General features: G+C 41.1%; 2 protein-coding genes and 1 non-coding gene across 5 annotated transcripts; 1 reads left to right on the top strand and 2 right to left on the bottom strand.

The window, feature by feature from the left end:
• Positions 1-21,225: 21,225 nt before the first annotated feature.
• LOC147885114 (Cobalamin biosynthesis CobW-like protein) lies at positions 21,226-38,637 on the top strand. 2 transcript variants are annotated; one of them, XM_087397616.1, is made up of 9 exons: positions 21,230-21,541; positions 21,919-22,136; positions 22,334-22,448; positions 22,626-22,715; positions 24,447-24,611; positions 24,734-24,853; positions 24,993-25,100; positions 37,981-38,062; positions 38,157-38,633. In XM_087397616.1, exons 1-9 carry the CDS (start codon positions 21,278-21,280, stop codon positions 38,210-38,212), a joined length of 1,218 nt encoding a protein of 405 aa, XP_087253742.1. In that variant the 5' UTR covers positions 21,230-21,277; the 3' UTR covers positions 38,213-38,633. The 2 variants fall into 2 exon arrangements, with proteins under 2 accessions (XP_087253744.1, XP_087253742.1); XM_087397618.1 differs by lacking the exon at positions 24,447-24,611 and having other exon boundaries at positions 21,226-21,541; positions 38,157-38,637.
• A 16,119-nt stretch (positions 38,638-54,756) lies between these two features.
• Positions 54,757-62,173, bottom strand: LOC147885112 (origin of replication complex subunit 1A-like). Of its 2 annotated transcripts, XR_015543542.1 has the most exons (18): positions 61,409-62,173; positions 60,210-61,161; positions 59,995-60,130; positions 59,605-59,913; positions 59,340-59,491; positions 58,981-59,083; positions 58,754-58,876; positions 58,517-58,678; positions 58,379-58,436; positions 57,287-57,465; positions 57,084-57,165; positions 56,804-56,886; positions 56,628-56,723; positions 56,426-56,502; positions 56,260-56,343; positions 55,710-55,779; positions 55,490-55,559; positions 54,757-55,246 (listed from the first exon to the last, which is right to left on the bottom strand). XR_015543542.1 is itself a non-coding variant. In XM_087397366.1 (17 exons), exons 1-16 carry the CDS (start codon positions 61,578-61,580, stop codon positions 55,716-55,718), a joined length of 2,832 nt encoding a protein of 943 aa, XP_087253492.1. In that variant the 5' UTR covers positions 61,581-62,173; the 3' UTR covers positions 54,757-55,246; positions 55,710-55,715. The 2 variants fall into 2 exon arrangements, 1 of the variants encoding a protein (XP_087253492.1); XM_087397366.1 differs by lacking the exon at positions 55,490-55,559.
• LOC147885113 (small nucleolar RNA snoR28) lies at positions 59,776-59,850 on the bottom strand. Its single transcript, XR_015543606.1, has one exon. It is a non-coding gene; the product is annotated as a small nucleolar RNA snoR28 (small nucleolar RNA).
• Positions 62,174-72,089: the final 9,916 nt, after the last annotated feature.

Genomic DNA, 72,089 nt, shown 5'->3' with positions numbered 1-72,089 from the left:
TAAAGGATGATGTGGCACTTTGACTTTGACTTGCTGACCTAGAAGTTGACTAGTAAAAGGATGATGTGGCAGATGGGCCGCGGTGCTGATGTGGCATGTGTGGTGGCTTATCTGCCACGGCTTATCTGCCACGTGTCAATTGTTGAAGGTGTGTGACATGGCAGATAAGGTCTATTGAGGTGGCAGATAAGATGCCACATGGTAGCAAATAGACCACACTTCAGTGTGGTGACCCAATCGGGGTTAGTTGATCGGGTTAAGCTGACCAGGGTATGTTGGCCAACCTTGAGGATAAGGTTTGGTGGCTTTTGTGCCACATGGATGCTGTCAAAATCTTATAGATTTCAATGGAATCTCCCAAAGATTCCATTGATCGCATAGGTCGACTATCTGTTGATGGAGCAAGGCATTCATTGAAGGAGGCGACTCGATGCTTGTTGTTGCAGGAGCGGTCGTCGGGAGTTCGTGAAGCAGTTTGTAGCTCTAGGAGGCTTAGTTTTGCTGAGAGCCATAGGGAGCTAGGTGAGCTATTGCAGGTGCTTAAGTCGAATGGAGTTGTGGAGATCTCAAAGGAGCCGCTATAGAGGTTGAGGTCTCGTGGACGTGAGAGCCTGGCTTGTGAGGCTTGGAGGTGGTGCAAGAGGATATCTGATGAGAGCTTTGTAGAGCATCTATAGCATGAGCCGTGGAGACCTGGAGGCATCGTTTGCAGTCGTACATAGTTAGAGCCTTTGCATGTGGCTTAAGGCAATAGAGCTTAGAGCCGGGCTATTCGTAGTGGAGTCCATTGACTAGGAGCGTTGGAGGTACTAGGCTGTCGATTGGCCATTGCATCTCATGGAGCCTTGGGCTGTCGTCAATCGAGGAGAGATGGGCTGCTCGTGAGCTTCGAGTTGGACGTTGGAAGCATGAAGGCACTGGCATTGCCTTGTTGCCAATGGAGCAGTCTGTGGGCATTGCTTGCACTAATGACAGAGCAGCTAATCGTTGGGACTTTGAGGCACTGCTTCAGTAAGCTTCCAGCCAAGGGTCATAGGAGCTTTTGGATTTTCAAGCATGTAGAGGTCTTTTGCAGCAGTCGTCAAAGAGGCCGCTTATCAGGTCTTAGGAAGGAGGTTTAGGATGTGGTAGTCACTCAGTTGTAGAGTGTTTTGTAGGTGGGAACCTGTCAAGAGGAGTTGCATGTGTACTCGATGGTTGGGTTGTGAGCCAGATGGTCGCTTTGAGCACCAAGGCTTTGGAAGTCTGTTCACTCAAATGTAGAAGAGCTACCAACTGTTGGTGAAGCATCAAATGAAGCAGGAGCTTTCATCTCTTTCTCTCAAATGAATGGAAATGGACAGAAATCTCTGTCATAAGAACAAAAATCCTTCACTTGGAATGAACGAAAATTTTATATCAAAGGATGGATGAAGATCTCTCATCGAAAGTGGACTCTCACAGAGAACACTCAGGAGAACTCTCAATCTCACAATCTCTCTCGCACTCTCAAGAATTGCAATGCCTCAACAGAACGCAAGAGAGGACACAGCTAGAGAGCACACCACAAATGACTAACTGTACATGAGATTTAGTTAAAAATGTAGAATATATACAAACCCATTTAGGGTTAGGGTTAAGGCATTTAACCCTTTCCTTTATAGCACTCTATTGGGTTAGTGCTATGCACATATGATGACATGATGGTGCTATGCACATATGATGAAATGATGTTGAGTGTCATCTTTCAACATATGGGATAACTCCCAATACAACACGTGGCATCCATAGGACACACTAAACTAGAACTCACACTAGAAATCTCTAGAACACACCAAATTGACTCAACTTGGCTTCATGTTCTAATAGGTTCTGCATTGTAGCCTCATAACAAACCAACCAAATTTGTGTAACAACGAGTAAGGAAAATGAAAAGACACTCCTCTTGCTCATAGAATTGCATCAATTGTTAAGATATCAGCTATTTCACTCATTTGACACCAAAAGTAGCCAAGTTTTTATGAATTACTTTAGAAACTAATTAATTTTGTTAGAAACCAATGAATGTGGACATCAAAATGCATGTTTTGAAAGATGATATGAATTTCCAAGAACAAGGCATAAGACTTTTAGGAAGATAAATAGGGAAACAACTTTGATGAATCTAAGATGCTAAGAAGCTAACTTAGAGGGAAGAAAGAAGACCTTGTATTAAGGGTAGACAACGAGGAATCAAGATCCCACCCACATGGAAAGAATAATACGGGTGAAAATTTGGCTAAAGACAAGCAATATGAGAAGACTATTGACAAGCCAACCCCACCCACATAGGCGGTAAGAAAATAGGGAGAAGACCCCACCCATAAAGGAGGGAAGCAACAAGGGACAAGGATGCTTACAAGAAAGAAAAATCAATAGACCATAGGACTAGGAGTGACTTTAGAAACAAAGACAACCTTAATGGGAATTGAGGGTAGTGTGAATCAACTTGGCTACACTTCAAGTAGCGAGCGAGCCAATAAGATGTTGTTGCTAACTAGGATCAAAGTGACATTCTAAACCTATAAGAGATTGGAGGATGAAGACCCATTTAGTCATTTACAAAGCTTCTACTAAGTTTTCTTGTTGAATTGATACATAAGCTACAATAAGAAAATTAATGAAGATGGTGTCTGAACTTGGCTGAATAATCTCAAGCAAAGGAAAACCAAGTAAGCCTTCATGCTTATAGTTTGAATATTGATTAATGAACCCAATTGAGAGTGATGCAATGATGCAAACTTGGTATTAATTAGTGTGCATATGGATTGTATATCTGTTGAAATTTTAGATCCAATCAAGGTTTACAAGGAGTTGCTCCACAACCATGGCCATGTCAAAAGGATGTGGTACCTTAAAGAATAATACATTTTTTATCCAACCAATACTTACAAGGAGTTTTTTGAAAGGGCCATGGCATTTCAAAATTTCAAGGAATAAAAAAAGCAAGAAGGAGAAAGAAAGTAATGATGTGGTTGAAGAACTAGAATGAATCACACGTGAGAATTTGAGAATAGAAGGTAGCAGGATGCCACAAGTCAGACTGTGTTTGGGAGAAATATGAAGGATTAAAGATAACTAAATGGCACCATACCAATAATTCTTTAATACTAGTTCCAATATGAAGAAAGGAAGAACAATGGATAGCTTGGTCATTATACTTGTCACTTATACACATCTTGTGGATGATGTAGTGCTGGAGATCTTGGTGAAGATTGAAAATGTGACCATTAAAGGAGTGATCATTGATGGTGGTTCAATTACAACCATCATTTCATAAGATTTAGCATGGAGGCTTAATCTAAAACCACTCAAGCCATCACCTTTCCAACTGTGAAAGGTTGATCAACATCCTACGATGCCAAAATGAATGCTACAGGTGTATGTTATCATGCTATCAATGTGATAGTCATATTTTTGTTCATAGAGATGGACATGAATTGGAAAACGGAGTTGTTCCCAAGATATTGAAAGTTGGTGAATGGAGCTAAAATTGATCCATGTTACAAGATTGGATCATTCAAAAGTTGCTGCCAAGATTAAGGAAGTGTCAAAGGTAGATAAATATAGTTTTGCATCCATATTCAATAGGTTGAAAAGGAGAATGCTCAAACAAAGAACCATGCATTCAAGTGTATCTACTTGGCAATTTGGGTGATCCCATCCTAGATCAAGGTTAAAGATCTGACATGAAAATAACCAGCAAAGGCATGGTGTATTATCATGGCATTAAAATAAGGCAAGAATAGCCATGTCTTGGTCAAAACTCAAATAGCCATCAATTAAGTTAGAAATGACTTTTGTGTACAAAATATCAACACTTTAAATAGGAGCAAATGTACATGAAAGCTATGTTGGAACAATCAATGAGAGAGGGAGAACAAAAGCTACTTGTGATGAAGACTGGTTGAAGGCAAGGTATTGATTGATTGCTTATCGTTGCATGTACATAAGCCTCATTTTATAGGCGGAACAAGAAAACAGTACACCCACCACACCACAATACTACAAAGAGCAAGTCCTAGAGTGCAACACCTCTAGTGGGACAGTGAACTTCTCAATTAGCTTGCGACCAAGGGTTGTGTATGTTAGTCAGTCACCCCCCTTGACTCCTAATTGTAGGTGCCATTCCTATTGCCAGATAGCCCAAACTATCTGGTTCAGTGGCAGATTATGTGGGTTGATGGCATCTACTCTGAGGCAGTATGCATCACTAAGGATTGTAATGAACAACACAATAGTCTCTTGTCCAGTAAAAATATATCCGTCAAGCTAGGTAGAAAACGACGTGGTGAAGGCTAAAAACCATGGCACACAAATCTTCAACATTAAAAAAAACATGATAGTTTGAAAGTTGATAGATGCAGTTTTGACATGAGTAACGGAGGTGTAGATGGCAAAAAACAATAGTGCAAGAGACAACACGATTCTTATTTAGCTCACTGCAACTCCTAGTGGTAGCATCTCCTCCCTCAAATGAAATAACTGGACAGCTAGCAAAGAAAGTATGACGCATGCTAGTTATGAACTAAAGGGAGATTCAAATAATGATAGGTATGTATGACAATCAACTATACATAGGAAGAGAAATGTGGTCAAGAATCATGAGGCCAAAGCTCAATGAGGGAGGAGAAAGAATATAAACATCATGGAGGATCTTCTCGCTCTTATACCAATTGTTAAAAAATTGGTGAGAGGGGGAGAAATTGAAGCTACATGATGAAGACAAGATGGAGGCAAGGTATTGATTGATTGCTTATCATTAGAAGTACATAAGCCTCCCTTTATAGGTTGAGGATAGCCTTATCTTCTCACACATGATGTCACTAGAGTTACATCACATAGAAGCAAATCTAATTTGGATATCCCTTCACCCTTACAAAAGGATAGACCCACACACGTGGCCCAAGTGGCCAAACTAAGGAGACATTCACACCCACAAATTAGTGACACTCACACTAATTCACAATCCACTCTCTAGTCTAGTTCCCACACCTTAGCTATGAAAATACCCCAACAAGATACACACTGATCCAGTCCAAGGGAGGTTGCATACTAATCCAATCTTAATAATTAGGTTGGGGTGCACCTAAAACCAATCCCAAGGTTTGGATTTCTGGCAGCTTACTAATAAGTGTTATCATTTGATCGAATATCAGAATTAGATGCATATGCACATGACTTGATCCCATGGATTAGGTTAGTGGTGAGGTTACAAGAGAAATCCACATTGAGGATATGACTTTGATTAGTGCTCTTGTAATCTAGCAAGCACTAGCAAATTTGTGAAGGGTAGACATGATGTTTTGATTCATGGGATTGGATGCTTCCCCTTTGTTGTCTAGTTTTTTTTTTAAATTATCCCTTTGTGACTAAGATTGGATATGTTTATGTCTTTTGAATCCATATTTTACAAAACTTGTTTTTAAGCCATTTTTATTGGAAAGAGTAATATATTCTATTCAAAACAACAAAGTGCTGAAGTACAATTAGTACATCAAAGGCAAAAGAGCTATCTCCTTCCCAATCCTCCTCAAAAAATCCCATTACAACAGAGGTGGAGAGATAAATCTCAATCCATAACCTCGCATCCCTAGACAGGAGAAGAGATAGAGATCCATCCCAATCCTACAAATTAATTAGAAAAAAAGGATGCTCTTGACTACTTCCTTGCCCCATCAGGTCACACAAGAAGCTTCGATGTGCCAAACACAAATTTGAGGGAACAAACAGTGGCCTTCTTTCCTCCAACATGTAGAACAAGTGCATCAAAAACTATTTCAAGGGAGAAAAAGACAAAAACCATTCTTAAAAAGAGCCATCAAAACACTAACAGGAGACAAACAAGGACAATCCTTTCCTCTAACTCTCTTGAACTAGATGCAGTAGAAAACGGCCCACACAAGTCATGCTTCAAGATGAGTTTGAGATGATGGATCTAGGAGAGCTTGAGCACTTGGTATGGAATTCAAAGGACAACTCATGGAATCTTTCATAGTTAACACAGGTATTGCTTGGGAGGTATTGGAGAGATTCTCCATGACAAAGGGCAATCCAGCAATTACTTTGATGGATCTAAGGAGTGAACTTTCAAAATATGTCAGAGAGCTATTACTACAATGGATCTAGGGAGTAAAATTTCCAAATACGATCCTTCCCCCTTTTTTCATGGTACGTTGTATCATAAGTTATGGAATGCCTTCTCTATCTCACCAACACACAAAAGCAACTTAGGACTATAGTATCTTCTACTGTAAGGGAGTTGAGCTTAAAAGATACACTAGCACACATTGGGCTGAAGACATTAATTCATGATAGACTCTACAAGTTATTGTTTCTTGCTTGGATTAGGTCGCATGTCTTGGTTGTTAAAATGGAAACTAGAGCCTTTAGCCAAAATTTAGATGACTAACAGAATATCAATTTTATAAAACCGCAAAATTTTCACACCTTGACATTCAAAATGCATTAAAAATTATACTTTTATCCATTTTTGGCATCATGACTAAGAGCAAAATATAGAATCTAGTAGTATGGAAATATGTTTGATGCTTATCCAAAATCTTATATTTTATGTTTTGAAAAGAATGGTAGTGGGCACATCAAGGTCAAAGGTTTTCTTTTAGATACACATCTATCTGCACTTCCCACTCCAAAATGGGAGTTTTTTTCCCCAAAATGGGACTTGACTAGTCTTTGATGTCTACCAAAACTAAAGTCTACCTACTATGAGCAAGAGAGTTACTTTGCTAGGTTGTTCCTTCATTGTAGTGTTCATATATTTTTATTCTATCACAAGGTAGCAACACCGTAGGGGCTGCCTAAGAGAATTTATTATCAAGCCAATTATACTAGCAGGGCACTTCAAGTCCATGATGTATTCAGCTCCAATGATCACAATGATGTATCTTAATGGTCACAATTATGTATCTTCATATATTTGACATCTCTTTTGAATCCTAATTTGTATTAAGCTTAAGTTTGGCACAATATGATGTAGCCAAGGATGCATTTTTCATTGCCTACACCTTGGCGGTTATCTCATAATCACACCACATGTTTTTGAACATGATAGGGGACTCTAGAGGTGTAACCATCTATGTGAATTCACCACACCTTTAATGACACTGGAAATTGATAATGATTTACCCAGCATCGAGGGCGGGGTTTTGAAAATAGATGGTGCTAGACATACTACATATACTCAAGAGAAGAGTGGAAGAGTGATATGAAGAGAGATTGAGTTGATTGGATGAGAGTTGATTATAAATATGGATAAGTGAGATTTTAGAGTATGAGAAATTGAGAAGTATAATTGAGTGGGTAAGGATAACAATGTACTCTTCCTATATGTTGAGGCACTCTTCTAATGAAAATCAACTTCAACAAGATGTAGTCTCTCATGCATCTTTCTTTGAGTTCGGATTCATCTTGCACATCTTATCCTCCAAAATGATCACAATTGATTCATATATATCCTTTATGAGAGTGACTAACATTAACTAACATAAGGTGTTGTACAATGTATGTATGATATAATTGTTGCCTAGGTGGGGATGGTGCTAATGGAGACACTATGGTTATATTCATATGTGATATAATTGTTGCCTAAGTGGGGATAGTGCTAAAGAGTCACTATGGTCCTATTCATTGGAGGTGATGCTAGTGGTGGCATGGGAGAAAAGTGAAGGGGCGATGAGGGTGAAGGGAAAGGATCTAGAGAGGATATGAAGAAGGTATGTGATGTGATAATGATGGCAGTGATACATATGAACAAGGACTTTTGGGGAGGGGAAGTAGGTAAGTGAACAGGCTTGAGATGTCAAAGAAATATTGAGTACAAAAATACTTTTTTGTGAGATGAACATTGACAACATGTCATCATGGCCAAATTTCTTGCATATGACACACTGATGTTCCCTTGTTTCTACAATCTTTCTCTTCTAATTGGTCAACCCACAGTGATTGCTCCCTTGCATATGACACACTGATGTTCCCTTGTTTCTACAATATTTCTCTTTCTAATTGGTCAATCTTTCTCTTTCTAATTGGTCAACCCATAGTGATTGCATTTGATCCCTCAATTCTATCTTTAGATGCTCATGAAGATTGTGTCACGGATAGAAGTGGGTGCTAGACTCTCTCCTAAGTTGATTTTACTCTCTCTCTCTCCAATTGGGATGACTAAATGCCATGCAATGTAAAGTTACCCATATTAGACAATGTTTCAACTAATGTGTTAAATCCTTCCATGTCACAATTGGCTAAGACTATTGCCTTAGCTTCATTATCCAATTTTTGTTTAAGTATAGCTAATTGTTGTCTAATACTTTTGTATTTGTTCAAATGACCAGTGAGAACATTCTTTGGATCATACTTCAAACCATAAAGTTGCATGAGGAACTTCACCTTGGATTGCTTGGAGTCTAACCATGTGCTCTAACTACCTCTAAGCCTCAGTACTACATCCGCCATAGTGCCAACCCTCTGCTCCTCGATTGTACCCGTCTGCATGCATTGGTGATTGGATGGTGATGAGCCGCACATACATGACCTACGCCTTGAGCCCTGTGCGGATCTCTCCATCACCTCAAGCCCTCAATGGACTTATAGGTCCCTTCCATGCTTTAATGCTCACACTCTCTCTCTTTTATACACATCTTTTTAACCTCCTTCCCTCTTTCCAGTTCACGAATCTTGTAAGTCTCTTCTTTGCCTCACTAATTTCCTTTAGCTAATTAATTTCCCCCTTTCTCTAATTCCTTTCTAATTACTCTCTTATTTCCATAACACTTCCCTTTTTCTTTTCTCTTGAAATCAACCCCCCCCCTTTTTTTTCAAATTAATATTATTATTTTCACCTCCTTAGCCCATTTAATCAAATTTTCTTATTTTTACCTTACCTTATTTAGATTATTTTCTCTTTTTAACGTCTTCTAAACCCCCTTGTTTAAATCCCTTTCTCCTTAACCATCCTTTTAAACTTTCCATTGTCATTTACCCTCCACATTACTCCACATCCCTTTAAATTACCCCTCCCCTCCCTCTTTTCCTATTAAATTGTATTAAAATTTCCCCCCTTCCCCCCCCTTTTTAACTGCCTTTATTTTACATTAATTACCCTTTCCCCCCCTTCTTCAAAGGTTCTTAATTTCTCTCTTTAACCTCTATACTAATCGTGTTACCCAAAGAAATCTTGTTTTTACACACACACACACACACTTACTAACCCTTCCGCCATTGATTTGGCCACTTGCTCATTAGTTCTCGACTCGACAACCCCCCTTAATTTCCCTAATTTCTTTTTCCTCCAACTCCCTTTTTCTCCCCTTAATTTGTCTCTAAATTTCTCCATATTTTTTCTCAATCTTCCTTATTTTTCCTAATCTCTCTCTCTCTCTATCTCTATCTCTCTTTCTCTCCATTTATCTCTCTCTACCCTCTCCCTATCTCTCTCTACCATCTCTCTCTTCCCCCCCTTCTCCCTCATTCCGTACTTAGCTCTCCTAATTTAACTTTATTTTCACTTCCTTGTAATTAATTCAAAAATTTGTCTCTCTCTCTCTCTCTCATTTTTCCTTTAAATCCCCATTTGCTTTTCTTAATTTTGGGTTTTTTCTTGGTTTTTTAAAAACTATTTTTCCACCTCCCTTATTTTTTCCTTTTATTTTTATTGTTTAATCTTTTAATTATTTACATCTACTTCCCTTTAATTTTTTCCTTTTAAAATTTAGTTCCACTTATTTCCCTCCTTTTGTTCAAATATTTAAAGTCAAATTAAAAAGTTTCCCCCTTATTTTATCTGATTTTCTTTTATTTTTAAGCCCTTCATTATACCCCCCCAAAAAAAAACCCACACACATGTGCCCTTCTAGTCCTTCTCCACAAGGCACATTGCTAGCGCCTCCCTGCACCATGTGGCATGCCGCGCTCTTTGCCTCTTTTCTTGTTGCTCACTGCTCCAAGTCCCTTGGGCTCCTCACCCCCCGACTATTCTCTCTTACCTATATATTAAGCCTTTCTCTACCTTGAGCTCCACAGACGAATGTGTTGTCTCCCCTTCCGGTTGCACTTACTGCTGTCTTGCGATTGGTACTGTCCTTCTCTCTGCATTTTTGCTGCCTTTGTCCAATTCTTGTGACTCGCTCAGCCACTGCCCGTGCGCCTTCACCTCTAGGCTTTGAGTCTCTCAGCACTGACTGGCTCTACTAACTGTCCTTGTGGTCAATTTTTTAGTACCTAAATTCCCCCCTCTACATATGTACTTCCCCCCCCCCTCTCAAGTATTCAGATCTAAACCCCCCTCTTAATATTAATACCTAAGTTCCCCCTCTCAAGTTCAAGTATTAATCCCTTCCTTTCCTTCTATCCTCTAAACACTCCCTTCACCCTTCTTTCTCTTTTTATTTCTTTAAATTATCTACCCCTCCCTTCCTTTCATCCATTGTTTTCTCCACCTATTACTTTTTCATTCTTCTCTCAATTCTATTTATCCCCCCCCTCTTTTTTCCTTACCTTTCTTATATTTACCCCACATCTCAAATTAATCCTTTAATCCTACTTACCTCACTTAAACACTTGTTCACTTATAGCCATTGTTTTACGCATCTAGCTTTATAAGTTTATTATTAAGCATTAACTTTATTGTGACTCCGATAATAAGGGAGGGGTGTTTATGACACCTATCTTCCCAACTAAAGTTTAAAGGGGTTCTCACCATGTTTTTCTTGTTGGATGGTGGCAGGTAGGCAAACTCCCCTCTTCAATAAAAGTGATGCTGCCAATGACTTATCAAAGCTTCACTGCTCATTTTCTCTTCTAGATAAAATTGTTCATCCTTTACTGATGCTACTTTGTTTCTTGTGATGTTTATTGCAAAGTTTTTCAATTAAACATCTCTCTTTCCTACTCCAAATTTGTCTACTCTTCACTATGGAAAGGGGTGTTGTAAATGTCTACTATTACACACACACACACACATCCCCTTCAAGATGCTTGTGATCTTGGAGTTATCGATATTTGGGTAATCCATACAAACATTACTAGCTTTGCCCCATGTCATTGAGAGGACTACAATGAAAAGGTTTGGATCACTACTTGGAGCTTAGGATTCTTTCTATCTGTTAAGCTTATGTGTTGAAGGCACCATGCCTCACCTTCACCCTCTATAAAATGTTTTGCAAGCCAATGTTATGATGGCATTGCTTTACAAATGGTACTTGTATGCAAGGTCTATTTTCATTACTTCCCTTAGACTTGGCATTGATTTCTTCCTTTGGAGTATGAGAATCCCAAGATTTGATTAATGCTAATCTTGACTTGATCCCATGCTTGTGGAGTTTCATTTAGCCCATTGGGATTCATCTACCATTAGGCTTCCCTTTAAATCTTCATGGATATGATTAGCTAGTAAAACATGGAATTGTCTTGGATATGAGCTAAGTCAAGATAGATTTTACCCTTGTGTTCTATATGCAAGTTTCTATGCATCATTTTTTCAGGGTTCTTGTTTGTAGGTCTAAGCTGATTCAACATTATGACTGGATAAGAATTGAAATAAAGGACAACAGGGCCTGTGATTATTCCATATATTCCCTTGAGAATTACTTTAACATTTTTTAAAGCGTTTCTTTCACTCTTTAAATGCCAGCCTCTAATCTTTTACGAATACTAGAATCCCAAGATTTGATATTGCTAGTCTAGATAGAGTGACATGGATAACAACTGTGTGCCAGCATTGAAGCCTACAGTCCCACAGTGCATTGTATTCATGTTCTAACAAGCTATGCTTGTGGATGGATGCAAGTGAGTCAACATACCTCTCCATCAGGTTTGCATTAGAAAATCTAAGGCATGAAGACACAGTGTTAGCAACTTCAAGAAACACTCTACAACGGATTTTCTCCAAGTATTGTTAAATATAATTGAACTCTTTATTGGAAGCTAATCATCAGTATCATTGTACTTTTTGCAATGTATTGATACAAATGTGAGTATAATAATTGACTCCCACTTTGACACCTTATTAAGAGGAATGGTATGATATGGATTATTCTCACTTATGAGGTATTGAGGTTGGTTATTAATGGACTATTCTCACTAGTTGTTTGAAAAGCAGAATAGTAGATGTTTGTAATTAATTTACTTTGACATTGAAAACTAGTCCATTAGTATCATAGGAAAGATGTCTGATAAGTTAAAACACACAGTAGTATATCCATTATAAGATTAGAAAAACCTTACGACTGATAGCTATACTTGGATTGACCTATTTCGACTGATTGAAGTTTCAAGTCTGATTGTGGCACGAGGATTATGGGAACAACCCCTTCCCTTAGTTGCTACACCATGATGTTTGGACCAACATCAAGTTATTGGATGCATCCATTGGCCATGATATGGAAGATTTACAAGGAGATGCAATTCCTCTTCACATATTTGATATTCACAAGAAGTCTCCATATGGTAGAGGTAATCTTTCTAGAAGCTCGTAGTGTTAATTATCATTAGAAGCATGTTATTTCGATACTTGGGACTGATACCCTCGACCAATTGGTCGAGCGTCTTGTACTTGATACATTCTATGAATGTCCCCAACCTACTGGTCTAAGGATGGAAATTTGACCACCCTCCATCAACTGGTTAGAGAGGATTGATGCTTTTACTTACTTTTCACTTCCTCCTCACATATTGACAAAGAAATGGAATTCCTCCTCACATAGTTGATATTCACATGAAGTCTCCATATGGTAGAGGTAATCTATCTAGAAGCTCGAAATGTTAATTATCATTAGAAGCATGTTATTTTAATACTTGGGATTGATACCATCGACCAACTGGTCACTCTATGATTGTCCCCGACCTTCCAGTTTCCATGACTATGGAAATTTGACCACCCTCCACCGATTGGTTAGAGAGGATTGATACTTTTACTTACTTTTCACTTATAGGTTAGAAAGGATCAATGAGACACTAGTATATCCATTTAAATTTATGTTTTAGTTTATGACTTAATCTAGGGTAGTAGTCAATGAAAAGGTTTGGATCACTACTTGGAGCTTAGGATTCTTTCTATTTATTAAGCTTATGTGTTGAAAGCACCATGCCTTAGCTTCACCCTCTATAAAATGTTTTGCAAGCCAATGTTATGATGGCATTGCTTTACAATTGGTACTTGTATGCAAGGTCTATTTTCATTACTTCCCTTAGACTTGGCATTGATTTCTTCCTTTAGAGTATGAGGATCCCAAGATTTGATTATAGTAGGATATTGGTGGCCAACCCTCCATGGAGATGTTGGGCATTGATTGTCAAACAAAGACCAAAATTGGTAGGCCTATAAATCACGATGGTCCTAAGCACCATGCCAAATCTTGTCCTCTAAATACTTTTGCACAAGCACTTTTTATATAAAAACCATAGGGCCATGCACTAGGACACGTGTGGGTCCACGATGGTTTTTTCATGGATGTTCAACCTCAAAGGTCAAAAAGGGATCATAATCGGTAGGCCTCCAAAGGTATTCATGCTAGGTGTTACTGCATTTAGAGTAGCATGATAGGGTGCATATCCCCTTTTTTAACGCACCTTGAGTTGATGAATTTTCAATAGGGTGGGCCCAAATCATGGCTCCGTGACCCATAAATAGGACAAAAACTTGGGGTGACTCTAGGTGACTATGGCTCAAGCACTGTACCAAATCTTTTCCTATAAATACTTTATACATGCACTTTTTAGGAAAACCCTAATTCCATGCACTAGGACACGTGTGGGTCCATGAAGTTGGTCTTTCATGGGGGATGTTGTGCATCGATGGTCAAAAAAAGACCAAAATTGGTAGGCCTATATTTAATCATAATGGTACAAATATCCATGCTAGGTGTTATTGCATTTGGAGTAAGCGATACCTTAGGGTGCATATCCCTTTTTTAACTACTCCTTGAGTTGATAAATTTTTAACCATTGCTCCTTTACCCATCATGGCACAAGACGGTATAAATCTAGGTCACTATAGTCCCAAGCATTGTACCAAATCTTTCCTACGAATACTTTTGCACATGCACTTTCTACATAAAAACCCTAGTGCCTTACACTCTCATACTTGTGGGTCCACGATCTTGGTTTACCATGGGGATGTTTGGCATCGATGGTCAAAATGGGACCAAAATTAGCAAGCCTATAAATTTCAATGTTACAAATATTCATGCTAGTTGTTATTGCATTTCGACTAGCATGATGCCTTGTTTTAAGATGCATATCCCTGTTTTTTACGGTACCTTGAGTTGATAAATTTTCAATATGGTAACCATGGCTTTGTGACCCATCAAGACTTGGTATATATCTAGGTCACTATAGTCCCAAGTATTGTACAAATTTTTTTCCTATAAATGTTTTTGCATGTATAATTTTTACAAAAAAACCCTAGTGTCACATAGTTGGACATGTGTGGGTGCATGATGTTGTTTTTTCTTAGAAATGTTGGACATCAATGGTCAAAATGGGACCCAAATTGGCATGCCTTTAAATCATGATGGTACAAAGATTCATTCTAGGTGTTATTGCATTTGGAGTAGCACGGCGCCTATTTTAGAACACATATACCTTTTTTTATAGCACCTTGGGTTGATAAAGTTTCAATAGGGTAAGCCCAAATCCATGGCACTAAAGGCCGTCACAACAAGTATGTAAAATAATTATTAGAAATGGACTTAAAAAAATTTACATAATGAGTTTGCAAATACTTCCCAAGTCTCACCAGTAAAAAAATTTATGTGTGTGCATATGCATGCATGTGTGTGTATATGTGAGGGGGTACAAAATAGGATAAAAGTGTGTGTGTGTGTATGTGTGTGTGTTTTAACCTATCAAACATCTATCCTATTATACTACTGGACTAGTTTTCAATGTCAAAGTAAATCAATTACAAACACCTACTATTGCCCTTTTCAAACAACTAGTGAGAATAGTCCGTTATTAATAACCAACCTCAATACCTCATAAGTGAGAATAATCCATATCATACCATTCCTCTTAACAAGGTGTCAAAGTGAGTCAATTATTATAGTCAAATTTATATCAGTACATTGCAAAAAGTACAACGATACTGATGATTAGTCTCCAATAAAGAGTTTAATTATATTTAACAATACTTGGAGAAAATCCATTGTAGAGTGTTTCTCAAAGTTGCCAACACCATGTCTTCATGCCTTAGATTTTCTAATGCAAACTTGATGGAGAGGTATGGTGACTCACCTGCATCCATCCACAAGCACAACATGTTACAACATGAATACAATGCACTGTGGGACTATAGGCTTCAATGTCGACACACAATTGTTATCCATGTCACTCTATCTAGAATAGCAATATCAAATCTTGGAATTCTAGTATTCGAAAAAGATTGGAGGTTGGCACTTAATGCTCCCTCATAATACAAAATGGATGAAGTATTGCACTATCATGGGGTGATATAAGCTAGGAAGAAGCCTTTAAACAAGCATATTACAAGGTTTTGGATCAAATAGAAGACATGGTGTCAATTTGACACAACACAATACATAAGGAGAGTTGTGAATTGATTAATATTACTCTATAAAGTTGCTTGACCTCTTCAAACTTAGTATGCGTTATACCTTAGTCATCTCACACAATAACTATGTGATGTTTAGATGGATATGATTGGCTTCCACGAGCACACATGGGTTTTCTCTACATATGAAGCCTCCAATCTAAGAGGTTAGTAAGAGCTCCCCCAAATGGCAATGAGGGTAGACCTCTCATATGATGGTGGACATTTATTTCCTCAAATGATGGTGGAAATTTAAGAAGGAAGGAATGTCTTACCGTTTTCCTTTCACAGAGGTCAGGGCAATGTCTAATCCTTTACATGATAGAGAAAAAAGATAGGCATGTTGCACCAAAATCTCCATGAAAATGAATAAATAATAATAAAAGAGTCAAAATGTATTCGATATTTAGAGTAAAGCAGGGACAGACGTACCCATCTTCTTCAAAAGTTTTCTTGATTTTTTCATCAAGTTCATAAAGACTTGAAGACAAGACATTGTTAAACTAGTTAGTAGGAGAACAATAAAGTGGCTCATTAAATTCATGGAAATGCCTACAGGCTTAAACACCATGCAAACATGAGAAATTCTCTAAAGCATTAAAGCAAATCCTTGAAGACCATACATTGCCATAACTTCATATTCACCAAACAATGCCAGATGGAAGTGTAGAATGCCAAAAACATCTTCCTTTGGGAATGACAAAGAAGGATATCTTTGAGAGGATGGTGGATTGGATAGAATTCATAGGGGTGCATGTAAAGAAAGGAGATGATGTACTAATCGGGAACACAAACCCACACTACTTCTAGTTTAGCATGCATACTAATACTCTAGTGATGTGATGGAAGCACTACTCAATGGATGCAGATCTTTTACGGGGTGAGCCATATGCTTTATTAAAATGAATAACTCCATTAGAGGAAACTAGATTTGCTATTACAAAAAACAAAGCACTTGACAAGAATATATTTTCTTGCAATGATTTACAAAATTGGGTATTATTTTTCCTAAAGAAAATGAATGTACATGTGAAAAAAGATGACCAACTTTGTGGGAGTTTATATACTTATATTTAAAGTTACAAATGGATCCACAAAGCACACCATGAGTCTGGTAAGTATATACTATGTAAAAAACATACCACATATTTAGTACTATTTGTCAAAGGTACTATATATACAATTTAGATTTCATAAGATCATACTATGCACATAATTAATAGTTAGATGAGTACATCCTATGCACAATACTCTGTATATGTTAGATTTGTTAAATACATACTATGCATAGTATATACTATGTATTTAATGCTTACTTAAAAGGAAGGGGCACTTCAAGAAGGATATTTCTCAAGCACCACCCAAGGAACCTAAAAAACAAAGATATCTTCTTATGAAGAAAAAGGATTATGAAAAGGCCAAGTAGGAAAATCTTTGCTTTAAATGTTTGGGCAAAGATCATGCTGTTTGGAACTACCATAGAAACAAACAAGTGGGAGCTGAAGGCCTCCATGTAATTGAAGTATTGCACTAGGAAGTACCTTCATATGGGATGAACCTCAAAAGAATAGTTTTGAGAAATCAAAAGTCATTGTAGAATCTACTCTTGTCTTAAAGGTAGTGGATCCCAATGAACCAAAACAGATGCTAGTGACTTTGCTATTGGGGTGGTACTTTTACAAATGGGTTGACCAATGGATTTTAAAGCAAAACGTTAAACCATGCCCAACAAAATTACTCGGCATATGAGAAGGAATTGTACGCTATAGCCTATGCTTTGAAGAAATGGAGGCACTATTTATATGGTGAAAAATTTGAGATCATTTTTTATCAAAAATCATTAAATGGATTTGTAATCAACTAGAGAAAAGAAAAGCTAGATGGGCTGAAATAATGCAAGAGTTTGATATCCAATTGACATATTGAAAGGGGAATTGAGTCCTTAAGCCAAATGCCAATTGTTAATGAATTGAGTTTTACTCAATTCCAGAATGATTTCCTAGAGTCCTTAAAAGGAAAATGTGAGTTTAATGCACACTTTTCCAAAATATGGAAGAAATTATGCAGAGGGTAATCCACACTTTTCCAAAATATGGAAATAAATTATGCGGAGGGATCCAATTAATCAAGGAGCTTTCACTAAGGAGTCACATGGAAGGGGTGATACACCCAAGGTTGGTGATAAAAAAGTCAAATAGAAAAAATATACTATTGAAGATGGCTACCTACTATACAAGGGTAGAGTACATGTCTTGAATAATAATGACATTAGGTGCTAAATTCTTTTTGAGTGTCATGATAGTCCAAGTGCTAGACACTCAAGAATTCAGAAGATGTATGTACTTTTGAAGAGGCAATTCTTTTGGTCTGGAATAGATAAGGAAGTCCAAGATTATGTATTAAAGTGCCAAAAATGCCAGGTCAATAAGGCTAAACACCTTAAGGTAGGAGGTATCGTACACCCATTGGAAATTCCATCTGGAAAATGCAAAAGTTTCTTCATGGAGACGCAGGGGGGGCATGACTCTATGTGGATAATTGTGGATCAGTTGACCAAGATAGCTCACTTTATTCCAATCACTGAAAATGTTAAAATTCCAAAACTAGCTAGGCTATTGAAGCATATATATAACTTGTATGGGCTACCAGCCTACTGGTATTGTTAATGACCAAATTAGCAAATTTAAAAGCCCTTTTTGGAGGGTTGTGTTTATTAGTTTGGAAACCTCTTTGAATATGAGCCCTCAGGTTAAAGCCAATAAAGGAACTTACCAGCCATGGAGCAAGCATGGTTCTTGCAGGTGTGGTGAGTGGTGATCAAGTATCTTATTGGCTAACTCTTGAAGTAGGTGCATTTGTTAGCTTTTAAATGGTGAGCACCACTATTAGTATGTGGTGAAGTAAATGATTTAGGGCAATTGACCAATGGTGGACAATGGCATAGCGAACCGAGTGCACTACCTTTTAGAAGGTGTTCTTGCTTAGTTTAGAAAGGCTTTGTAATAGGGAGAAGGGGAGAGAGGTGGAAATATGAGCACACTCTCCCTCTCACTTGAGCTTACTAGGTTAGGAAGCTTATTACTGACTGTTCACTACAAGCAGAGGTGGCTTGGTTGTACATATAGTTGCATCAATATGAGTTGGTTACTTTTACCTATTTTCTAATGATGTGTTGCTCATTGGAGCATAGTCGTAGATGCTTTGCATCATGATGAGGCCTAGGAGGAACCAAAGCATTTCACAGATAATGGCTAGGTGACTCCTCCATGTGCAAGGTGACGTTTGTGTTTGATGCCTGCTATATGTCTTCTTCCGAGTGGTTGGCGAGTGTTGAGTGAACCATCCTCACCGACTGAGAGGCAAGTGAATTTTTGGTGTGAGGGTTGTTTAGTACTCTACAATCTTTGACAGTACAAGGCCATCAGATTCCACTTGTTTCGATCCAATCGTTCTGGTCATTACGATCCCCATGGCGGTGGCAAATGTCAAGTACACCAAATTTATAGGGAAGGTTTGAGATGATCTAGATGCACATGTATGATAGTTCCACAAGATCCATGCACTAAACGTACCGAGTGTAAAGGATGCATCACAAAAGGAAACGGTGTTTCAATCCAATATAGAGGGGAAGGCATTAAGATGGTTGGCGGAATACCTTGCAAATCACTTCTAGACCTACAATGCTATTAGGGTTGCATTCTTGAGGTGATTTTGCAAGAGAAGGTGATTATACAAACTCTAGAGGGATTTCATATCTTGGAGTAGGGTGATCAAGATGTGGAAGACTACGCAAATCAGTTTCAACCACTTTTGTAATGTGTTCCTCTCAACCAACAACCTGCATTGGAAGTGCTCAATGAGTACTTTATTTTCAGACTAGGCAAGGATGTGCGGACGGCACTGGCGACCATGGACAAAGTTACAATGCCTCTAAATGATCTTATTACATAGGTGATCTATGCAAGAGAGGCACTTCAGGGTCGAGTAGCCAAGCATCGCAAGGTGTCCAAAGGGAAAAGCAAATCTAAGAAGAAACCATCAAGGAAAAAGCACAGAGTTATGTGGAGTACTGTAAACTGAGCAAAGGTGTTTAAAGGGCTATAAGCTTTTGCATGAATATACTATCTATTTGTAAACCATTGCAATTTTGATGGTTGTTGAATCATCAAACTTTTGCTATCCTTTTTTTGTGCTTGTTTGGGTTGCCCGTTTTTTGGCTTTTCTAACTTTGCCATGTTCTTTTGTCGTTTTTTCCTAAGTTACAAGGGGGAGAGGGACTTATTACCCTTCCCAACCATCATATCTGCAAGGGCTACAATATGGGGGGTTTTCTTGGATTGAAAAGGCATAGGGGGCAGTGTGACAACTATGACATAAGAGGGCTCACAGCTACAATTCCACCTAGCCACCATGAAGTCTCTTCCTAAGTTCAACTTTCTCATGCGAATGTCTTCTTTAAGAGCCTCCTCATTCAAGCTCCTTTAGGATCCTCTTCTAGCCTAGCAATTGCCACTTGGCCTTTCACTTTTGTGCCATGTGACCCTTCCATTAAAGCCCTCCCATGGGCTTCTCTTGCACCTACTCACTAATATTTAAGCCTAAGTGTGATCCTAGACTCAAGCCCTTTAAGCCCCCATTAATGTATAACCAAGCCATAGGCCTTGGCTGACGTAACAGGGGGCTTTCCTTGGAGCAAAATGGCTATGGGGAGGAGGCGGCGAGGAATGAAGGCAGGGGGTTTGGGAATGGAGGCGAGGGGGTTGGCAATGGAGAAGCATAACATGATGAAGATTTTGTTTAATCAAATGATATGCATGTTTATTCTCCTTATCCCATTAAGATTGTGCATGTGGGTGATTTACCAACATTTTCGTTAAGTGTACCGTCATGATGTTCCTGCAAAATAAGAAATATTTCCATCTATATTTTCAAGTATCATAATTTTTGATGTCTAGCATTGTTGAGGTCTCAAGGTTGATGTTGCTTGCGGTTAACGTGATTAAGGTGCCAAATGACCAAGATACAATGCAAACGATTTAAAAACCAACGTTTTTGAATCATGCTATCCAAAATATTACAAAAATGATCAAAATTGTTTGCTACTTTAGACTTGTTAATAGGAAATGGAGGTGGCGGAGTAGGGGAGGGCCATGGGGAGGCCATATTTGAGGAGGAAGCCAGTCGGATTCTGGCCGATAGGCTGGGAGCTAAAATTCGATGGCTTTAGATCGGGATGGCCGACACGTGGCCATTCCCGACCATCGAGGCTAGTGGGGAGGGCACTGCGCACTGCCACGTGGATTCTGTGCGGCTAGTTTTTGAGAGGGGCGCCAATTTTTGAGAGGCAGATCTTCTAGGGTTTAGGAGAACGACATCAAACGGTGGAGATCTAATCTCCACCGACCTGCGACCTTGACGGAGTAGGGAAGGTTGGGAGGAGTTCCCCACATTTCTCGGCCATCAAATGCTCACATGTGTCAAATTCGAGTAGTTCGAGTAGGTACTTTCAGTGGAGGCCGATGATGATCATGGCATTTTTGATCCAACGGTCCTGATTGAAGTTATGGCGACCCAAGCCTTTGAAGGACACTCGGTTAACAACGAGAAGTTGTTTCGATCTAAGCATAACAAGCAACAACCAATGGTGAGGTGATTGGGCATGTGGCTGGCCAGATGTAGCACTATCACTGGATGCGGCCACGTGGCGAAGGACCCAATTTTGTGTTGCAAGGTGGCTTTTCAGCCCCTTATAAGCTTTCCCATTTGTATAACATCCTTTTGGAAGCTCATGAGCTTGAGGGTGTGATGATGGACGACGACGAGGACGTCCCCATGGCTGTGCCGCTTTCCCCCCACAACCAACATCATGAATCGCGCCAAACTCTCTCCGTCGAGGCCAAGGAGCCAGCAGGAATCACGGTGATCACGGGTTACTTGGGAGCTGGCAAAACCACGGTTCTCTCTCTCTCTCTCTCTCTTTCTCTTCCACACACACACGCACACACACAAAATGAAAGATTAACATTTTGATTGTACGAGATACACCAAAATGTTCCAATAATGATACACCGTTTCCAATCCTCAATGGCCTATTCAGTTACGAGAGAGAGAGAGAGAGAGAGAGAGAGAGAGAGATTTGCTTTGTGGGGAGGATTATGGCAGAGAGAGAGAGAGAGAGAGAGAGAGAGAGAGATTTACTTGCGGGGAGGATTATGGCAGAGAGAGAGAGATTGATTGATTTGCTTGCGGGGAGGATTATGGCGAGAGAGAGAGAGAGAGAGAGAGATATGCTTCTGATTTAGCCACCAATGCCCATTTCCTTATTGCTGCAGCTTGTAAATTACATCCTCAAAGCTCAGCATGGGAAACGAATAGCTGTCATTCTCAATGAGATCGGGGAAGAGCTCGGTATCGAGCGAGCCATGATAAATCAGGGGGAGCAGGGAACCCTTGTGGAGGAATGGGTTGAATTACCGAACGGTTGTGTGTGTTGCAGCGTCAAGCACAGTTTCGTACAGGCACTCGAACAGCTTATGGAGCGGCGTGAAAGGTTTGTGCCATAAAGAGCCCAGCATTTCTTTTGTCTTCCGTGTTTCTTGACCTGAGATAGAGCTCGTTTTCTGTTACCACTTCTACTTTAAGACTGTCTGTCTTCTTTAAATTCTTCCTTTTTGCGGCACAGACACTTTGATCCTTATCATCACAGCGTTGGTTGCTGTTCGTCTGGATGCTCCTTGTTGGGTACAGATTCGATCATATCCTCTTAGAAACTACGGGACTTGCCAACCCCGGTCCTGTAGCTTCTGTGCTATGGGTAGACGAGCAGCTGGAATCCACAGTTCACCTTGACTCGATAATAACGGTATGTAGTTGGGAGTTCATGGACTTAGATACGCATGTGACACAATGTAATCCACAGTATGCATGGTAAATATAAATGTTCGGGACTCTTGAGAGGCCAGTAAGATCATAAGTTCAAATCTCGGCTTTCATTTATGTGCGTTTTCATTCGTTAGACGTTGTTGTTGGAACTTTGCAGGTTGTAGACGCCAAGAATATCCACCTGCAGCTTCACGACCAAAAGGAGTCAGGACAAGTTTCCCAGGCGTTCCTTCAGATTGCATTTGCGGTTCATCTCCCTCCCTGTCAAACATTTCGTTTCCCTTTTTCTTTTTGATTCTTGCCTGTCCATAGTCAGGAACATGGATCAGAGATCATTTCTGTTCATTGATATTTTGGCCATTACCCCATGCTTATGCGATGATACCCTTGCTGTATCCCTGACATCCATCTAGAGTGCGGGAGCAAATGCCTAAACTGTTGGTACAAATAAGGAAGGCTCTCTTATATTATAGGAACTTCCACCTATAATAGCGACCAAGGTTTTCCTGACCATGACCACCTTGGGATGAACAAGCTTTGAAATTATTTGGTTAATATTTAAATTGTGATAGGCTATGGGACCACCATTAGCCAATAGCTGGAAGTGAGTGGCTTCATCTTGTTATGGATCTTTTGAACACATATGGAGGGGGCACAACATGTGATCGAGATCCATATACCAAATGCTGTAACCATTACCAGGGCAAGGGGCCTCCTGGAATAGAGTGTTACTGATGCGATACAATAGAGACTGCAGAATCAAGCTTTCTGTGATAACAATTCCTCTATGACCTTATGTTGTTTGTTATTAGATCACGACTCGAGGTGTTCAGTTATAGGGCATGAGGCCTTTAGCCTTTAATTGGTCAGATTGAGCGAACAGTCAGAATATGGAAGACATGCTGAGGGCATATGTTTCTAACAAACAGTTGGAGTGGGAAAGGTATCTTCCACTCATAGAGTTTGTTTATAATACTAGCAATAGGCAGTCAGCCATAGGGTTCAGTCCCTTTGTGCTTATGTGTGGGTATCAACCAAGATCTCCTATTGCAAAATATTAAGGTAAAGGTAGCTGCTGATTTCTTGCAAGATATACTTCAGCATGCTAAAGAAACTATCAAGAATGCTCAATGATACTCTCCAAATCGAGGTAAGGCACCACGGAATTTGTAAGAATGGGTAAGCATTATAAGATGTCATCCAAACATTGTGGACCATATAGAATTATTAAGAAAACTAATGATGCAGCGTATAAAGTATAGTTACCAGAAAGAATTAGACTTCATCCAATGTATGTCCTCAAGAAGAGGCTTGGAGAAAATGACAGCTTCGTCTTTTATGAGGAGCTGGTCAGAATGGAGATTTGACTACCTATATTCTGTATGAACCAGAATTTGTTCTGGGTCAGAGAACTGGGCAATTCAGGAATTGCGTTTGTGAGAATACTTAATAAGATGGAAAGGTAGATCAGAGGATGATAGCTCGCTTGGGAAAGTAGTGATAGTCTTTGAAAGGGATTCCCTACCTTTCATTTATGAGGACATAAATGTACGTTAAGGGGGAAGAATGTTATATCCCAAGCGAACTATGGCTAGTTTGTACCTAATCTAGGTAACTGAGTCCCAGCAGATAAGAGTATTGGTAAGGGGTTAAGCTTTGATGAACCAATGAGAGATTTAGTGGGCATTGTATGAAGGTTAGGACTCAATTTAGGGTTTGGCTAATTATAGCGAGAGGGGAGGGACTCCAAGGCTTATCGACTGAGGACTAGGCTCAGGTGGGGATCCTGTGTTGTCAGATGACCACTACAGGTGTTCAGTTATAGGGCATGAAGACATTACATATATTGACTTTCTATCAGATTCTGGGAAAATTCATTCGACTGTTAGGAGACTGGCAGTAGAGTTATCAAGCACGGTAAGGGGGGGGGGGATAGGGAGGGAGAGAGAATTTTGATATTGATATTGACATTTGGCAGGACGTTGTGATTCTCAACAAGATTGATTTTATGGAGGAAAAAGATGAACTGACAGATCTAGAGGCTGAAATTTATAAAATAAATTCTTTGGCAAAAATAATGCGTGCGGTCCGCTGTAACGTAGATTTGGGAGAAATTCTTTACTGCAAGGCATATGACATCAAGGTGAGTGACATGATCTTGCTTTATAATTAAGCAGTCATTAGAGGCAGGGAAGATTTATGCAGGGTATGCAGATTCAACATTCATTGAATCCTAATACTTGCTTCTTTTTTCTCATTTCCTAGCACTCTGCCAACAAGAGCAGTCTTCTGGCCGTCAGTGGTTCAGACGGAAGCGCCAACTTTCATGAGCTTAAAGTGGCAACAGTTTGTATTACTGAAGCCGGTGCAGCCATTCTTGATAGAGTATGCTTTGTGGAATGGTTTTCTTTGAGAAAGGAAAGCCTGATTAATCAAAATCCGCACTGTGGATGAACTCAAATTAATTAGGGACGTTTCTTCTGTCTGAGTTACTCATGGTTAATGAACGGCATTCTGTTTTCAGGTGAAAGAGTGGTTGGAAGATCTATTATGGGAACAAGAAGGGGTTGGAATACTTCGAGCAAAAGGGGTTTTGAATATTCATGGTTCTGAGGATTCTCACATGCTCCAGGTAAACGAGTTAAGATGAATTTTGATGCTTTGCTCAAGCAGTGCTATGCTTTACTTGGCTCTTTTCCTTGTCATACTCTTTTGTGTCAACAAATCAGTTTCAATCTGGAAGTACGTGGAACTGGATGCTCGATTGTCTGTCATCCTGCTTCAACATGTATCCACTTGCTTGGTACTATTTCTTTTTGTTTCAATAGTATGCTTATTAAGAAATGAAATGTTTTCCTACTGTTCAGTTACGGACAATGGGGACTAGGTCTAGCATTTGAGGGTGGACTCCCTTGCTTGGGGTTATGGGCATTAGTGACCCACAAGAGTGATGGCCTCTCTTTGAGAGGGACATCTAGAAACCACACCCCACCTGAGTACCCAAGCGTGGGACCAATCAAATGCACAGATTGCATACTGACCTAGGAACCATTCAAGAGAATGTTCCCTGAGCTTTGGGTGTGGGCCTGGCAGCATGCCAAGAGTAATGGAGATACAAGATAAGACGACAAACAAATGAGCTCAGTATGGCTCAATTATGACCTTAGAGTACGTCAATAGATAGTCCAACCTGTTAGGAACCCGTGGGTGCGATCAGAATTGAATTCTGACAACTTTGAAATTTTAGGGTTTTTGGGAGTGACACGTGGCAGCTGACACCTGGCAGACTGCCACATGGAATCTGAGCTGGCAGGTCAGTCCACCTGTCCCACACATGTGGCAGCATGCATGGCAAGTGGCAGGGCATGCAGGCCAAGTGTCTGGTCCCAAATCTGGTAGATTTGGGGCAAGTTGTGGGCTGTCCTCTTTGGGACTGCAGCCCACCAAAAATCTGGGACAAGTGTCCACCTTCCACTCTAGGCCTAGGGGGGGGCTAAGCCTATAAAAGAAGGCCTCTCCCCTTCATTCCACACATGAAAAATTCGTCACTTTTCTTCTCCCTCCTTTTGGATGATGCAGCAGAACCTCTCCAGCTCCTTGGGTGCAGCCAGCTTCTCCCCAGGCCATTCTCTCACCTCAGCAGCACTCTCTCTCTACTGTTCCAGCCCATTCCCCTTGCAGAAATCTGCCTTTCTGTGCACCTGTAGAACAGCAGCAGCTCCTCTCTTACATCCCCCTTCCTTGGGATCAGCATTGGCACTCTCTCTCTACAGCTATCACTCCATAAAGGCTTTCTCTCTCTAGCCTACAGGCTGTTTTTCTAAGCTATTCTCATTCTAGCCCCATTTCCACACTCTCCTCACCCAAGGTAGCTTCAGAGGCATCAAGGACTTCATCTACAAAAGGGTCAAGTCACGAAGGGAGCCTGTATTGTCAAGTCTATCTCACTTACAGCACTATTTCATGTTGTTTCTACTATCTTTCTAGAAACTAGTGCTTGCCTCTAATGTTGGATGTAAGTGGTGATTGTTGCAGGCTTCTTCCTTGTGGATTGGGCAAGCCAAGAGTTGAAACCTGAGCTTGGAGTCCTCCTTTTTGTTGTCTACCTTGTACATATGCTCTTGAGTCTTGTATCTAGGTCCTAGGTTTTCACTGAGTTCATCAGTTTGGAAGGTGCATTGCACCTTGGTCTTGTATAAGGGGGGGGGGGGCGTCTTGGCCCCTCAATCATATTGCAATTTCCAATGATGTCACTTTGTGTTTAAGTTGTATAAGTCTTAATTCCAGCTTAATTGCAAACTCTTAAAGTTCAAGTATATGTGTTTCGCAACTCGCAATCATTTCATTCAAACGCCTCTGCAAAATCCGTTGTCTGAATTGATAGAAAGCACCGAGTAGTTTACATTGGTATCAGAGCTTAGGCAGGGGTCCTGTACTCTGTGCTTTCTCTTGTTGAGTCTCTTCTTCATTGAGTCATCTTGTCATCATGGCAGCCAATGGATCTGACCCTCCTCCTAACCTGCATGAGTTGAGTGCTCTCTTGTCAAACATTGCTCAACAGGTTCAAGTGCTGGAAAGCAACCAAGCAGAAACTCATGACATAGGGCCCCAATCCCAAGGAAGAGGCCGTGTGGACAACACCAACTCCAACAAGGAGGAAAGATCATACTCTTCTTCCCCTCCTCGAGGTAGACGGCGTCATCGGAGTCCATCTCCTTCGAGACGTCCACGGAGATGAAGGTATGCAAAGCATAAGGTACCTCTTGGAGATAAGCTCTTCAAGTTTACCAAGTACAAGGGAGAGGACAAGCCCGAGGTCTTGCTGGCCTGGATCCGAGACCTCGAGTATTTCTTTGAGGGGGACGAGTACGAAGACAAGGCGAAGATCCGGTTTGCCGTCCTGCACATGCAAGATCGTGCTTCACTCTGGTGGGCAGCTATGGTCAACACTGGACAGCAAGCCCACACCTGGAAGCGCTTCAAGAAGAACTTGGTGAGGCACTTCCTGCCTAAGGAGTTTAAGAGAGATACAATGGTGCAGTGGGACATCCTCCGCCAACGCCAAGAAGAGAAAGTCAGTGAGTATGTTGATCGTTTTTGGGATACTTTGTTAAAAGTTCAAGCATTTAGTAGGAAGGATAAAAAAGAGCAGCAAAGGAAGTTCTTTGCTGGCCTACGGTATATCGTTCAGCATGAGGTGGACATTGCCACTCCTACTACTCTCGAAGACACCATCAACATCGCCTTGAAGGTGGAGAAGAAACAGTCTTTCTCCAACAAGCGGAACGGCAGCAGCAGCAAGCGGAAGTCCCAGGGAACGTCCAAGGAACAAAAGGGTAAGGAGACAGCAAAGGATGCACCAAAAGAGCAAAAGTCAGCCAGCCAGCCTCCTTCGAAGAAAGCAGCCCGCACTTTCAGCTCATTGTCTCCACAACAGAAGCAAAAGTATTACTCCGAAGGGCGGTGTTTCAAGTGTGGCGAGCGAGGCCACAACTTCTACGAATGCCCTCAAGCTGCCAAAAACAGCAGCAACAAAGAAGCAGCCCCCAAAAAGCTAGTTTTGGTAGTTAACAAGGTGGAAGCACCTCCAGAAAAGGGAGCTATAAACGACACCCATAGTTTGTTGAAAACATGGGGTCAGGTAAAGGATCAATCCGCTTTGTTTTTGTTCGATAGTGGAGCTACTCACAACTTTATTTCTCATGAGATGGCACAGAACTTGGGGATAGCCCCAGAGGATAAAGGAGAAGCCTTGGAGGCAACTGCAGCCTTCAAGAACCAAGAAGAGAAGGTGTACCCCATCATCGGCAAGCTTTGGGTACACATCCAGGGGTACTTGGATCATCTACCCTTCATGGTGGCACCACTTCAAGGATCAGATGTAATTCTCGGCATGCCCTGGCATAAGCAAGTCAACCCCCGAATCGATTATGTGAAGAATATTCTAACCCTCAACATAAGGGTAGAGATGTGAGCATTACAGCGGGAGTTTCAGGAAACACCATTCCTATGGTAAGTCATGCACGATCTCCCAATTTGCTTAAGAAAGGAGTATGTTCTTTTCTAGTGTTTATACGCGAGTGTTTGTACGCGATAAGCAACCAAGTGAAGAAAAGTTAGATCCTCTCACAAAAGAAATCTCTAGTTGCTTCTCTCAGGAACTTCCTAGTCACCTCCTTTTTGAGAGACCAGAGGATCACAAAATTGACATAGTTCGAGGGTCTTCACCTCCAAATAGACCCCCATATAGAGTTAGTCAATCTCAACATCTTACTAGTCCAAAAGAAGGATAAAACCTTCAGGATGTGCATAGACTATAGAGCCTTAAACAAACAGACGGTTAAGAATTGTTTCCCGATTCCTCGTATAGACGATATCTTTGATCATTTAGGAGGATTTGAAATTTTCAGCCGCATAGATCTTAAGAGTGGCTACCATCAGGTACGAGTTGTATCTGAGGACATTCATAAAACAGCCTTTTGGGCTGTATGAATATATGGTAATGCCTTCCCAGTCCAGGCGAATCTACAATCTCTCCACGAATTGATCAGCGGCAAAGATTTTCTCTTTTGTTTGCATGAGTGGAGTTGGTAAAGATCTACCATATATAATTTTGAAAGGAGCTTTTCCAGTGGAGGAATGAATTGTGTTGTTATAAGCAAACTCCACTAGAGGAAGGAATTTCTCCCAAAAGGTTTGCTGGTCATGCACATAAAATTTCAGCAAATCCAAGAAATTCCAGGCGAATCTACATCTTTTGCAGGGAGAGATTGTAGATTCGTTGTAGGCTGGGAGGGTGATGCTGAGGAGGATGAGAGAGCTAGGTGCGATCTCCAGGTTAGATGGGGCGAATTTCCTCCAAGGCAGGTCGAAGTGTGAGCGTAGGGTTGCAGGTTTGGAGCGATTGGCGTGGAAATCCATGTCATGATCCCCCTCATGATGGCTGGAATTGTTCGCTTCAGCCATGAGTGAGTGCAGGCAGAGGGAAAGAGAGCGGGAGCTGATTGCATAGAGAAGAGAGGAAGCTATAGGAGATGCAATTTGCAGATGGGGAAGAGCTGTCAGCCAGGCGGAGAGAAGGACTGTGTCAGGGAATGGCAGCAAAGAGACTGGGAGCAGGAGAGCAAGGGTGTTAGGAGTCGGCCAAGAAGCTGCAGAGGGAGGAAGAGCGTGTAGCAATCGGCTGAGGAGATCTCTTGCTGCGAATTCTTGCTGCAAATTCTACTGTGAATTGATGGTGAGGGGGAAGGTTGAACCCACTGGATATATAGGCTGAGGTGAAAAGCTGTGGAAAGCACTGCATTTCACCTAAATTTGGCTTGCTTTTCCCTTGACCTGGGACGCAAGCCAGCCAAATCAATCGCTGCCCATTAATCTTCCACCCTCTAGTGACATCGTCCTAGGCTAGGGCTTGCAGTGCCAGCCCTACGCAGCCCTCAGCTTCTCCATCGCCACCCTTCTTGACCTCCTTGCTTGATCGCCTAGCGCAAAGGGAACCACTCCTACTGATGCGAGTAGGAAGAACAAGAGGAAGTTCTTCCAGTCACCAACTAGTACAGGGGAGTCAAAGTCAGTTGACAACGCCCCAAGAAGAACTTGACTTAGACAAAGAATGGTAAAGCTCGTTTCTTACGCATCCTCAGGTTAAAGAAAGAAGGACATTGCTTTATTTGTGAGGAGCGGGGCCACACAAGGAATGATTGTCCTAAGCGCAAGAACCAGATGCAAGCGCTAGGACCAAAGCTCCATGCACGCCAAGGAGTCAAAGCTAAGGGAGCTAACCAAGCATCGATGATAGGTCTTCTGTAAATGTTATTACCTGCCCACTTTCATGTAATTGCACTTTTAATAATTCGTTATTTTGCCCCCGTTACCTTTTTCGAGCTTATGGAGAAGTGAGGGACCAATGCATTCATCTGCGATGCAGCTTCGGAATATATTAAACACTTCTCATTATGATGTGTATCAGTGTGTTTTGGTTCCACTTTCCTCATTTGTTGTTTCAATTAATAATATTCCCCTGTCTGTCCACCATGTCCTCCGGCTTTGCCTCCACTCCTGTTGTCAATTTCCACAGCTCGTGAGCCACTAAATAACTCTGGATCTTCACCTTCCAGATCGGATAATTTGACCCATCTAGTTTCCCAGAATCGTCCAAAGTTGGGGATAGTGAAAGAAAGAAATCTGGGGGAGGAGGAAGGAAGAGCAGGGGCTGAGGAGACTAAAGAGGTGGACATCTCTGCTGCTAAACCACATAGCAAAGTCGAACAAACTCAACCTTCAGTAGACCAAAACGATGAACGCACCTGACTGAACCTGAGTCACCCTCCTTCTCGCAAGGGCACTGTCCTCTAGTCATGGAAGTCGATTCCCAAGAGCTTCTGAATCAGGGTCGTCCTTCATCAAGGTCCTTGCCTTCAGGCTCCCATACCTGTGAGCCTCCTACTTGGGCTCTGATACCATGTTAGAAATGGCCCAACAGAGGGTACGCACAGCGGAAGACTGATAGAATAGCCCAGGAGCTCACACAGTGTGGTGTGGGGTGTGGAATCACAGCACAGGATAGATGTGCAGACTGATCAATAGACAATGAACCAGCCAGATATAGAAGACACCAAAATAATATATTTCCGTCCAAAGTTATGGACACAATTCAAAAGAGATAGATCCAGAGTCCCACCAATGGTGTGGTCCTCTGATCTTACCACAAGCTACTTCTCCTATCTACCAGCTATCATTAGACTCGAGCCCACGTGCTCCACCTCGAGCGTCTGTAGACTTTCTGTCCAGATCACAACACCTTGCTGCTCTAGAAGACAGCCAAGGTCCGGCCTCTTGGGAACTTAGTCTGCAGCACACCTATCACTCTCCTTCACCCCAGTGTGAGGCCCAAGGGAGTGGCTTCTGGCTGCTCCTGTCTGCTCCTGCTCTTGCTGAATGGTTGGATAATGAATGAGGCCCAGGGCCTCTCCTTTTATAGGCCCAAGGCCTTGCTGCAAAAACCGACCAGGGAAGGGGCAAAATAGCTGACTCAGTCAGCCCCTCCCTGGCCAACTTGTCTGCCACAAAATGCCCCTTTTGGGGCTCTCTTTTCCAGGGCCTTTGGCCCACACTCCAAGGGCTTTAGACCTCCTTTCAAGGCAGGGGTACAGCCCCTATGCAGGCCTGCCTGGCTGTCCCATATGGGCTATAAATATGCCCTCCTAGGGTCAGTCCCTTGCAGCCCTCCTTGCTGCTGCTCTTGCACCTGGGTGCCCACTCTCCAGCCCTAAACCAGAGCCTCCAAACAGGCCCAAAACCTGCTCCACATCTGTGTCTGCACATCCTGCCATAATTGCGCCTCTGCCAGGCCCTTCTCGAGCGCCGTACAGAGCCGTACACCCTGCAGATGTCAGCGTCATGTCATCGCCTCTTATTCTGGGTCCCTTGTGCTGGCTACTGCTTCGCCTTATGCTGCTGCAGATCCATCCTAGCTCCAGGTACCTTCCATATCTTTGATTCTTGCCCACATGGCAACCATGCTGCTGCTCATGTGTCAGTCTCTCAAACCCTAGGTTCAACCCCCCCATGCTCTCCTCATATGGGAGCTTACAGATGGAGAGGTGACCTTTCCAACATAATCCTGAAGCACCCTTCAATGTGCTGACCAAATTGAAGGCCAGCACCAAACATGCTCATGGGGGTCAGTGCAATGAAGGAGACAAGGGGCAGATTGGAGGAGGGAGAGATAGGGAGAGAGAGAAGGAGAGAGAATTGTGGAAAGGGGGAAGAGGGAGAGGAAGAGAGAGATTGGGAGAGAAGGGAGAAGGAAAGAGAGAGAGATAGAGAGGGATTGGGAGAGTTTGTGTAGGCAGCACCTAGGAGGAAGGAAGTGGGAGTAGATAGGATTAGATGTCACATCAGAAAGTGTACAATAAGGGGTGGATGGGGACTTGTATAGTCCCTCCATATTTCCCACCTAAGAGGCCTCTAAAGGTCCTCTAAATTGCCCCCTTTTTCCCCCTGCATTACAGCCATCCCTTCCCATAGGATTTTGCCCTCAAATTTCCACAGCATGTTTGTCCAAAAAGTGCAGCAAACAGCAACTACTAATCAGGCCGGTAGGAGGTAAGGGTGGTCCTGGACAATGCTTTTTGGCTGCCATGAATTTTCATCCTCAGGGAATCCCCGTCACTTGATAAGATACTATATGTAGACCTTGTTTCAGAGTATATGGTCTTTGAAACCTGTGATGCGCTCTGGAACATAGAGGATGTGGCCCTCCTCATCCATAGGTGGACGTGCTGTCCCACATGTGGTGTCAGCAAAGACACATAGATAACATCATGGATCTTGGGTAGCTCCAACTGATATGCTACGTCTCCAACCTTGCGGATGATCCTGTAAGGACCGTAATACCCATGAGCAAGCTTTGTGTTGATATTACCTTTCAGCGAGGCATAACGGTTCTTATGGAGACACAAATGCACATAATCTCCCTCTTTGAAAGACAAATATCTCCTGCGTTCATCCCTATATTTCTTCTACTTGGCTTGGGCATCTTGCATACTCTTTTTAGCCAATTGTAGAAGGGCATCCATCCTCTCCCAAGTCATTCCGTGCTTGCTTATTTTTCACAGCCATGTCAGCAATTGAAGAAGGCATCCCAACCTTGCATCCGTACATTGCTTCAAACAAGCTCATGCGAATGGAAAGATGCTTGGTACTGTTGTAACAAAATTCAGCAAGTGCCAACCATTTATCCCAAGACTTCTGAGTATCATGACAAAAGTGCCTCAAATATTCCTCCACCCATTTGTTCACCCTTTCTGACTGTCCATCAGTCTCAGAATGGTATGTAGTGCTAGGTGTGAGTAAAGTACCCACTGCTATAAATAACTCTTGCCAAAAGTGACCCAAAATTTTGCATTTTTGTCACTGACAATTTCCTAAGCGAAACCATGATGCTTAAAGACATGCTCAATGAATTGCCAAGCAACCGAATATGCAAGAAGTTTATTTGAAGCAGTTGTATTGCAAAAAGTAATACAGATGCTAACGAGAATTTCAGTTTTTTTTAGAGCTCGGTCTTTTATGACCTCTCTTTACACTTTTAAAACATGAAATTACTTGTATTACTACTGGTGTCCTTACAAAGCAAAGTGGATTGCCATGCATTTTATAGAGGGCAAGGAGGACTTCTTGGTGCCCGAAAGAGAATCTCAAGATTTGGTTATCATTGTTGGTGCCAAAGACCATTCGAAATCAAGTAAGAGTTTTTTGCCTTCATTTGTTCACATATTTATTCTTGGTTGCAATTTGGTTGGCATAGCTCCAATGGGTAAATGGGCCTATTTTTCTTGCAAAACCAACTGTCTATATTTTGAGTCTGGCACTAAATAAATTCTGTCCTGGCACCACAACAGCCCATTATGTAATTTGAATTCCGGATTACTCTGACTAGAAGGCTTCTGCAAATTTGAAAATATGGGAGCTGCCTTAGAAGTCTGCATAGGAACTTCCCTCTTGGCAAATTTGCAAATAAAGCGCTTGTAGAAGGAAGCAAGACCTAAAAATCCTCTCAACTGGGTGGGGTTTTGTGGCTGTGGCCAATCTTTGATGCATTTGACCTTTGCAAGATCCACCTGAATGCCATGTCTATTGACAATATGCCACAGGTACTCAACCTCCTTTGCCATAAATGTGCATTTGCTGGCTTTGCATAAAGCTGATGCATCATCAAAATTTCTAGCATTTGCTTCACATGCTTAACGTGCTCCTGTCTATCCTTGTTGTAAATGAGGGTATCATCAAAGAAAACCAACATGCATCTGAAAAGAAGTGGCTGCAATATCTTGTTCATCAGCGCCTGGAAGGTGGCCGGTGCATTAGTCAATCCAAAAGGCATCACCTTGAATTCATACAAGCCTCGTTCTGTGCGGAAGGCCGTCTTGTGCTCATCTCCTTCTTTCACCCTGATTTGATGGTAACCAGACCTCAAATCTATCTTCGTGAAAAACTGAGCACCCTTGAGTTCATCGAACAGGTCATCTATCCTAGTCATTGGAAACCTGTTCTTGATAGTGGCCTTGTTTAGATCCTTGTAATCAATGCACATGCAGCACAATCCATCTTTCTTCTTCACCAAAAGACCGGGGAGGCAAAAGGAGAAGTGCTATGAGAGATGAAGTCCTTTTCAAGCAGTTCTCGCACTTGTACTACCAGAAAGATGGTACGGGGCTTTGTTTATGGGCTTACTGCCAGGCTCTAGAACAATGGCATGGTCCACATCTCTCTTTGGAGGCAATTGGGACGGCATATCAGCAAACTCCGAGAGCAACTGCTGCATATCACAATCCTCAACACAAGGAATTCTACCCCTCTGAGATACGGACACATTCAATGCATAGAGGGCCTGAGCTCTTTGGCCCATTGCCTTGCTGAAATGACCCGCAATTTAGGAGTGGCAACGCCATGCAATGCTACAATTCTACCCTTGTGGACAAAGCTGAGTGATAGGGCATTTAAATCCATGCTGATTTTACCCAAAGATTTTAACCAATCGCAGCCTAGGACAACATTTATTGGGCCCATGTCCAGTGCCAAGAGATCCCCAACAAATTTATAATTCTTAAAGAGCTTGATCCTTGCATTTTGGCAACAAAATTTACTGATCAAATGCTGTCCATTTGCCACCTCTACTCTCAGCCCATGATCAATCTGAGTAGCAATTAGTCCCACCTTCTGTAAGGTCTTAGAATTGATGAAACTATGAGTGCTACCACTGTCAACAAGCATGTGAACAGTCCTGCCATTAATTTGCCCTTTCAATCTGATAGTTTCAGCACTTTTGGCACCCATCAAGGCATGAAAAGAGATAGTTTGCGCATCCCAATAGATCTCCTCATCCACAAGAGCATTTCCATTTGCATCCTCTCGCGCAGAAAAGGCATAGCAACTTGATGCTCCACATGAAAGTTTGTAGGTCAACGGCCTCGCATGCCACAGGTGGGCTGAGTGTCATTGGATGGTATACCATGCATATTATGTTCAACACCGGGATTAAAGGGGAAATCAACCCCCTTCGTGGCTTCAGTATCTGGAGCTTCTTCCACGTCATGTGCACCCTCGGAATCATCATGAGTGGCATCCAAGGTCTCAGAAGCATCCATTAAAATCTCATAATCCGTTATCTCAATAATCATGCTGAGTTTTGCAGTACCACTGTTACGCTTGCAAACTTCCCGATGCTCAGGAGTCCACTTCTCACCACACTTAAGGCATAAGTTTGCCCGCTTTGTGCTGTCCAAAATAGCCCTGGTGTGTTGTTTAAATTCTGATTTTTCATTACCAACACTTGCTTAGCTCCTGGCTTAGCTTCAGATGACCTGTATGGCTTAGCATATGGCATCTTGATGCTTGTAAAAGTGGGAAACCTCGGAAATAGTGCTAGGCTTCTTCTCAGCCTCTTTCAGTCCCGTATGCGCTGCATGCTGCCATCTTGTACTTGCTGGCATATTTAGGCTCAAACACCTCTGCCAATTGGGCTGCATGCTCAATTGTTTGAGGGTTATGTGCCCTCACATACACAGCCAAAGAAGGATGCAAACCTTGGATAAAATGCAGTAGCTTTCCCTTCTCAGAAATGTTGCTTTCAACCACCTCACGAACAGCAGCCTTAGAAAACACGCTCTGATACCAATTGTTTGGATTTGTGGACTTGACAGACTTTATATTGCATGCAGTGAGAAAACTGAAATGGTTATGAAACCTTGACATTCTTTGACAGTATCGATATGGATGATATAGACCCGAAAATTAGTTGCGCAATAAACTAAGGCAAAGAAAAGATGTATTCACATAAGAAATCTCCTTGGTGTTGAGTGACTGGTTGAGCTCACCTCTACGGATTTTGTTTCTCTTACAAATCTTAGTCTTATTGACTCGACTGACTCGTCTATCTTACTCTAGAGCTAACCTAATAGCTTCAGCTACAGAGACTCTTCAGAGCATCAGACTCTCATCAGTGTAACCACTGGCTGGACAAAGAGAAAAGAGAACACATGGCTGTCATCAACTCATGTTCACTAAGTTGCATGGACCAACCAATTTGCAACGAGCCACCTCCAACCAATCAAGTACCTCCAATAACAAGCATTCTTGAACCTTACAACGATCAAGCCCCCCATGAGGCTTACTACCAACAAATGATTCTCGATAGAGGCCATGAATAGGGCTATTGAGGCCACTAGCGTCGGTTCATGCAGATCTTTGTGAGCTCATGCATATGAGATCGCTTTCTAGGTCACAGTACTTCCTAGCCTTCATAGTTGATTTCGGCATGATGATTTGGGTTTATATTTTGTCTAAGAAGTCTCAAACTTTTAAAAAGTTGAAAGAATGGCATGCAAAAGAAGAAAATGAGATATGGAAGAAATTGAAGACCTTCAAAACAGATGGAGTGGGGGAGATCACTTTAGATGGGTTTTGCAAGAAGAATGGGATCAAGCATCAGTTGACGAGACCATGGACATTTTGGCAAAATGTGAGTGTGCTTAGGGGTAAGAAACTTCCAAGGTACTGTTGGGCCGAGGCTGTTAATATGGCTGTCCACCTTCTGAACAGGACCATAACTAAATAGTCTCAAGGAAGACACTTTTGAAGGCGTACTCAGGTAAGAAGCCTATTATTAAGCTCTTAAGAGTTTTGGGTTGTGATGCATGGGTGCATGTCCATAAAGACACCATGAATAAATTGAATCCAAGAAGCAAACACCCTTGTAGGATACAATGAGGAGTCTAAAACTTATCAGTTGTATGACGAGGAGTCAAAGAAGAGCATGAAGATACTACTCAGTTGGTGGAAATGCTTAAGTATTTGCAGTTGGTTGGAAGTCTACTCTACTTGACCAACACCTGACCCAACTTTGCTTTCAGTTGCTGTGCCAGTTTTCTTCGCAGCTGAGGGAGAGCCATTGGGAAGGCTTGTTTGCAGGTACTATACCATAGGTTACAGGACCACGTACCAAACATGAATTGGCTTCGGGGTATTGTGATTTAGATTGGGCAGGAGACTGGGACACTCGATGTTCTATGTTTGGCTACTGTTTCTTGTTGGGATCAGTTGTAGGCACCTATGGCTGCTCTGACGCAGCAGTTTTTGTGCAGGCTGGAAGGCTGATTTGATGTCCTGACTGGGCCTTTTCTAGGCCTGTACTGAGGTCGGCAGACCACTGTACTTGTTCTGGCCCAATTGGGTCGATCATACTACAGACCAGGTTGGCCTAGTCTGTGCCGTTGCCAGCCCTATATGAAGGGCCACACCAACAATGACCATTGCCAGTGCTCTATGCCTTGTGATTTTTTCTTTTTTTAAAGTTAGCATGGTGGATAAATTGTGAGATTCTCCTACACTGTGCTAGGTGCTTGCTGAAGGGAGCAATACATCAATTTTCGTCTTTTATTGGCAATAGTTATTGTCATTGTCACTCTACCTGTTGGTGACATATTGTAGGTTTTTGCAATCCAAAGCAGGCTGTTCGAGAAGTGTATGAAATATTGCCGGTTCACCCTTGGGGAGCCAATGATATACGTATGAACAAAATTGTTTTTATTGGTAAGTGAATATCTACGTTTATCTTCAGCCCATTATCTTATTTTGAATTGATTTTGGAAATTGTTCTGCTGTACTCATCAAGATTTATATGCAGGTGAAAATCTGAACAAAGAGCATTTGTCAGAATCTTTCAAGGCCTGCATGTTGTGAATTCAAAAGGGTGTGCAATTCACTTAATGGTACTGCGAGTGCTAACAAAGCTGGAAAATCAAATGAGGTTCTGCTCATGCAAGCAAGTATAATTCCAAGTACTAGAATAAAAGTTATGTTCTTAGTTTCTGTCATTTGCTAACAACAATTTCACCTCTTCATATCTGTCTGAGATCATCCTCCAGATTGCTGTTTGGGAGGAAATACATTTTTTAATGATTCATTCGAGAATATAGGTCACAAGCATGCAATTGCGCAAATTGAAAAGGAACATATTAATGTTCATGAAAAACATCTATTTTTGACACGCCTGCTCTAAGTCTCACAAATTTCACATATTTTATGCTAAAATTGTATACACCACTCTAGGCTTTATGCCTCCTTACCCTTGATTAATTCACACATTTCAGCTTGCCTCAGTCAGTAAGAAGAAAATCATTGAGTGGTGCAATAAGAAACTTCTAGTGTTTCAAAATTGATGCAAGTGGTAGGTAGAAGACTTTTTAAGAGAGCAAGCTCTTCCTTCTATACATGCAGATTAGAGTTGTGCCATTTGGTAGATAATGCCACATGGATTGTCTTCCTCCTCGAATATTTAGTGGCGTGCTATTATTATATGTCTGTTATCTTGCTCCATAGATGGTTAACTTTCTCTGAATTGTTGCTCACTACCATATTTGGGAGCATTTTGAGCTCTATTTGTGTGCTTCCATGTGATCTTTGAGCTTTGTTTGTGTGTTTCCATGAGGCCTTTGAGCTCATGGCTCAAGAATTGGTCCTTAAGCCCTCACTCTTGGGCACTTGCAAATATTTTGGAGGTCCATGCCGAGCTTGGACTTTGTGCGAAATACTCCCCTCTCAACAATCTTATAAGAATGTCAAGGTCAAGGGAAGGCGCTTGACAATGATAGGCAAGAGGATGAAATCCCTCCAATATAAAGCAATTTTGCATTGACATTTATCAAAAGGCCACTGTTTGAGTTGACACTGATAGGGGAGGCTAGAAACTAAAACATTGCAATGGGAGTGAACAAGACGCAAATGAGGCTAGAAACTAAAACATTGCAAGGGGAGTGAATGAGACACAAACGAGGCTACAAACTAAAACATTGCAAGGGGAGTGAACTAAGGTCATAGATCTAGCCATACAAGTGAAACACCTAGCCTAGTCTATGTTGTTGAATGCTTAAAACAATCTTTAATTAATGCCATCGATATTATATTTTCCCAAATCGTTTCAATGCCAATTCAACGTCCCTCATGGTGTGGCACTAAGGCACATGGTGTCTGAATATGGCATATGTATAGATGAATACAAAGATAGCCAAATCGCTAGCAACACTCTACCATGTTCTCATTGTCTTCTCACAAGTTGACAAGTGTGCAAATTCTTTTAACTAGCCAAACGAGGCCTTCATGAAAGCTCCCATTTTAAAGCCTCTCCACTACAAGGTTGAGTTTCATGTTCATATTAATGCATCCATAGTGACTATTCGTAGCGATGTCATGTTAGGAAGTGATGAATTAAGTTTGTGAACGACATCACTCATCAATTGCTAATTGAATTCATGGATATCCACAAAAGGTCAACTTCAAATTATCACTAAGGAAACAAAAAAAACCAACTTACAAAATCTTGTGCAAAAGAATCAGAAAGATTATAGAAACCATCAGGAGACCTTGGGAGCACAACATTCAAGCTACCTTGTGGGCCTACTAAACCACATTCAAGGTGAGTACCATAGGTCAATGTATACATGAAAAGTTGAAGTTTTAGCAGATTCACCATCCCCAACTTGAAAATAGCAATTCAAGAGTGAATGGAAGGAAATGTCATGTTGGATAGACTATTACAATTAAAAAATATGTATTAAATCCACCTTCTTGCAGTTCATACAATGATCATTGAATAGGAGATATACTTTCATGTCTTGCATTGAACTTGCATCATATAAACAATAGAGTGGAATCACCACCCATCCTATTGCCATTGCAAGTTCACCTAAAGGGACACGCTACTTACACTTGGTCCTTCCAGACATCTTGTCCTCCTCATGGGAATATAGGGCCAAAAGTGGGATAGGAGCAAAGAATCTCCTCTCTTGTGTGTGCCTAAGTGTGTAATCAATGCGTAGAAAATAGCAAGCAAAAAGATCTTGATTTTGAAGCTTTACTACAATAGAGGATGCCATGTTCTAGGAGGCACTCTAACTCCCAACAACAAGGACCCCCTAGGGGAGTCATATTTCAAAGTGTAAGTTTGTGTTTGCTTTGGTAGATGCCAAACTCTTGATTTATGCTAGGTGCTGGGGCTGGGCACAATTGTGGGAGTGGAAAGGAAACCTTGTGCCAATCCATTTTTATAAAAATCTACTAGGTTAAAATTCCAGTGTAGAGGAAATGAACATTTGTTCAAGGGCCAAGTTCATGTTTGAAAAAATGGACACTTGCTAAAGCGCTATCCATTGATACACAATGTTTAGAGAAAAATTGGAAAGAATGACCGTGGCGAACTTATCAAAGATCAAGTTTGGAGACTTGTTAAGTTTAATGCTTCTTAGAAATAGAAAGGGTTGAGCATGAAAGGGGAGAAAAACAAGGAAGGAAGAATGCCAGAGTGTGAATAGAAGACCTGTCAATGGAACAAAGCAATCTCCTCGAGCTTGCAAATAGCTTTTGAATGTTACAGCATGTGGATGAGGAAATGGTGGTGGAAAATCTAACCATGTACCTTTAGCTCGAATATTCAGCCCAAAATAAATCTCTCCATGAGATCATACCTGAGAACTCTAGATCCTACCTGGAACATGCACACATATGCAAATGAATACCAAACCTTACTCAGACTTGAAGTAGATAGATAGATGTGGAACCAATAACTAAATAACAATGTCCAAACATAGGATGCAAAATAGATAGAAAAGATCTCCTTTACTTCTTATACTACAATAGGTAAAGGTCTCTAGTGAAGAGATCTCAAAGGGGTTGAAAACCATCGATAGAAAATGAGAATTCTTTGTATCAAAGATAAGCACGGAAGTGGTATATTGTAGTTTGGCATTCTCTTTAATTTTTCAGTCTTCGAGTCAAGGCATTGGGTGATGGCAAGATCCTTGGAGAAATTGGTTTGGAGGATCAAATTTTATAAGGAATTTTACGATATAGTGGGACGTAAACTTTTAGATGTTCGAAATGAAAGACTTTAGCTTGGCAGCATGTCTCTTGGAATAAATAGGGGTATAATAAGGCCCTAAAGAGCTATTAAACAATTGGAGAGCTTTGACAATGCCCAATTGTAGTTATTAAATACTTGCAAAAGATTCTTGCTCGTAAACATGTTTCTCTCCATTATGTTGAATTCGTATTCATAAAGTATTTTTCGAGAACTTTATAAATGATGTTGGAAATAATACTTGCAAGATCCAAGATGATATGTGTTGTGCCTTGTAGTATTGGAAGAGGTGGTCCATGATTTAGGCAACAGAGTTGACCCAGCAGAAGTGATACATGACTATGAAGCTACTGAAAGGATACCTAGTCATTTATAATATTTTTTATAATGCAATTAGTTGCCATCATGTAAAGAACCCAACGTGGTTGAGACTAAACTTATTATGAAAGAAAGAAAAAGGTGTAATTCTGTCGTGCACAATTTGTTAGGTGGTTTTTTGCACATTTAAGACACAATGGTGTTACACAATGAACAAGCTGCAAAGACAATAGTACGGTCAAAAAATATCTTAAAAATTTTACTTGCCTTTGAGTACATGGAGTACAATAATGTGTTCTTGGATGTACATAAAGTGCAAGCTGCAATGATCCAGTTCTACTACATGAAGGCAAGAGGTGAGTATAATAATTTGAGTCTTTATTTCATATTTTCCTTGGGACATCATATTAATGAGAGCTTGTGGATAGGCTTGATGGCTTTATTATTGTGCTTTTGCAAATTGCAATGGAAAACTAGTGTTCATTATAAGGTTAGATGAGTAAAATTAGTGAAAGGACACAAGTTAGAGCGAGTAAACATTACACTTATGAATAAGGACTTACAAGATGCACAATGATAGCAATGTTAGGAAAGCAGTTAGGAAAGCATATTTGGTGGCTTGCTTGCTGCATCTGAAGTACCTAAAGAGATCCACCATTACTTGAATGGATCTTTGAACAATCTCCAATTCCAAACATTATAGATCATGACCAATGGAGAGTTGCTTCATGTTTGACGGGGTTGGATCTTTCAACATTGAGTAGCATATGATAAGAGACTTGAAAACATTGAAGTGCCTGCTAGGAGTCTAGAATAGGTGCAAAAGCAACATACCCATGTCTATTTTGCATGCACTCACAAGTCGGGAAGAATACAAAAAATAGTCAAACAATGTAGATGATGGCAAGTACCAATGGAGCAATGGTGGTATGAGTTTTGATTAAGGGAGTGCATTGAATCGAGAAAAATATGATGAAAATTAGGATGCAATTTTAAGCATCCCACTAGAAAGAGTGCATTTTTGTGTCACATGCAGAGATGCACTTGATCGACAAGTTGCTATACTCTAGTGTATGTACAGGATGTGAAACTTGAAGAAAGAGCCGGTAGTTCTATTGCACTAGCATGGGATTGCGTGGAGGAAATGCCATGCTTCACAAAGATGCACAACTCTCAAGGGCTTCAAGAAATTTTCCATGTAAAGTTTCCATGTTTGGTGCAAAGGCACAAAGTTTTTTGTCTAATCATGGTAAAAATGGCACAACATAGCCTGGAGCTTTAGAAGGTAGTGTGCAGGTGCACCACAAATCTAGAAGCTAATCCTAATGTCGAGAATATGAGGGCACGTGTTTGGAGAGCACTAGACAAGCTAGCAAAAATTTTACAACCACCTTCCATGACTGAAATTATGTGAAATTGTTCAAGGATGCTATCACTAAGTTTACTCAAGCCATGGTGGTTGGATGGGGTGAAACACACATAACCTATTACATGGTATGGTCAAACACACATTACCCATTCAAGCCATGGTGGATGGATGGGGTGAAACACACTACATGGTATGGTCAACCCTACCTATTAACTTTATTGCATGTAGTTTTTCGTAAACTCAAGTGTTTTGATGTTGGATGGACCACATTCTTAACACTCACTGTCCATGGTTCATAAAAAAGTATGGTTCTTTGAATGTTTGGAGTGCGCATGAAATGGAAAAGTTGCATCACAGAGCACTAGGTGCATATTTTAAAACCACATTTCATGGGGGTCGGATGGATCAAACCAATGCTCTCCATAAATTATTGGAATGGTTTTATCTTGGAATTATCAATTCTTCTTATAAAAATCTTTGCAAATGCAATTAGGTCAAGCCATCCACAAAGCAAATAAACATAAGAGGCGGGAGTCTTGACACAAGTCATGTGTCGTGAAAAAAGTCAAAACAACGGGTGGCCAAAAGAGTTAATTGTGGAAGGTGGTGGATTGAAGCCATGTGCGAAAAAGGAAGAAACAAGGGGTAGGTGTCTTTGAACTCTCCATGTGTCTTGCTAAAATAGAGGCTATAACACAATGGAGACAACCACGTCGCTTGTGATGTAAATCTACAACCTATGCAATTAAAATTGTTCCCCCAATTGTATTATAAGCATGTCCAAAAATATGTTGTAAATATTTAATTCTTCAACTTCCATAAGGCCTTTGTTAAGGGCCCTAAATCACAACCTTAATTAAGGGCTTAAACCTAAGCCTTAAACCCATGCATTAAGGCCTTAAACCTAGGCCTTAAGTAAGGGCCGAGGCCTAGGCCTTAATTAAGGCTGTAAACCTAGGGTCTAAACTCAAAACCTTAGTTTAAAACCTATTCCTTAGTTAAGACCTAAGGCCCATTGCTTTTTAATAATTAAAGATTTAATACTTGTGTTTTTGATTTTTTTTTTCCTACATGAATATTTTGTTCCCCAAAATATTAGGCTAGGTGATAGTTGTGATGCTTAGTGGTTAGGGTTACATTTTTGTAAGAAAAAAAAAAGGGCAGACTAGTTCACCCATCCACTAAACAAGGACCATGGGTGCACCAGTCCACCTCTTTTTGATAGTTGTAATGCTTAGTGCTTAGGGTTAGTTTAGAACATTAAAAAAAAGGGGTAGACTAGCACACCCATCCACCAAACAAGGACCATGGGTGCACCAATCCACCTCTTTTTTTAAAGTTCAAGCCTAGCCCTAACGACTAATTATCACAACGATTAACCTTAATCCTGACCACCAAGCATCACAACTATCAACAATTTACAAAATTTTCAAATTTATAGAATGGGAAAGGAACACCATGATATTTGAAGAATGAAAACAATCTACATAGAAAAAGTGTTTGTATTCATATTGTGAAGGTAAACACACGCATGCCATTGTAACTATTTGTAACACACGTACTCAAATGTACAGTGTAGTATGCAATCGTATCTATATAAGTGTTTAAGTAGCTTCAATCCAAATCTTCTTTCTTTTCTATTTTGAAGTGAATCTCTTCTTTGAGTTGGTAAGATCGCCAGGCTTGCAAAGGTTTCAGCAATTTGTGGAGCATCTAGCATTTCAATTGCTGCACCAACCCCTGTAAGTGCCAAGATTCTTCCTAATAGCTTCTGCCCAAAAGATCCAAGAGCTACATCTCGATGCACCAAAATTCTCAATCCCACCTATGTTGAGGCAAGTGCAACATATCGTGCCCATGGATATGGTTTGTATGGTCGATCACGCATTAAACCATGTTTTTCACCTAGTGTCATGCGGAATCATAAAAAAACACGATTCCAGGTGTGTTATTCGAGCTTGCACGTATCCGATGGGCACTCCACTTTGCACGCGCATCAATACCAACTATGTGAAGGCACATGCAAAGTATTGTATCCTTTGTATGTGGTGCACATGATCGTTCATGCATTAAATCATGTTTTTCACCTAGTGTCATGTTGCACAATCATCAAAAAGCACGCCTCGAGCTGTGTTATTTGAGCCTACACATAACCAATGGGCATCGCGCTTTACGTGTGCAAAGTATCGTGCCCATCGTATGTGGTTCGCATGGTCAATCACACGTTAAACCATGTTTTTCACCTATTGTCGATGACAATCGTCAAAAAACACGCCTCGAGGTGTGTTATTCAAACTTGCATGTATCCAATGGGCATCCCCCTTTGCACATGCATAAATCATACCTATTTTGAGATAGGTGAAACATATCGTGTCCGTCAGATATGGTTTGTATGGTCAATCACGCATTAAACCATGTTTTTCACCTAGTGTCATGCGGAATCATCAAAGAACACACTTCCAAGTGAGTTATTCAATCGTGCGCATATCCAATAGGAACTTCTATTTGCATGCCCATTAATCCCACATATGTGAACGCAGGTGCAAACTATCATGCCCATCGGATGTGGTGCGCATGATCGATCATGCAATAAACAATGTTTTCCACCAAGTGTCATGCACAATTGTTAAAAAACACGCCTCGAGGTGTGTTATTCAAACCTGCACGTATCTGATGGACATTCCCTTTTGCACACACATCCATTACACCTATTTCAAGGAACATGCAAAGTATCGTGCCCATCGGATGTGGTTCGCATGGTCGATCACCCATTAAACCATGGTTTTCATCTAGTGTCATGCATAATCGTCAAAAAACACGCCTCGAGGTGTGTTATTCGAACTTGAACATATTCGATGAGTATCCCTCTTTGCACTCATGTAAATCACACCTATGTTAAGGCAGGTGCAAAGTATCATGTCCATAGGATGTGGTTCGCATGGTCGATCATGCATTAAACCATGTTTTTCACTTAGTGTCATGCACAATCGTCAAAACACATGCCTTGAGGTGTGTTATTCGAACCTACACGTATCTGATGGGTATCCCCCTTTGCATGCATGTCAATCCCACCTATATCAAGGCACGTGAAAAGTATGGTGCCCATCGAATATGGTCCACATGGTCGACCACCCATCACACCATGTTTTCCACCTAGTGTCATGCACAATCATAAAAAAACACGATACGAGGTGTGTTATTCGAAGGCGCACATATATGAGGGACATCCCGATTTGCAAGCACATTAATACCACCTATTTTAAGGCAGGTACAAAGTATTATGCCCATGAAATGTGGTTCGAATGGTTGATCACACATTAAACCATGTATTTTACCTAGTATCATGCACAATCGTAAAAAAAGCCACACCTCGAGGTGTGTTATTCGAACTTGCACGTATCCGATGGGCATTACCCTTTGCACGCGCATCAATACCACCTATTTCAAGGCACGTACAATCGTGCGCACCAAATGCGGTCTGCATAATCGATCACCCATCAAACCATGTTTTTCATTGAGTGTCATGCACAATCGTAAAAAAACACACTCTGAGGTGTGTTATTCAAAGGCCCACATATCTTATGGGCATCCAACTTTTCATGCACATTAATCCTACCTATGCTAAGTCAATGCAAAGTATTGTGCCCATCTGATTTGGTTCGCATGCTCGATCACATGTAAAAGCATGTTTTTAACCTAGTGTCGGGCACAATTGTCAAAAAACACACCTTGAGGTGTGTTACTCTGCACACGATTTGCTCTTGCTCTACCATGGTTTGGGGCTCTCCTGCTTCCTCTTTGCCTATAACCACCACGGCCTCTTGGCATATATTCATCTCTATCCATATTGTGTTTATAAGCATATGAGGGTCTCCCACGGCCTCTTAAAGGCCCACTCCTCCATCTTTCCCCTATGGTAAAATAGATTATCTCTTCCACTACTACTTGACCCTTTTAGTCCAAGCTTCACTTCTTCCATCATGCATAAAAAAACGAGCTCTTCAAAATCGAGCATGGTACCTCTCACGCAGATAGATTTGTCTGTTTTTTAGCATTCAAGAACATCATTTTTTGGCATCCACCAACAGTCCACTTTTGGGCATCAAATCATGCATTTGCCAATGCAACCATAGCATTTCTTACTTTCTGTAACTGTATATTTTGGAGCATCAAATGACCCTAAAAAGCATCCCACACTTGCACTTGTAATAGCTTGCCAATCTAAAACTTACCCCTTTTTTTAAGCATCTTCAATATTGGGCATTCACATCCTCATACACATCCTCCAACATGCATGTGCTCAAATGCATCCACACTACTCTACCCAGGCATTCAACCTTTGGTATCAAACACTTTCTGCCCCAAGGTGCTACCTTTGGTATCAAACACTTTCTGCCCCAAGGTGCTATTTTTTTATGAGGAATTTCCTGCAAACTAATTCTACCCCAATGGAAAATTCTTCCACCGTGCTTGTTCGAGTATCGTGCATCCAGGTTCTTTGTCATGGAACAGTTCCCTGAGAATGCAGCCTCAATCATCTCCTCATACCAATATGATCTATGGAAATTCCAATTTCATCGCTCAATTTGTCATCATCCGGTTGCTGTTCAGTCTCGGTGAAGAACGGTGCTTGTTCAATCTCGGTGATGAACGCCTCGATGCCGGGTTTCCGCTATTTCCACAGAAGCATCCTCAATTATCGCTTGATCCAAGCTGGTGTCTTTTTGCAGAAGATCCTCAGTATCATCACCTAATGAGAGCTTGGGATTAGCTTCGGATTCGGCTGCCTTGTCGTTTACGGTCGCTGACTCATCAATGGTCTTGCATTCCGTCGATAGGGCCGGAGGATCGTCAAAGAGTTTTGTGTTGGCTTTGGACTTGGTTGCCTGGTTGGCCAAGATTGTCACAGCTTGATCACCTTCTTTCTCCCTTGAGCATGCCTGATGAACTTGGCTCAATTCTAGACAAATATCAAGAGTATCACCGGGAGCGCCCTCAAAAACCTGATAATATGAGCGTTCATCTCCATTTTGTCCCATTTTGTCCACACCTCTACTACCTTATCCCTTCGCGTGTCTTGGAGCTGCTCTGGTCAATCAAACAGTCTTAAACGCTTTGTTAACTGTAGAATAGTATAGAGCAATGGGGCTTCTTGGAGGAAGTTTAAAGCACCTGAAGGAGATTCTAGCCGTCTTGAGGTTGAAGTTCACAGCGATGCAATTACAAAGGCAAATACCCAAAGGTTTGGACTTGGTGTTCTGTTGCAATATGGTACAGAGGTTCTCTTGAAGTTTCACCATTGTGATTCAACAGCTGGGATCTGAACTACAAAAAGCAATCTGACTCGACACTGTTGAGGACGATATGAGCATCCCTATGGATATGAAACTACCAGAGCTCTGATACCACAATGTTGGGAGAAGACACACATAACACATAAGAGTGGAGAGATGCTCAGGAACTATGATTCTATATTACCAAGATGCCCATCTCCATTACACCTTCATTACGTTCTTCATACCCCTCATTTACAAAACTCTTCACACACTTACTTTAAGATGCCACATCATCAAGACATAACCCACACTCTACATCGTAGATCCATCTATGTAAACTATATACATCAACGCGCGTGTGCATGTGCATGTGCATGGCGTCTGCGTGCATGTGTGTGTGTGTGTACGCATGTGCATGTACGTGTGCATGTGCGTCTATATGCATATGTGTGTGCGTGCATGTGTGTGTGTGTGTGTGTGTGTGTGTGTGTGTGTGTGTGTGAGAGAGAGAGAGAGAGAGAGAGAGAGAAAGATAAAGATCTATTAAGATTCGCAAAAGGCCTCATGGGTCTATGAAACAAAGTACAACCTCAAAAAGTGACTAACTACATCTAGAAACCAAAGAATCAGGGGAGTGCACAAGGCTCGGTTCCTCCCAAGTTATTATTATAAAGTAAACTACACTCTATTACTATCATAAGGTGGCCTTTATAACATCAATTTAAGATTAGAGTCTTTGGGTTTAGATTTGAAATCCATAATCAGTGGTTGCCCATCTCTTTAAACTGCCCATTTGCCTGCTTCCTTTATTTTGGTGAGTTCATTGTTTCTTTGTTTGAGCTGGGTTGGAGTGATCTCCCTAGATATCCAAATCTTTATGCCCTTTAGCTATGTTGTTTGTCTTAGGATCTTAACTCTTGCTTCCCTACCTCTAAAGTAGACTTGCGCTTGAGTGCCAGCTTGACAAATATTGCATATATCATTCTCGTCCCATTCCACTTGTGATGTTTTTGTCTTAAGGCATATGATTATATCGTCTATGTCTTTCGCTTCATCATCATGAAGGCAACCATCTTTCAAACCCCCAATGTGTAAGGTCATTCTATTATTTATCCTAGATTCTTGCTCTTTCACTTCCTTGTAAAGATCATAGATTTCACTTGAGTGGTGACCATGCGAAGATGCATTACATTTTTGTATTGCCTCATGGATTACTTCTTGCTTTCCATTACCCTCCATATCATGAACTATCCTTTTTAGAGCTACAAGCCAAAGTTTGAGCTCTCGAACTTCAAGCTCTAGATAGTAGATGCGCTCTCATGTATTTAAAATGGTCTTCATGTGGTGATATGTCTTTGTGCTAGGAGTCAAGGCAAAAGCGATGATATGTCTTTGCGCTAGGAGTGGTGATATGTCTTTGCACTAGTAGTCGAGGCAAAAACGGCAATAGCTGAGTAAGACATTTTGCTAGCTAAGGTCGAGGTAGCGATTGCAAATGACTTTACTTGGTAGGCTCCATGTTGGCCTACATAAGACTGCCTACCCCACTGCTACTCCTAACCTCCAAGTTGGGCCATGGGTTCAGCCCAACATGGGGTCAATGGGCTAAATTGATTGAAACTGATTGAAACTAGTTGAAACTGAAGTAAAGTGAAGAAAAGACAAAGGAGCTTTTGGTGTCAGCTTGAGACTGTAAAGGAACCTTAAATATTTGGAGAAAAAAGTGAAAACAGACTATGGCAGCGACCTTAGACTTGAAAATGGATTGTGCTGGCGACATTCAAACTATGGCAATGACCTTCGAAGAGCAAGTGAGCAGCTACTAGGGCTACCAAGGTGGCTAGGGGGCCAACTTGGAGGAAAACGACTAAGAGGGCTCTGTGTGTGTGTGTGTGTGTGTGTGTGTGTGTGTGTGAGAGAGAGAGAGAGAGAGAGAGAGAGAGAGAGAGAGAGAGAGAGAGCAAAATTTAAAAATGTTGAATTGTGGACCACATACTCATATTGTGGGAAGAGGAAGGCACCTTTTTTGTGCTATACAAAACCTAGTATTTAGGTGCCAAGCAACTAGATATTTGAAGAGGAAGGCACCACTTTTGTACTATACAAAACCTAGTATTTAGGTGCCAATGCAACTAGATAGCCAAAGGCATAAGCTCCTTTGAGAATCAAACAATTGGATAGGTATCATTCAGGTGGTGTCTAATATGACCCTTGTAATGATGGTAATCAAATTCAAAGAGATACAAATTGGTTCCAAATGTTCAACTTTTGGCCTTTTAGATTTTGAGTTACAGGTACTTAAGCTAAAATCCTCGTGTGTTTGCATAGATAGACCATTGGACTAACCTAGTTAGGTCAAGTTTACATGTGCTAATTGACATGATTATACTTACCAAGGCTAGCTAGTTGAGTTAGTTCAATTCAGCCTTGATATTGATGATACGAAAGTTAGGGCACTTGATGTCTTGGTAAGGTACTAGAGCATCATATTGATGGCAATGCAAGAGGATGAGGAAGTTGATGTTGATGTTGATTTCGATGTCGATGTCGATGTCAATGTCAATGTCGATGTTGATGTCGATGTCGATGTTACTAACATGGTGGGCCATGTACTTTCTTGATATGAAGGTAGAGCTGGGAAGATTAATGATTTAGTAATACTTTCAACAATGATGATAGGGTAGCAAAATGTGATGATGTGGCACACATGTAGAAGGCAATCCATAGTGCCTATATGATAGCAACATATGAACATTATGCATCAATTGTTGTCCCACTATCGTTGAGTGCATATAGTTGTGATTGCATTTTACTATCCATACCTCATTGTGTAGATGTGTTTCCTCTTCACCATGGAATTTGTCCATAGTGCATTCAAATGATCCTCATGCTTTACGACTACATGAGCTTGGGTTGCATGTTGACATGTGAATTTCCAAAGTCTTGGGGATTCATACCTTGAGTTTGTGTGATAAGTATTACAGCCTTCAAGCATGGGCTACTTGCATCAAGGCTACTACATGAGGATGATCGCCTATGGTGCTTCTTACCATGGTACCTTGGCTATGCAACAAATGGCAACTTTGCATCAATTCATGTTGGTATTTAAGGCTACCTTGACCTCCAATGCATTAAGTACTTTATTGTGAAGTGAACAACAAAGGCACAACCTCCCTTGGTTTTCACAATAACCATACCAAAATCGAGCACATGTTTCTTAATAGTAAGAGCATCATCCCTCCACTATCATTCTATCGAGCTTGTTCATCAAAGACCATCCAATTGCTCACTAGCAAAGAAGCCCCCCAAATATATGACTGAACACCTATAACAATAGAAGTAAACCCATGAATATCGCCAACCAACATCATCTTCAAATTAAGATGATGTTGAAACCTACTTGTTAATCCTATACAAACACACACCAGATTCCACAACCTTCCATAATCTCTTGACAATTTAACATTCCCAAAGCAAAGGCCTAATACTTCCCACATCAACGCCACAAAAAGAGCACGATCGTGACATTTTCACCCATCTATAGAGCCCACCATGCATTGGTGGCCAATGATGTAGCACATTCCAAAGCAAAAACATGACCTTCCCTACCCCTTTTAGCTTCCAAATAGCATTCAACTAATTCCTCCACCAATAATTGCCCCTCCTCAAGCGTCATTTACTATTCAATCTAGCATACAATGACCTACTCAAAACATCACTCTGTATAGCTTGTGCACAAACCTTGTGGATATCTTCCTAAGAGCAAATCGTGCAAAATGACAATTGATTAATCCAAAACTGATCACATAATTAGTAGGCCAAAAGTCCCTAACATAACTCAACACCCTTGCAATAACCACTTGCTCTTCTTAACTCAATCCAAACTCCCTCTCCAACACCATCAAGGACTAACTGGTTGCTACTTGGAAGGAGACTAGTGCTATGTTAGAAAGTCTTAGGGGGATGGGAGACCTTTAGAGAATATTTGGTGGAGTCGTGATGTTGTGTGTGATGGGAAGCTTTGGCCTTGTTTGGTATGTCAAAGGCTAGGAAATATTGAAGAAATGTCTAATATCCGGAGGTTAGATGTGGGAATCTAGGTAAGGTTGATTGGAACGCTAGCAATCAAATGCGACTCTAAAATTTCAGAGGAAAAAACGAAATCAACCTATCATACCAACTCATTTATCAACCTATCATACGAACTAAAATCAACAGAGGAGCATTACATTCAACCCCTACAAATTTATGCAACAATTTTTTAAACATCCAACTAATGACTTTTCTTGAACCCCCACACCAATTCCACATACGTCATCGCAACCAACTCATAGTGAATAATCACCAATCTAAGCATCCACCCCAAACAAAGCCCGTTATCGCAACAACCAACACATCGGATAATTATCAATCTGACCATCCACCCCAAACAAAGCCCATACCACCTACAACCCAAATTTATCCTTCAACCATTCAAAATGCCTCTAAGACACCCAGCCAAGCAAGGCCCCTAAATTTCTTAAAATCTCACCTCTCCTAACCCATTGCACAAGCAACCTCCTAGCCTAGTTATCCATACCATCCACATTGGTATACAAGACAAACATATTTTCCTAGGTATGTACGAACCCAAATAGTTCACAAAAAGGTTGAAGCTACCTAAACAAATTCAATATCTTATCCCATGGTCCCATTAACAGAGCAACAATATCGTTCGCAAAAAGTTGAAGAACATTAGTGTTTACCAGAGGGAAGCCTCAATCCCTCTATACTTGCTTCATCTAGACCTTTCCTAATCAATGCAATCAAAAGATCAATGCAATCAAAAGATCGTACGAATTGGAAACAATGGATCTCTACAATTCAAACCTACCTGTCACCCCTCCTTTCAAGTAAAGGCTTGCCAAAGCATTTACCAAATAGAGTCCTTGCCATGCCAACAAAGCCATCAACGCATTCAAAAGATCACACGAATTGCAAACAACAAAGGAGCCAATGGGCACCCTTGCTTAATGTATCTCTGCAATTCAAACCTACCTACCACCCCTCCATTAAGGTAAAGGCTTGCCAAACAAAGTTCTTACCATGCCAACAAAGCCATCACCAAATCTCAAGTGCAAAACTTTGCATAAATAATCCCACCAAATTCTATAATCTTTATGTGAAAAGAATGAATACACTTGTGCTCAACACACGCGCCAAAGCAACCGATATGTTTACAATGTTTTACAATTTTATCCTTGCCCTTCACAAACACATTTTGTTCTCTATCCACCACACTCATACATGACTTACTAATCCTCATTGCCATCGCCTTAGCAACAATCTTATAAACAATTTAACCTCCTATCACATTGACTCTTATTACTCTATTTTGCGGCTTCAAAAAAAGCTTCACTAGCCCAACATTAAAATCCTGTGACAAAGTACCCCTTCTAATCAGCTCATTGGGCATATCGTTGCCTCACCACCATTCTCCCCTTCACAAAAATTGTTGTCCCCACACTACCCCTGCCAGACAATACAGAGACACATCAAAGTCTGCCTTTCAATAGCCACAAACTTCCCCTCCTTGTCGCTAAATAGTTTCCTCACCACCATTCGCCCCTTACCAAAATTGTTCCCTCAGCCCTGCTAGATAATACAAAGACACCTCAAAGCCTGCCTTTCAAGCCAAATGCGAGAAAAAATCCTCATCCACGCTTCACTTCCTGCAAAAGAAGCATCACCTTCTCCTCATAAATAGTTTTCAAGCAACCTCTTTGCTTTTCCTTACTGCAACACCCTCTCAATTCCACGATAGCATCGAAATAACTGCAGCCCCTCCCAGCCCTCAACCTCCAAGATTATTGTGATAAAAACATTACGTGAGAAATGGAAAAGCAACAGCTACAAGAGGGAGAGGCAACAACACAAACAAGGAAAGCAACAGGGCAGAGTGAGGAAGCAATAGCATAACCATGGAAAAACAAAGAAAGGAGCAGGAGAAGCAGGACGCTGAAGAGAGACAAGTAGAAGGGAACCTGCATCACGAGTCGATTCTTAGGGGGAAGAAGGGAAAGAAGGAAATAAAAAGGATGTGTTATTTTATTAGCTATATCCTTTTTCCTTCCATTGTTAGGCTTCTTGATACAGATTCATGAGACTCAACCACTTATGGGGGATACATGTTGATTTATGCAGACCAATTTTTCTTGAGGTGCTAGCTTTAGTTTGTCTTTGCCATACCAATTATTTTGTCAGCTCAATGTTTGTGCAGATAATAGCCTACATGTCAAGTAATCTTCAAGCTTGTATTCCCATGATAGAACAATGGCTTAACTTTCCAAAAACTAATGGAAAACATTTACATATTTCCTAGAGGGCATTACCTTAAGCAAGCGTTTGGAAAACTTTCATGTTCCTTATCTCACTTATAAGAATGCTACTTGCCAATATGATATTTGACACAATCCTTGCAGGTCATCCAGATCAATACACATTCACTTAAGGACTCCCTTTTAAAATGAAAAAGGGGCTGTATCGTTGTGTTAGTCTATTTAAGGCTACCCACCTTTGGGGCAGCCTTCTCATCAAGCAGGCAAAATTTTGCTTAGCTTGTCCTGCTCAGACAGTACATTTGGTTTGCAAAGCCCAAGATTGCAAAACCATGAAGCAGAGCGTGTGGTTGAGCAGTCCCTTTGCGTACTAGCATTTTGTTCAACGATTCCAACTTGTTCTGCCAGGCTTGGGTTAGAATGAAAAAATGCTTTTTATATTTCAAAGTTTGTGAAACTTAACTTTCTCAGGATTTTGCACTTGGTTCTTCAAGGTGCCATGGTAACATTGAACCCCATGTATGTGCCACCGTTATGCCCTTGAACAGGAAGCTTGATTAGCTTGAAACTAGCAAATAAGGACTGCAGCCCAATCCAAAAAAATCCATATATCACTCAAAACTGTAATAAAGTATTATCCTGGTCCCACTCACAAAAGTGCCAAGACTGCGAAGTTGGAGAACACTATCATGACACTATCCATTTTGCCCATTTTAAACAATGAGCTTCATCGAATACACTGCAGGGTCTTAGAAAATAAAAAGGTTCTAATTTCCTACCGTGAGCTCAAGTAAATCACTAAACAAAACAGCAAAGCTTTCATACCTTGATTCATAAGTACTTTTTGAGCCATGGAACATCCAAGTCTTCTTTTAGTGCAAAAGTCACGTCATCCCTAATATCCAACAAGCAAACATAAGCTATGGTCAAGATTATATTTATGATAGTCTTGGAATACACTGCAGGGTCTTAGAAAATAAAAAGGTTATAATTTCCTACTGTGAGCTCAAGTAAATCACTAAACAAAACAGCAAAGCTTTCATACCTTGATTCATAAGTACTTTTTGAGCCATGGAACATCCAAGTCTTCTTTTAGTGCAAAAGTCACGTCATCCCTAATATCCAACAAGCGAACATAAGCTATGGTCAAGATTATATTTATGATAGTCTTGCATATGTACATCGTCCATTCAGAAATGATTCATTTTTTAATGAAGGTTTGAAGAGTAAAAACAGGACCATAGAAAGGAAGGCAATTCTCCAACTAATCCAAAATATATTTTAGGATATGCACAAAACTGTATGAGTGAACTGTAAGTTAGTGCATGAAAGTCGAGGATACAAAAGTCAATTAAGACAGGTAGACAGGATCCTCCAAGTAAGCATGCCAACCACATCAAGTGAAGAAAAAGACTCGTATTTTGTACAAACTTAGAGATTATGGTACGGAACTTAAAATAGTGGATGGCTATTGAAAATTCCAAACATTTTTTAACTGCCTCACCACTATTAAGGCATGATGTTGCAGATCAAGATTAGTTTGGACCTTTTAATGTTTTCTTCAGGACAGGCATGACAAGGCTAGCGAAGCTTACATAGGAAAATTAAGCTGCAGCTTTTGTCGACGATGCTGAGCACCTGCTTCACAAATGATGAGGCGGCAGGCACCTAATCCACATCTATTGCGACAGAAGGGCACTTAGAATAATCCCAGTTTCCAAGAGAAACTTAAACTGAAAAATGCTTCAAACAAGACCTTACCCAACAGAAAGTAGTGTATCCCAATCAAGAAAAGTCTCATTGTTACTTTTGCAGAGATGTGAAAAGGTCATGGCCACCTGATTCATGCCACAATAAGAATTAATTCAAGAGAAATTCTCACAAGACGACAAAACACCGTCAGAGGAAGAACCAGAAGGTATGATACCAAAGCCCATTTGCTCCAGTAAGAAGTTATATCCACCTTCTCAAAGGATGTCTCGACCATGCCTGTTTTACGTTGTTCTTGAACCATCGACACCAGAAATATCTTTGCTTGCTTGGAACATCGCCCCATAATCTATAACAAGAGGTGAAATAAGTAAATAAAGCACCCTAATCGTGATAACATTTCAAACAAAGAATTTCAAAATAGCATACCTTAATGTGAGGAGCTTGAAACATCTCTTTGATTGCGTCTTCAACATCTGACATCACAACAAGATTTTTCTCGGCACTACAACCTGCCATGCAAGCAATTTTAGTTACTTCTGCTAAAGATTATGATAGAGGTGCCATCCAGCAATGCATGCACCTTAGATGGCTTTACTTGACAATGCACTGGTCCATAACTGCATGCAAAGTAGATGGCTTTAATTGCCAATGGACTAGTCCTGACAATGTCAGTTTCTATTGCCTTTAGAGCTAGTGTCCAGAATACCTGAGCATCGAGACTCTGCAATTTCAACTGCACGCCTGCAAAGTTCTAGAGCACGGCGAGCATCACCAGACACGGCCGCAACCTGCAATACTCACCACGTTCAGATAACAATAGATATTTAGTGGCTACTCTTATCGAGCATTCTCGCAATTAAAAAGACCAAATATGTTTGATCTCGGTGTGGAAACTGTCTTTAGGCAAACCTTGCGTGATGCAAATTCAATAGCTTGCTTTTCAAAGGCTGGAATGGCCTTGAGGCGAGAAGAGATGATCATTTGCAGTTGCTCATGTGAATAGGGACTAAATGATATCCTCTGTAAGCCCATCCGACTTGCAATGCGAGGAAGTAGGCGTTCTGGCAAATCGATTGTGTTTGCTATGCCTGTAAAAATCAAAGAGAATTCTTCATGCACTTGGATATGGTGCTAATCTGAATAATTACCAGCTCAAACAAGGATCGGTATTAACTCAAAAGATTAAAACACCCAGTCAAGAAGGCAGTCACCACTTTCACTTTGAGCAACAGAGGAGCAGGAAAAAGAAAATTGAAACAGTGCTTTGAAAACCACAAAAGCCCAGTCTTTGCATTCACAAAGTCTAAATGGTTTCCTTCAATGATCAATCTTGGTTCAAGCATTGTGAATAGGGAAAGATTATGGCATAACAAGCCCATCTCATAAATTGAGCTTAATATAGGGCCTCCATTCCCAACTGACAGTTGTTTTTGTAAGGAACATTCCTTGATTGCCCTGCTCGTAGGGCTTTTAAAAAACACAAAATTCCTTTGTCTTTCCATTTACAAGGTTTGAGGTTCAATGTAGAACATATTTCTTTAAATCTCGGTTTAAAAAGGCAAGCAAATATAGCCAATCTTGATTATCCCCTCTGAGGTTCCACTTGGCATTGCACACCTGTGGCAGTTCATGGTGTTCCTTGACCAATGACGGAGTGACATCCACATCTTTAGGTCAATCACCTTGCTTCTAATAATAACAAGTCAAAGTATGAGGTGAGCCATATGCTCAACAGCTGCAAAAGCATACTAAAAGATCACATCACAGAAGGAAATCCATCTGAACAAGACACTCTCGAGTGATGCTCAAGTAGACTCCATATAGAGACTATCAATAATTGACTGCTTGGCCGCCTCTTTTGGTTGTCCAACTACGTCATTGATCTCTAACTAACCAGGGTTTTCATCCCTTGCAAGACCCCCAATTGGACCACAAGCCTAGCCCCAGGCAGCCCATCCAAATATTAGCCTAGAAATTTGAAGTAATGAGGAATGAACGCACCTATAACAAACAACCGCGCATGAGGACGAGTAGGCCAGTCAAAAATGTTATAAAGAACCTGGAAATCATCAACCAAAGTTTGAGCCAACAGACTGATGAGCATCAATACTGGATAGTTATAGGTCAACGAAAACTTACAGATTGGTTTCGAGTCACCAAAAGATCCAGCTCATCAATGAGTAGAATGCAAGGCTTGGAATCAATACACTTCGAAGGCTTTAAACAAGAAAACCTCTCGTCAAGCAGCTGCAAAGCTTTTTTCCAGCCCAAGTGATGCCCTGTAAGAGCTTCGTGAAGTACCTACAAGAATTTTAGCAAGTGAGCATACCTCAAATCAAGACACCCATAAACTCATGTACAAGACAAGGAGTTTACCGTGTACAAATGTTCAGGAGAGGTAAGCCGTAAGCCATTGATCTCCACAAATCGATACGGGTGGAGCTTTCCTTCCTCGAAATTTCTTCGAAGTTTTTGCATCACCTCTAGTACAGTTGCAGTCTGCATGGAGCAATTGCACTTCTAACTTAGACGTTTATTTTGTCCAGGTTTTATAGAAATGGAAGAAAATTAAAAGCAACCTCTCAGATACATGGGACAATAACCTTGCCGGTGCCTGGCACACCACTGACATACAAGCAATGCCCTAGACTGGCATCACCTGCAACTACCGCATCAGATACGAAGGCGGAGATCTCCCTCATCTCCCTGCAGTATATAAAAATTTAAGCACGTAGTTAGAATATAAATCCTGTATGTTTACAAACACCTACAATAGAATAACCATTTGATTATACTAGTTGTCCATTGAAATGGAAGTGGAGTATCGAAACAATATGGAGTATCACTGTTGCATCTGCTTTTTTTTTTTTTTCTTCAGAGAAACTGTCGCATCTGTTTTGCAACTCCTCAACGTAAGAACATCAAACACAGCTAGAAAATAGGAATGTGGTTTAAGAGGTACTTTTCTCTGCAAGGTAGTGAGTTGGGAGTAGCTGTTAGCCGAAGAGCAGCTTTAGCCTTTTCAAAAGTTGTGGCCGGTTTCCTCCTTGCTGCTTGAGGAATTATTTTTGCACCCACTTTGCCAACTCTAGCCATTCCACCACTACGAGCATTCTGCATTCAAAAAATCTGAATTCAAGTCACATGCATTCATTTACACGACCCCTTCAACAAAGCTTGTACGTATATGGTCCTCACAAAATTGCCTGAAAGGTAAGGAGACGTACTGCGGCTCTTGCAGAAGCTGATGCTTTCTGTACATTTTTTTCAGAGACCTTTAAATTGGAAGGTCTCCTCCTTCCCTGATCTGTATCCTCATCACTTTGACCATCTTCATCTTCATCGGATGGATGATAGTCACCCTCAAAGTCATCAAGGGGAGCTTGGGCATCCTCCTCAATGTCTGGGATCCGCTTAAATGTTTGAAATTGGGTGTCATATTCATATTCACACAGAAACACATCATCTCCATGGCTGCCTGCACTCCGAAAATCCTCAGGACCCATCACATAACATCGCCGGAGAATTGATGTCACCTGTTCCAAACCCACATGCAAGGCTTAGAATTTGCTACCTTGCAGGGATACAGTTTTGCAAAAAACAACAAGCTCAAGCACCTCATTCTTGTCACATTGATTGGTGCGAAACAATTCTCTTCGCAAATTATGTGGCTGTCTCCCAACTGCAGTCTCCTCAGGAATTGTATACCACCGGCCCATGAACCAGTAAGAGCCATCTGCTTCCTTCCATAACCTGCAATGCACACAAAGTTAGTTACATTTGCAAAAATAAATACATCAACTGCAGGTAAACCAGCTCTGCGGACATAGACCTTTCAATATGAGTTGCCCATAACTTGGATGCCAGTAGCATCTCTCGGGCAGTTCTGGGTTTTTGAACATGAATGCTGGTTTGATTCTGATTTGGTGGTGGTACTTTTGGACATTCAGAAGACTTCTCCTTGCTCGCACAGATCGAGCATACCCAATCCCCATCAGGAACCGCCTTCAGGGGCGGATCTATGCATTTTAAATGAACTCCACCAGAACAACTGTCACACTCTATCAACTTTCCTGTTTTCCCGCACATAAGACATACCTCATCCTCTTCATCGACATCTTCCTCCGTTCTTCTGACATAAACGTCATCACCAACCTGGAATTTCATTCTATCTAAGATTACATGGTGAAGCCTTTTTTTCCTTTGGCTTTTCGTGGTTTTGCTGCTATCTTTACATCCTGCCTTTTGAGGAAGATTTTCTTTCTCCCTGGATGGATTCTTCTTGTCGCTGACAGCGTTCGAAATGTCAGACTTTTTGGCATCTTTGCCTTTTCTCTCGAGCTTCGTTACCTTTGAAGGCATTTCAGGCACGACAGCCTTTACAATCAACCGTGGAGACTGCCGTCTTGCCTTGGTTTCCAATTCAACGGATTGGGGCAATTCCGTTTCTACCGCGCGGTCTGACTTATCCCTTGACAGCTTTTCATCAGTCTTTTTTCGGGTGTTACGGGGAGCCAAAGCCTCACAGGCATTGCTAGAGCTCTTCCTTTTAACATTAGCAATGTGAGTATCCCCAATCTGCTTCTTCTGTTCGGAAGGATCGGGCTGGCCGGGATCTTCATTGCAGGTGGGAACTTCTGGTGGTCTTTCATTGAAAGATAGCCTCTTGGGTCGGACACGGGGTGGAGCCACAATCTCAGGTGTTCGTGGAGATCTTCTGCACGAAACATTATTGGGCGAAGGGGTGTCGAGAAGTGCGTCCGATGAAGGATGTGCGCTTGCATCTGTACATTTTTCCAAAAAAATTATTCCTCTCTCTCTCTCTCTCTCTCTCTCTCTCTCTCTCTCTCTCTCTCTCTCTCTCTCTCTCTCACAGACCACTCTACACCACTACATCCTGCAAGTGCATACGTGCAACTCCTAAACGAAATCTAGCCACATTACCACCGTAACCCGGAACTCGGACGAAAAAACTTCATGCAGACAATTCAATAGAACGGATTCAGCTTCGAAAGAAAAATCTCCAAGCACCTGCAAGGCTGTCTCGCTCCGCAACTACCATCGCTTCTCGTAGCCTCTTGGTCAACTGCTTTGGTGATGCTTCCTCAATCGATGGCGGCCCCTTCTTATCCTGTGGCAGTGGAGTGTGTGGATGGTGCTTTTTCCGTCTCTTCGCCGTGAGAGCGGCCGTTTCAGGTGCCATATCCGGAAGCTTAGACCTGATAAGATACCCAAAGACACAATGAAGGGCGCGCTCCGTGAACTTATTGAGTCTGCGTTTCGGCTTCGACAACCCAAAACTTCTCTCTCCTCTACCAGCTTTGCGCAGACCAAAACTTGTCTCCTATGCTCTTCTCGGAGACGCGCAGCGACGCAAAAATTCACCTTTCGTGCAGGTTGTTGACAAGCCAGGTTTTCGTTCACGTCCAGTGCTCTCGGGGGATTTTAACCACAGAAAGGTTCTCTCTGATCGTGATCTCTCTCTCTCTCTCTCTCTCTCTCTCTCTCTCTCTCGCTTGCTCTTTCTTTGTGTCTCTCGCTCGCTCGCTTGCTCTTCAGCGAGCAAATCTACTGAGCGTGGAACGAACGAGGCTGGATGGGCAGCTGAATGTGCGACGAGGGGAGGGAACAAGGAGACGGCAAGGTGCAGAGGGGCGCATTGAATGCTGTGGAGACGCGCATAAAAGCGACGAGACGATCGAAGAGCATTGTGGTGGCCATGGCGGGAAAATGCAAGAAACACACAAAGAGAAAGAGAGAGAAGATCTGCACACTAGCAACGGTAAGATCATACAAGTAATTAGCATTTTTCTTGTTATTACTTGCAGCCCACATGCTCACGTCTCTCTTGCGCTCTCATCTCTGGGTGCTCCCCACAGGTTCGCGCGAGCACACAGCTTTGTGACCCGGCGACTTTGAATCCAAGCTTTTTGCCATAGCCAATCTACGAATCGAAGAAGGACTGAGCATTACATTCCATCAGTTTTGAGCCACAAATGGCTCCATTTCCAAGTAGTCCTCAAGATCGCCCAAATTGTATATGGATAACACAAGAGTCGTCTAGATCTCGAATATGAGCCATTTGGAGATAAGTAATGTGACGAGAATTAGCATATGCCTTGGCGCCCTCTTCTCTCTCTCTCTCTCTCTTTCTCACCCTGGGCACATGAGGGCCTTTTGGCAAGGTTCAGGCAGAAAAGCCTATCGCATGCCTCACTCATTTTGCATCCCAATGTCTTGTTGTTGAAATAGTATCCATACTTTTTGTTTTCCCATATGAGTTGATTATGCCATGAAAATCCCATCTCCTCCATTTACTAGGCCGTCTTGCTAGCAAAATTCAACTAACATCCCTTCTCTTATTTCAATGGTTGTGTGAAGGCCATTTGTTACTTTGGGATCTTCTAGTAGTTTTGATTTTGTGCAAATCGTCTCGGAGAAATGATCAATCGCTCTGAAAGTGTGCTTTGTGCCTGTAGATAGTTCTAATACTTTCCTTTTATGTTTATTTGTTTTTGAGTTGGTGTAGTAGAGGTGTGGGAATTTGTGATCTGTTGGTACTGGGCGAAAGCAGTTTTGGTTAATGTAATCTACTTGTTCTTGTGTGTGTGTGCAATTTCTGAAGGAGTTCATGAAAGTGTTGTTACTTTGTCTCATTGTATTTTTCAATTCATAGCATTGTGCTTTTATGTACCAATATGTGTTCGCCATGGATTGCAAGTCGTCGTCATTCTTCTTGAAAATCCAGGAGTCTTTTTACTGGCTTTGCTTGATAAAAGTCTCCGCAAGCAATCACATCAATATTGTTGAAATAGTCTGAGTGATTATGTTTCAATATTCTCATTCTGAGATCTACAAAGTCCATCGTTCTTTTGCCTAGTAAGGAGATCTCATAAAAAACTAGTTGGACTTGTTCGTAGAGTGATGAAAGTGTGTCTAGTTTTTCTCTTAGAAGGGAAGTTAGGTTTTTAGTATGTGTTGGCAAATGCAGTGCAGAGTGTATAGTGTTGCCATTTATATTGCACGATGCCTTTCTGGTATACACTAGCATCAACACTTTTAGCAAGTCATGGTTAATGTGTGGTGTGCTTTGGTTGCAATATCGAATTAGTCCTTGAACTATTAGAAGTGGCAAGTATGTTTTCCCAGTTCCAGCTCCTCCTATGAGGAACAAGTTTAACTTTGTTGTTGGGTGCAACCTTTTTCGTATCATTACAACAACCTCTTATCCTCAAGCTTAAGGCATGGTGTAGGGTCATTTTTGAATCTATAAATATCCAAGGTTTGTGAAATATAAGACCTCTCTAAGGCCCATTACCTCTCAAATGACCTTGTCAATTTTTGAGCAATTTCCTTGACCAAAGATCTTAGCTCATTAACAACTGTAGGATGGGAAGAGTCCATTTTTGTGAGATACTATTTACAGAGATATAACATAACTACTTATTACCCCTCATGAATAATCCTTATGAGACTTTCCAAACCATCCATGTGGCCTAAAAATCTAACAAACTTGGAATGGAACTTGGTAAAAGCCACTTTTGCATCTTTGGACAATGTACAAATAGTTCTCTTTGCTCTTTGTTCAGGGACCTCAGCTTTTGGAAGTATTCATTTTGTGTTGTATCATTTTGGAAGTTCTCCTCTTTTATATTTTCATTGTATTGATAGTTATATATCTTCCTATTTTCTTCTATAGTTGCAAGTCTGGCATAGTATGCTGTTTGCCAACTTCCATGTATTGCCAATTCCTGGCTTTCGTTTCCTTGAAAGGATAGTATAGTAGTAATTGTTCTTGATAGTGATTGTTTGGATCCTTGAACTTATTAAACTTCACAAACCTTATTATTTTTTGTTTTTCCTTTTCTTGCAACCTTGCTCTGAGTGGTTATACTCTGATGCGAATGTGATCCATGTATGTTCTTCTTATGTATTTTTCTATTATTCAATCGTATGAAATGTCTGTGGAGTCGTTGGGAAGTTTTTGTAGTTGATCCTTTCGTTTAAGCAAGAATGCTCTTTTTTGTTTTTCATTTGTGTTGATAAATTGAAATTCTCGTGTACATCTATGTAAAGGCAAAGACAAGGTAATAAAGGAAGCCAGTTGAGCACTCATTTGTTGTGAATGGAGGAATTTTTTTTAAATTTAAAAAAGGTCTTCTTACAAAACAAATCCAAAGGTCACCTAGCATTTTCTTATTTACATGTTTGGAAGCCAATATATTGTATTCATGTTACAAGAGTAGTAGTGAGGTTAAAATCCTTAGTATATCCCATGAATGCAATAAGGAAACTAAAAGGGACAAATAAGCAAGAACATTATGATCTATGATACAATGAGAAGATGGTATGCTTTTGTTATGTGATTGGTAGATCAACAACAACTCAAAGTGAAGACTATTATATTAGGCATGTCAAGATGATGTTGGGATGCAATTCTTTGTATATTATGTGGTATTGATTATCTTGTGGGAGTTAAAGGACACTGTGCCCTAACCTTGATTATGTACAATACTCAAACACATATACAAATGAAAAACAAAGAAGATTAGGGTGTTCTGCACCCACCAAAACTTGTGTGGCTCTCTCTTATGGCTCTCCCTCTCTCTCACCCTCTTCCATTCCGCTTCCGTTGTTGAGATCTCTCAACTGGCGCAGGTGGTTTAGTTGAGCCCATGTGTGTGCCTAGAGCCCGAAACCTGCTACTACAGCTTCTCAGGAGGACGGAGCAAGCCTGTGGGTGCTTGTTTGAGCTTCCCAGGTGGTATTTGAACCTTGTATATTTATGTAGCAAAATATTTTTTTTTTTGAATTCATCCATCGACAGATCATGCTTTCCTTTTGGTTTTTTGCAAGCCTGCAGGTGGTTTTGGAGCCTGTGACATTTTCTGAGCCTGAGTGATCCAATTTTTTTTAGAATCATCTCGTGGGTGCTGGCATTCCCTGGCTCTGAACTCTGTTGATCATTTCTTAAGCTCTGTGAAAGCCTTAAGCAAGGAAGGAGCCCATTTTCATGAATTTGGCTACTACTGACGCTATTTTTTGTGACCTATGAGCTCCCATTCAAGTTCCACTGCCAAAGCATTTCTAGGTCTCCATTTAGCTTCCAACCAGCCCGGGAGAAGGAGAAGGAGCAGCAATAAACTGCATAATCGAGCATTTCATCTTCTTTGATTCTCTTCTACATTTCGACACTCGTTAGTTGGACTGGCTCTTAGAGACTATCATTTTCCATTCCGTCTGTTCCAGTGGATCAAGGACAGGCCAAAACTGCTACCTACAAAGTCTTGCGTGATTTGGTGAAGGCATTCTCTGAGTTATAGTCTCCGTGTCAACGTTTTTCTTCTCTGTTATAGATTTCTTCACATTTCTACACAATTGTCACGTGGGCATTTTGGCTAAGGTCTAAGTTACCTATTGTTGTTTAATTACTAGTAAACTACAAGGGTTGACTCCCCATTTCACATCCATTGGTTGGGATTTCAAAGTTCCAGCAGAAGAGAGATATTTACATATTTTCTTGCTGAGTCCAATTATGTAGTGATGCTCATATTTTGATGCATCCCACGTTCTATTTTCACTAGCGGTCATTGCCATGGGGCCGTGACTTTTTGGACATACCATATGCAAATCACTCTAGTTGAAATATGAGCCATGTGCGCTCATTGATGGTTTGCATTGGGTTGCAATGGATGTAGATGTGCTTATAAACTACAAACTAATTTTCAAACCTACTTTTGGCGTGCTTGCTTTCCTTCACATACTTTTAGCATCACGCGGCTTGCTTTCCTATTAACACACATAGCTCCACGCATCCACACTCATCTCCAAGCACCCACACTCATCTCCAAGCACCCATACTCATTTGACTTCATCTTAAGGAGTCAGTTTATTTTGCAATAGCAAATGAGAAGACTATAGAAGATTTGGAAGAAATTATGTGCCGCTTATGAGAAGGAAATTGCATCTAATAAAGTTTACCTCATGAATAGTTTTTTTGAGCTACAAAGTGGTCTCCATTGCTTCTCACTTGAATAAATTTAATATTATTTTCATCCAGCTTCACGCTCAGAAGCTGAATTTTGATATGGAGAATAAGATAATATTCATCATGTGTTGATTGCCATCCTCATGGGATACCTTTCGTATAGCTGTAAGTGGAGTATTGAAGTTTGATGATGTTGTGGGTATCTTGTTGGTCGAAGAGATTAGACGGAAGCCTATGGATGGAAACAAGCGGGATGCAGCAAGCAGGATGCAACCTTAAATGTGCAAAGGGGTGGATCACAGTTCAGAGGGAAGTCCCAAGAAATAGGAAAGTCTCATAGCAAATCTAGGGCTCGGAACATTGAGTGTTACCACTGTGGCAAGAAGGGCCACATGAAAAAGGATTGCTACAAGCTGAAAAGAGAGCAAAAGGATAAGAAAAAGAATGCAAATGGGGTGCAAATAAGGAAGGAAGAGAGTCCCAGGGAGGACAAAGGAAAAATGAAGATCGAGGAGATAAATTCGGTTACTAATAATAGTGACAATGACATTCTCTTCATGTCCAGTCTACCTACAAACTAGCTTATCACTTCAGATAATGCATATTCATAGGATTGGATTTTGGATTCTGGTGCTTCTTTCCATGTTACTCCCCATAGGGAATGGTTCTCTACTTATGATAGTGGAAAGACAGGTTGTGTGCACCTTGGAAATAACTATGCATGTGACATAGTGGGATCAGGTGACATAAAGTTTTCTTTTGCAAATGGGTCTGCTTTTGTTTTGAAAAATGTGACACATGTGCTTAGCTGACCAAGAGTCTCATTTCAACAAGTCAGCTAGAGGATGTTGGTTTTCAGACCACCTTTGGCTTTCAGAGTTGGAAAATTTAGAAGGACTCTATGGTTTTGGCAAGAGGTTCCAAGTGTGGGACATTGTATCCTTACATGTATCAAGGGTGTCTAATCATGTTGTTGCAATTATAATCGAGTAACCAAGTACTTCTTTGTAGCATTGCCGGTTGGGGCACATGAGCCATAATGGAATGAAACTCTTATGCCATTTGGGTTATCTCCCGCATTGTCTCTATGGGAGGCATACTAAATCAGCCCATAAAAGAAGGGGAAAGAAAGAACTTGAAAGGCTTGATTTGGTGCACTCAACCGTATGTGGTCCCCTGCCTACACGATCATTAGGTGGGCTGAATACTATGTGACATTCATTGATGATGCAACTAGGAAAGTTTGGGCTTATGCTATAGCTCGGAAGAGCGATGTGTTTTGCGTATTTCAAAAATGGTTGGTTTTGGTTGAAAATCAGTCAGGTAGAACGCTTAAATGCCTATGGACTGACAATGGTGGAGAGTATCTCTCTCATGACTTTCAATATTTCTGTGATACATGTGACATCAAGAGGGAGCTCACATCCCCTCATACTCTAGAGAAAAATCTAGTTGTAGAATAGATGAACTACACCATTCAGGAAAGGTTGCAATGTATGCTTCCAATGCAAGTCTTTCTGGTGGTTTTTGGGTTGAGGCAATGAAGACCGCAGTGCATGTGATCAATAGATCACCTAGTAAGAGTTCGGATAAAGGAATTTGTGAAGAGGCATGGAGTGGCAAGAAGCCCTCTTACCCTCATTTGCATATATTTGGGTGTGAGGCATATGCACATGTGCCAAAAGAGCTTCGGAAGAAGCTAGATCCTAAGTCTAGGAAATGCATCTTTCTAGGTTATGGTGAAAGTGGAGAAATGGACTATCTTCTCTGGGATCCAGAAGCAAAGAAAATCATACAAAGCCTGGTCTTCGATGAGAAGAAGATGCATAAGACACCCGTGAGGGATGTAGAAACGAGGAGAATCACTTTCCAGGATGTGAATCCACCTTCATATGTTGATAGAATAGCAAGCTGTCCATGCACCGAATGTGAAATGATGCAACCAAGTACTCCCATAGGTACACAATCAAGGGTAGATGATGGATCATCTATTGGTGAAAATGATGAGCCAAATGTGGCTGATATGTAGCGGGACAGCAAGATGAAATGCCTTTGAGAAGATCAGCTAGAGTGTCTAGACCACCTAAGAGATTTATCAAGGGGCAGAGTATGTGATGCTTACTAATTGCGGCGAGCCTTCTTGCTATAAGGAGGCTATTTATGCATGAGGATTAGTGCAAGTGGGAGTATGCTATCCAATCAGATATGAATTCACTCATGAAGAATAAGACTTGGGACTTGTTTATTTGCCACATGGAAAGAAAGCATTGCCATGTAAATGGGTCTACAATATGAAGGTCACTGGTATTGGCTCTTTCCCATGGCTTCTACAGGAAGAGCAGGGTATTCTTAGTATGCAGGGTTCCGAGGCTTTTTGTCACCTACAGGTATTTTGGTGTTGTCATTTGCAGTATAAGTGTAGCTTAGGACCTCGGGTTTTATTTCGGTGAGAGACATAGGCTTAAGTGTGGTAAGCAAACATAGTGCATGCATGTGTGAAAGGGACGTGCATCATCATGATTGGGGTAGTGAAGGCTTTTGCCTTCATTGGGGGTTGAAGGGTCTAGGGGGAATTTGAGGGTTAGAAGGACGTTCAGGGTTTAGAAGGAGGTTCCAAGGTTTAGAAGGAGTTCCAACATTTAGAAGAGTTTCAGGGTTTAGGAGGAGGATCCTAGGTTTAGGGTAGAATACATGGCAGAGAACTCGTCTCCCTCGTAGATCATGGAGGTAAAGGGTTGGGGGACTAAGGGTTTAGGAGGAGCATAGGAGTGGGAGAGAAAGAAGGTGTAAGAGCATAGAGGGGGATGAGAGAGAGGAGAAGGGAGGAGGAGGAGGAAGAGGAGGAGGAGGAGGAGGAGGGAGGAGGAGAGGGAGAGGATGGGTTGCAAGGTTGGAGGAGAGGGGAGGAGGAGTTGCAAAGTTAGGACATGATTTTGGATGTGGAGTGCAAGGAAGCATGGACACTTGGAGACAATTGCTTGGAATATTAAAGTAGAACTCAACACAAAGCCCCAAAGAGTGTGGGCTTCATTCCATTATAGGGTATTTATACAAGTTGGAGAGCTCCTCTCTCTGCATGTAGGAATTGTTAGACATTCTCTCTCTACATGTAGAACTTGCATGTAGGAGTTGCAAGTTGCATGTAGAACTCACATCTTGCATGTAGGATTTGCATGTAGAAGTTGCATGTTGCATGTAGAACTCGCATGTAGAACATGCATGTAGGAATCGCATGTAGGATTTGCATGTAGATATGCATATAGGAATCACATCAAGGACTTGCATGTAGAACATCCATGTAGGAATCACATGTAGGACTTGCATTTTTCATGTAGGTTGTTGCATGTAAAACTCGCATATAGGACTTGCATGTAGAACTTGCATGTAGGAATTGCATGTAGGACTTGCATATAGAACATGCATGTAGGAATCAAATGTAGGGCTTGCATGTAGAACATGCATGTAGGATTCCTAAGAGAGATTATTCCTAGCCTTATGCAAGTACAAGCGGAGCTTTGTCGCTACTCTACACACACATTCTATGCTACTTAAGTCCATGTGGGCACAGAGACAACATACTCCCGGATCCATTTTATTACCCTTCCTCGGTTTATGTCTTATTTTGATTTCAGAGTTGGGATGCCATGCGCGTAACCCAGTGGCTGTTAAGCTTGTGGCATGCTAGTCGCTTTTGTTGTAATGCTTCTACACCATACAATTTGTGGTCTGTAGTCAGGAAGCTTATCTCCTCTTGAGGAGAGGTAGACGGCTGTGAATTTTGGAGGGAATCTCATTGTTAAGGCTACAGACTCTATCATCGAATCTTCTTGGGAAGAGGTTTGGCGAGGGTCTCGTTATTGAGGCTGACATTTCTTGCTATCTTGCATACATGTTAGATGCGATTGCACCTGTATCATTGAGCTTGTAGATCAGCTTGTATGCAAGTGTGATATTTGTGCATTTAGGAGACGGCTGTGATGTTTGGCAGGGGCCTCGTTGTTGCTAAGGCTATAGACTCTTTTGCCGATTCATCTTGAGATTGGGCATAGCTACTTGTCCTACTTGTGAATTCGTTGCATGCTTTGAGAGTATGGAATGAAAGTGGGGGATACTATTATTGATGCAATCTATTATGTGCCTATGCAAAATCGTGTGAGTGCATGTGATCTTTCGATTAGGTAGGGACTAACTATATGCTTATTTGTGGGATTCATAGGGCAACTAAGACTCAATCGTTTCTAAGGGAAAATTGATTAGGTCTGCCTATATGTGCAAAAACGTGCATATGCTAGTGAGTATGCTAGTGAGTGTGCACGTAACAATCTAGTGCTAACTATTGAAGACTTGGGGTTCCCAAAACTTTATTATTATCGAGGTTGGCTTGTGTGTTGATGTAGTATCGCTTCAATCGACTCCCGTTTATTGTTGTTTTGAATTAGACTCCATCCAATGTTTCTAGTAGCACAGTTCCGATGGGATTCATTTTTCTTACTTGATAGAGTCCTTGACCTAGATACTTGAGTTTTCCCTTGTGTACTTTGGCATTGTATAACAAGACCAGGTCACCTTCATTGGTGTCTTTGGCTTTAAGATTTTTGTCAAGCCATGCCTTCCTTTTGCGTTTTTCTATTGTCATAGCATGGTAGGCAACTAATCTAGTCTCTGTATGCTTCTCCAATCGATAGAGACTTTCTTTCAGGGATGCATGATCTCCCACTTGTTCCTGTACTGCTATGCATAGGCTTGGTATTACAAATTCTAGTTGGACCACGGCTTCAAGGCTGTGCACCAATTGAAAAGGTGTATTCCTTGTACTGACCTTGAGTGTGGTTTTGTTTAGTTTCTTTGCCCAACCAGAACATTGTGGTTCTACTACCTTGGTGAGGATAATGCATGATATTTTGTTGGTGGATTTGTCCTATCCATTCCCTTGGGGGTAGTAGGGTGTGCTTTTCTATGGATTACCATAAAGCTAGACAAGACTTCTTGGATTACCTCATTGACAAAATGTGTGCCTCTATTTGACACAATTTCAATATGGCATCTGAATCGGGTGATCACATTCTCGTATAAGGATCTTGTTGTGCTTCTCGCATCTGCCTTTTTGATTGCTTTAGCTTCAGCCCATTTAGTAAAGTAATCAGTGGTGGCCACAATGATGTAGCGTGCTTGTATTCCCTTTGCTGGTGCTAGATGGATGGGACGGGACCCACATAGTCAATCCCCCATTTTTCAGATGGTTTTTGTGCAATAACTGTTGTTAGGGGATTGAAGTCCTTGTGTTGTTGTTTAGTAGTCCGTTGGCATGGATCACAACCTTTGACATATTCATAGGCATTTGCCCAAAGTGTTGGCCACTAGTAGCCTGCGAGGAGGACTTTTCTTGCTATGGCTTCCCCTTGGAAGTGTCCTCCTGCAATGCCTTCATGGAGTTGATTGGCATGATCTCATGAGGCATTACACATCTTCTTAAAACTTGGTCCTTGCCCATCTTGTATAGTTGTCCTGTAATGAGTTGATAGGGTATAACTTTTAAAATTAGTTTTCTGGCATCCACTGCTTTCATTTTAGGGGTGGTCTTCATGCCATTAAGATCTGCACACCAATCTGGAACAAGATCTATTTGAAATAGTGTGGCATCTGGCAAGTCATCTTCTACTCTAGTGGCTTCTTCTCCCAACTTGACACAAGACATGTGATCGGCAATGTAGTGTTGGGCACCTT

This window comes from Dipteris shenzhenensis, chromosome 26 (genome assembly GCF_047967505.1).
Source record: "Dipteris shenzhenensis isolate YYH24624 ecotype China chromosome 26, Dip_SZ_1.0, whole genome shotgun sequence".
Taxonomy (NCBI): Eukaryota; Viridiplantae; Streptophyta; class Polypodiopsida; order Gleicheniales; family Dipteridaceae; genus Dipteris; species Dipteris shenzhenensis.
This window is presented reverse-complemented; position numbering and strand designations above follow the sequence as displayed.

What these genes read in the sequence shown, in the direction of transcription:
- LOC147885112 (XM_087397366.1), bottom strand. Translation starts at nt 61,580, where the DNA reads ATGGCACCTGAAACGGCCGCTCTCACGGCGAAGAGACGGAAAAAGCAC. An exon ending in CTCCTGAACATTTGTACACG is followed by an intron (nt 58,679 to 58,753) that starts GTAAACTCCTTG and finishes AAATTCTTGTAG; the next exon opens with GTACTTCACGAAGCTCTTAC. An exon ending in TCGAGACATCCTTTGAGAAG is followed by an intron (nt 56,503 to 56,627) that starts GTGGATATAACT and finishes GGCATGAATCAG; the next exon opens with GTGGCCATGACCTTTTCACA.
- LOC147885114 (XM_087397616.1), top strand. Translation starts at nt 21,278, where the DNA reads ATGCGGCCACGTGGCGAAGGACCCAATTTTGTGTTGCAAGGTGGCTTT. An exon ending in CTTATGGAGCGGCGTGAAAG is followed by an intron (nt 22,137 to 22,333) that starts GTTTGTGCCATA and finishes TGTTGGGTACAG; the next exon opens with ATTCGATCATATCCTCTTAG. An exon ending in GTGCAGCCATTCTTGATAGA is followed by an intron (nt 24,854 to 24,992) that starts GTATGCTTTGTG and finishes TTCTGTTTTCAG; the next exon opens with GTGAAAGAGTGGTTGGAAGA.